The sequence below is a fragment of the Triturus cristatus genome, chromosome 4_1 (assembly GCF_964204655.1).
Source record: "Triturus cristatus chromosome 4_1, aTriCri1.1, whole genome shotgun sequence".
Taxonomy (NCBI): Eukaryota; Metazoa; Chordata; class Amphibia; order Caudata; family Salamandridae; genus Triturus; species Triturus cristatus.
Window position 1 is genome coordinate 931,834,268 of NC_140585.1, and position 56,898 is coordinate 931,891,165.

General features: G+C 45.0%; 1 protein-coding gene across 2 annotated transcripts; it reads left to right on the forward strand.

The window, feature by feature from the left end:
- The first annotated feature begins 1,213 nt into the window (after window positions 1-1,213).
- On the forward strand, window positions 1,214-39,760 carry LOC146855845 (regenerating islet-derived protein 4-like). 2 transcript variants are annotated; one of them, XM_085653786.1, is made up of 7 exons: window positions 1,214-1,435; window positions 2,072-2,200; window positions 18,013-18,093; window positions 23,028-23,137; window positions 24,628-24,765; window positions 36,461-36,572; window positions 37,325-39,760. In XM_085653786.1, exons 3-7 carry the CDS (start codon window positions 18,024-18,026, stop codon window positions 37,390-37,392), a joined length of 498 nt encoding a protein of 165 aa, XP_085509912.1. In that variant the 5' UTR covers window positions 1,214-1,435; window positions 2,072-2,200; window positions 18,013-18,023; the 3' UTR covers window positions 37,393-39,760. The 2 variants fall into 2 exon arrangements, with proteins under 2 accessions (XP_085509912.1, XP_085509913.1); XM_085653787.1 differs by having other exon boundaries at window positions 1,288-1,435; window positions 2,057-2,200.
- The last annotated feature ends 17,138 nt before the right edge of the window (window positions 39,761-56,898 follow it).

Here is a 56,898-nt window from a genome sequence, read left to right on the forward strand (position 1 = left end):
CCTTCCTTTATCTTTCCCTTCCTCCTCTCTAAACCATCTCTGATCTTGCCCTCCTCCTCATTTTCTCCACTCACTGCTTCTCTCATTTCACCCCTCACTCCCTTGCTTTCTGTCTCATTCTTTCTATCCAGACCTCTCTTTCTTCTTTCCCTCTGGTCTGCTCTCACACTCTCCCTTCGTTTCACATTTCATACCACCTACAGTTGCAGCTCTCTAAAAACCCTGAGAGACATCTAAGCCCTACAAAGAAAAAGAGAGGGTAAATGAAAAAGAAGGACTCTATGAAGTAATCAAGGAGTTTAAAAAAATAAAAAATAGGGTGACAAAGATCCATCAAATTCTCGAGTCCCACGACACTGCTCCAATATTCCAAGTTTGAGAAGTGAGGAGGGAAACCAGCTAGATTTGCTTAGCAGAAGTCCTTCCTTCAGTCACAATCTACTGAACTCTGAGTAGCAGAGCGGTGAATAACATCAAATCAGAAGTGCTGCTTCATGCAAACAAATGTGCAGTGCCATGGGTGGGAAGTGGGTGGATCAGGACGTGGTTTGCCCAGAGAGTTTGTGAATGCCCATAAACTCACGAGTTTACTGGTATTTCACAAGCTTATGCTCAATCCGTTACCACCTTTGAAAAGGTTGATTTGTTCCAGCAAAGGGCTGGAGTCATTCCTCTTCTAGGGCATGAAATGGAATAGAATATGCCACACTTCATGGCCTTTGCCTGGTGTAGGAAAAAAAATGTTGATGTGCACATCCGGCCGCTTTTCCCCAGCGCTGAAGGACTGAGACAGTTTTCCAAGCATGCTGCTGGGAATGCAGGTGAATTTGCAAAACTTGTACATCTGCATGGTGCATTTATGAATCGGCTCCAGATCTCTAGGGTAAATCTTGTAATAACTATACGGGAACGTTAAATATCATACACGTCTTGTCTGAAACTCCCAAATGTAACACAGTTTACTGGGCCTCACAAAAAGGCCACCGAATCTCTGACGGTGGTGAGCCCTTCCTCGCCCCCTCCTGCCTCTCTCGGTTATCTTCATCCCACGGCCCAGCCACCTCGCCCATCCATTCCTGCCTCCTCCCGCACGCCCCAAGGCTGCTGGTCAACCATTAACAGAGCATCCGCCGAGACACCACAGGTGCATCCGGCTTGGCAGAGCACGCCCATCACAAACAATGAAGATGTTTTTCATGAGGGAGGAGAGCCCAGATGCCTCTGCTCTTATCTGCCGAATATTAGCAATTAAAAAATACAACTGCTGGAAAAACTATTCCTATATTCATGTGTGATCAGCATATTAAGGCTGACACATCTCACTATGAGGGCAGAGACAGAAGAAGAAAGACAGAAGGTGTTTTTATGAACGAGAGAGATGGAAACCGAGGGATGAGAGGAAGAAAAATACAAAGAGTGAAAGGAAGCTAGAGAGGTGAGAAAGAGAGGGGGAGGGGAGGAATACAGAGGAAGAAAGAGCGAGAGTGTGACAGAGAAGAATATACATAAACGGTTTATGCCACACAGGAAGATGGACAAAAAGAAAGGTTGAAGAGAGGAAGTGAGAAGGGATGAATGAGAAAGAGAAAACAAGAGAAGAGTGGGGAAAGAGAAGGCGAAAGAGTGAGCAAGACAGAGAGTTGAGGGGAGCAGTAGAGAGAGGGGAGAGAAAGTTTAGAGAGGGGGAGATAAAGAGAGGTAAATGGAAGATAGATAGATAGATAGATAGATAGATAGATAGATAGATAGATAGATAGATAGATAGATAGATAGATCAGTGATATACAAAAGCATTGATAGAGCTACACAGAGAGGCAAAAGAAAGAGCTATACTCAGGGTGAAAGATTAATGGAAAAAGAGAAAGTGAGAGATAGAGAGATACAGACAAAGACATACTGAGAAGTACACAGATAGAGATGAAAAAATAAAGGAAGTGAGGGAGAACAAAAGAAGTAGAGAAATGCACACAGACACAGGCACACACAGACAATGGACAGGAAGGTAGCGAGGGATCGTAGGGGCGGTCTACCCATTTACCACTCATTCCATCCATAGGTCCTCTCTTTCCAGGCCCATCACAGAATGCCATAGCAGCCCTTACTCTGTTCCAGAAACTTCCCCGACACAGCCAAGGAAACTGGCCTGTTTCAAGACCGTATCCTACAGCCGGGAGAGCGTCCAGACTCCTAGGAAACCTCGGTAAGACTCAGCATCTCATTTACTAGAAGGTTCTTCATCTCCAAGGACCAGTTGTTCACTTCTTGGGCCAGCGATGAATACCAGGGAAGACCTATAAATTCGCACCTCCAGGAAACACGTTTGTCTTAACTTTGAACTAGAAGTCAATTCTTATCCGTTTCCATCATCCCTCACGCCTAGTCTGCTCGCCTCAGGCCAACATAACGCTTTCCCAAGGTTGCTGACATGAGCAGGGCGAGATATTGTGCATAATTTAAAATGTATGTTATTTGCTTCAGTAATAATAAGCTGTTTTCATGACATTGTTTAATACATTATTTTGAATTGGTTTTACTGAACTACGACACTTGCACAAATATATGGAGATTTGTCTACCTCACCTGTCAACTTTAGAATTGATTGCTCTGGCATCTAAGCTGTCAGTCAAATTTGACCTGTTACAAGACACATCTTAAATCCTGGCTTTTTGCTCTCCCTCTATAGTTTTCCATAAATATTTCTACCTTGGTACAGTATCTTACAGGCGCTAGCACCAAGACGCCTATGGGCATGCGCTGCACTTTTTATTAATGAAGAGGTGTGGCGCCGCGGTCAGGGTGACTGACTCCGGAATCTGGGGATCACGGTTCGATCCCCGGCGCCGGAGGCAGATTAGCCCAGCACCATGTGACTCTGGGCAATAGCTTGCTTAATCTTCCTGACAAACCCCAGCGCCTACAGACCCTTACGGGTGATTGTTCGCGCTTTACAAATGTGGATTATTATTATCTCTGAAACCGCAACATGGCTCTGTGATATCTTCCTGCTTTTTCCAACTTTGCAGAATTAAGATCAACAAATTCCTCACTACCAACGCCTTAGTTCAAGTTATGATAGCTTTGGCCTTGAAGAAATGACTGTGCCAATCCTCTTTACTTGGGTCTTCTAAACACCTTACACAGCGGCTCCAGTTGATCCAAAACCGGGCTGCCTGGCTGATTTATCAGCTTCCCAAACGTTGCCATATTTCTAAAGTGACAATCGACCTTCACTGGCTCCCATTTGTACATAGATCCACATTCACAACATGCTGCACTATTTTCAAGGTAAACAACAATGGGGTGACCCTGTGTCCCTCAGAACCTGCGTATGGATATACAAACAAAAACAATGGTTCTGTCGGGCATGGACAATATTTCTTTGCAAAAGGATTATTTCTTTTATATAATATTACAAAACCTTCATTAATGATATCTGGAACACATAGCAAAAAACACGGACGCAAATTAGTGAATATTCTTGTATTTTATATAAATGAACACATTTATATACTCGCAAGTTTGAAAACAAGGCTGTCAAGACAAGGTGAAGCTTATAGTGATGTGTACTAAAGTGAATTTTGTGCTCAGTGGTAGAACATAGTGTATCTATTATGTACAAGGTGATTAAAACCACAGTATATACAAGGGAGAAGATTGTTGTGGGCCAGAATATTACGACAAAAACAATGACTCTGATGCCCGTACAAATTATTCAATCACTTGCACCTGGCATATCTGGACCCTAAGAGATCGTCGACGTTTCAACCCAATCAATGCTTAATTAAGAAGTCAAGGCGGGTCTTCGAGACGGCAGCGCATTACCAGGACTCACAACCGGTTATGTATTCCTGATTTAATTTTCCCTGAACTTTCTGAAATTGGTGTTAATCCAGCAGATCTCTCACGCCAGCAGCAAGTCCACGGCGGACGCATCATTTGGATTGGTCGCAATTAAAGATGACCTACTAATCACAACTGAATAGGTAATTTACCAAGGGCTGTCATCTCCTACTTCCCTACACCTGTCCTGATGAAGACCCGCTGTTGGAAATGGGATTTCTGGTTGGCTAAGGCCTGCGCCAAAGCCAGGCAGAAACCACCACTCTAGTCAGGGCAAGGGAGTTACACGCCAAAGATAACCCCTGCTCACCCCCTTGGTAGCTTGGCAGGAGCAGTCAGGCTTATCCCGGAGGCAATGTGTAAAGCGTTTGCGAAACACACACACAGCAGCAACACACTAGGCACACTACAAAAGGAACTCCACACAAGGTTATATCAAAAATAGCCTTTTTGTTATCATAAAACACATTAGAATAGTAATCACACAATATAAAGTGTGCCAACTGGCACTGGCCAATATTTACAGGGGATTATATACACATGACAGGGCCACTTGGGCCACTGTCAGAACCATCACAAAGTGAACTTAGTAAATATAGAACATAAAATAGGCGTAGAACACAACCAGCAATTACTGGCAAACACTGTACTCAGCATCATCCAGTAACACAAACAAAATTATGCACAGTATCACATTAACCGTGAAATATATTCTGCGCCAACCTCATAAGCCTAAACATATTAGACAATAACATCCTAATCATAAATCACATTAGGCATAAATCACTTCTGGGAATCAAGACGACCCTTTGCCAAAGAGAAGAACCAAGGAAGCTGAAGGAGGAGACTGCCCTTGTGCTGTGCTGTTGGGGTTGGCCTGCGGTGGTTACTTTATTGCCAAGGAAAGGAGAAAAGGAACTTTGTGTGTTCTTTTGCAATCTTGAAGAAGAATCTCCAAGGGCTTGAACTATGCGTGCCTCCTGCCTGAAGGCTCAGGGATACAAGACTTCACCACCAGCTCCCCTGAATTCCCTTGCTGTGGAATTCTGCCTGCAGAGAGGTGCCTACTGTTGTTTGGGCCCTCTGAGAAGACTGCGAGTCGCTGGGAGCTGGAAGCGTGACGCAATGAGGAGAAGCGTGTCGCTGCCGCAGCAGTTGCCGTCGCATCACCGAAGAAGCATGCCACCGCTGCAGCTGTTCGCCGACGCATCATCGACGAAGCGCGTCGCATCACCGGAGAAGCATGTCGCCGCCGCAGAGGTCGCCAGCGCATCACCGGAGAAGCGTGTTGCAGGGCTGTCGCGGCTCAGAAGTTACCTAGTTCACCGCATGGCTCTCGAGCGTGCACGCATCACAGCCAGCGTTGTCGCATCACATCAAGACGCCATTTACTCGCATCGCACCGGATCGTCTTATCTCATCGAGGCGCCATCTTGTCGCATCACACCGGATCACAGTAAGAAACCGACGCATCACCTCCTCTCCGGTAAGGAACCGATGCATCACCTCTTCTGCGCTGCAGTAAGGAACCGACGCATCACCTCCCCCGAAGCAAGGAACCGACGCATCACCTTCCCTGCGACCCTTTTGTTTGTATTGCGTGACGCATCCAAGGTATTTTGAGAGTAAAGTGTCGCATTTACCATCTACATTGAACTAAGCTATTTTCTACCATTTTAAAGTCTATTTTTGAGTACAGTATTGTGAATTTTTGTCATTTGGTCTTGTGTTAAGTCTAGTAAAGATTACTTATTTTTCTAAACTGGTGTGGTGTCCATTGGTAGTGTTTTCACTGTATTACTGTATGTGCTCATAAGTGCTTTACACACTGCCTCTGAGATAAGCCTGTCTGCTCGTGCCAAGATACCAAGGGGGTGAGCAGGGGTTATTTTAGGAGTGTAACCCCTTACCCTGACTAGAAGCAAGGGTCCCTATTTGGTCAAGGTACCTACCTCTGCCAACTAGAGATCCCCAGTTCTAACACCCGCCTTGACTTCTTAATTAAGCATTGATTGGGTTGAAACGTCGACGATCTCTTAGGGTCCAGATATACCAAGGCTCTGGGTGCAAATGATTAAATAATTTGTACGGGAATCAGAGTCATTGTTTTTGTCGTAATATTCTGGCCCACAACATTCTTCCCCCTTGTATATACTGTGGTTTTAATCACCTTGTACATAATATATACACCATGTTCTACCACTGAGCACAAAAGTCATTTTCGTACACATCACTATAAGCTTCACCTTGTCTTGACAGCCTTGTTTTCAAACTTGCGAGTATATAAATGCCCTGTTTTCAAAGCTTTGCACATGAAAAGCCCAGATTTTATTAAATCTTGGTTTCACAAGTATTCCCCCACTAGAGATCATAGATCCACCCATTTGCACTAGTAAGTGATTCCTCAATTTAAGAGGAATAGGAGGCTTCTCAGTCATTGCTCCTTGTGTCTGCAACACGGAACTCAGGACCACCTTAAATTATGGGAAGTTCAGACAGATACTGAAGACTTGGCTCCTTAAGCACGCCTATTAATAAGTATCCTGAGCCATGTTGGGACAGTTACCTAGCGCCAAGAGACCGTTTGGTGTATATGCACTCCACAAGCTACAGTAACATAACATAACATCTATAAGTGCAATAAATCAAATGTTTGCACATCCTCTAAGTGGTGCTGTTCATGGAACATACTGGTAAAGCCACAGTAGATTCAGATGAATGCTACACCATATATTAGCCTCTGTTGTAAAATTATAATTGTCTAGATAGAAAAAAATCTACCAATCAGAAACAGAGGGTAATTGTTTATCCACTCATGGAGCAGAACTTGATTTTGTATTCAGTAAATCTAAAAGTGGAGTTCAATTTTCTTTTTCTTGAACCTTACTCCCTATACTACATTTAGACTTTACTTAGTGACAGTTTTTATCTTGGGATGTGCCCAGTCAGTTTGAGGTCTATTATGTCAATCTACATAAATGTGTTCATCATTGCTGTATATACTGTACAAGTACAAGATGGCAAAATGTACATTTTTAGGAGTAGTGTTAAGGCAGCAGTGGCATAGATTCCATTGGTGCAGCAGATGCAGTGGCACCGGACCCAGGGGCCTAAGGCACCCGCTGAACCCACAGTTCGAACAGCAGTGCGGGGGGAAGAGGTAACAACTAAGCGAAATAAAGACATTTCTCCTCGTTGCGCCTCCTCTGGGAAGACGTAGCATTTTGACACATTTCCATGTTTACCTGTCTTGGTAAATCTGGGAATGCCCCAAAACCCATGGGTGGACGCATGGGAACACCCATACTCCACCCATGGAACGCTTTCCCACGGCCGAGTAGCGCAAGGCAGGGGCGTGCCCTGCCTTAAGTTACTCCAGATTTACCTACTAACGTAGGGTCACGCAAGGTGGCCTTGAGTTGCTTGGTAAATCTGACTTTAGTATTGCATTGCCCTTGGGACACCTTGTGTGACACAAGAGCAGCGCTATACTATTATAAATATTGGCCTCCGTGCTGATTTGTGAGGGTGTAAGCTTTAATAAATATGGGGCCGTGGTTTCAGCAGTGTCTCTCTTCAGCCCACAGTGAATGAACAGGTCATTGTAAGATACATTTTCCTAAACAAAATTCAATACCCTGTGTTTTTTCAAAATATATGCACATTATATTAGTCATTCCAATTAGAATACTTTCATCCCAATACCTGTGGAAAACCATTAGTGCCAAAAGGTTGGCTTTGGTGTGAAGGTTAGGATACCCGCTACTTTTTCGAGTTTGAGAAGGGTTTGGATCATGGTTATGGTTTGAGTTAGCTTGAGTAACAGAGAGGGTGAAAAGTATTTTGTACATAATGGAATTCATTTGGTAGGTTATTAAACAGGCATTGGCAAAGCCAATGGGTTATGTTATGTTATATGCATTTCTAAAGCGCAGCGGTTATCCGAAGGTGTCCTGGCTCTAGCTACTATCCTCTGAGCACAGAATGTTGTGGAGATGCTGCACGTTATAAAGCCAGGTTTTTAGTCCTTTCCTAAATTCCATGAGCTCAGTGGCATTTCTAAGATGGAAGCAAAGGTCATTCCAGGCCTTTGCAGGGCAGATGATAAAGCTTCTACCCTCCCCACGTGACTTTATTAATGGGGATCATAGGCATAGGTCTCACCTATGCGATAGCTATTGGCCTTCCAAATGTGTTTTAGCTATGTTGTACAGCAGTGAAGCTGTGCAGCATGGCTAAAATTTAAAGTTAGAGAAGAAAGTAAAGTTGCTAAACAAGTGTTAGGATGCAGCCAGCGCTGACCGCATCATAGCGTGTAACATGGCTAAAAGACATTGGCTAAGCCAATGGCCTTTGCATAGGCGAGACCTATTGGCTTTACCTTTGCTTGTCCTTTCACCGGGTTTGCTAACTCTCCCTAAGATGGCGCTTTGGATCACAGTAAAACTGGAGAATGCCACTCAAACATGTCTGCCAAGGAAAAAGTTGCGCTCTGAAGACTTGTTATTGTAAACAACAGAAACCTTTGCCCATCAAAGTGAATGGATGAGTCAGTTAATAAATAGAACAAACCAATTGCCCTTTCCTTCTGCATGCTTTTCAGAGGAAGACGAAAAAACAACAGATGATGGACAGAATGTAGAACAATGTCATACATTCACCCCAGTGCAGAGATCTGGGCCTAAATCCATAGTTTTTTTGCTCACCATGCCGTTCCAGTTTGAACCCAGCCATATGCAAATCAGTCTTGACCCTGTGCCTCATGGGTACAGTCCAGCCTGAACTGCCCAGCCAGGTCCTCCCTGGACTGGAAACAAGCATCCTAGGAGGGGTTTCACCCCTCTTCAGCCAGGATAGCTTGATTCCAGTGGCATGGAGAGCATGGGACCCATGTCTGGGCATACCCTTCCCACTCGGGGTGACAAATGCAAAAACAACAGTTGATGGACAGAATGCAGAACAATCTCATACATTTACCCCAGTACAGAGATCTGGGCCTAAATCCATCGTTTTTTTGCTCACCATGCCGTTCCAGTTTGAACCCAGTCATATGCAAATCAGTCTTGACCCTGTGCCTCATGGGTACAGTCCAGCCTGAACTGCCAAGCCAGGTCCTCCCTGGACTGGAAACAAGCATCCTAGGACCGGTTTCGGGTTTTCACCCCTCTTCAGCCAGGATAGCTTGATTCCAGTGGCATGGAGAGTACGGGACCCACGTCTGGGCATACCCTTCCCACTCGGAGTGACAAATGCAAAAACAACAGTTGATGGACAGAATGCAGAACAATGTCATACATTCACCCCAGTACAGAGATCTGGGCCTAAATTCATCGTTTTTTGCTCACCATGCGGTTCCAGTTTGAACCCAGCCAGGTATGCCCAGACATGGGTCCTGGGCTCACTGTGCCACTAGAATCAAGCTATCCTGGCTGAAGAGGGGTGAACCCCCAAAACCGGTCCTAGGATGCTTGTTTCCGGTCCAGGGAGGACCTGGCTTGGCAGTTCAGGCTGGACTGTTCCCATGAGGCACAGGGTCAAGACTGATTTGCATATGGCCAGGTCTAAACTGGGGTGGCATTGGGAGCAAAAGAATGATGGATTTAACCCAGATCTCTTGACTGGGGGTGAATGTTTTGATTTTTTCTGCATTCCGTCCATCAATTGTGTGTCTTTTGCTTTCTCGCCCTATGTGCGCCAGGTATGCCCAGACGTGGGTCTTGGGCTCACTGTGCCACTGGAATCAAGCTATCCTGGCTGAAGAGGGGTGAACCCCCAAACCGGTCCTAGGATGCTTGTTTCCGGTCCAGGGAGGACCTGGCTTGGCAGTTCAGGCTGGACTGTTCCCATGAGGCACAGGATCAAGACTGATTTGCATATGGCCAGGTCTAAACTGGGGTGGCATTGGGAGCAAAAGAATGATGGATTTAACCCAGATCTCTTGACTGGGGGTGAATGTTTTGATTTTTTCTGCATTCCGTCCATCAATTGTGTGTCTTTTGCTTTCAGAGGAAGGCAGCATGCTCTCGTCCGTCACTCATAGTGTTAGGTCAAAAATCATAGGATGGAGTGCGCAATACACATTTAATTTTGTTTCTAGAAAACCAGCACACTGTCCAGCAGATGTGGCATGTTAATATTACTGAAGATGCGCTATATTGGAATCGTATTTTAATAGGCAGTTTTTTGTCTAGTTTATTGACTTTGTTACAGCTGGAATGTGTTACGTTACATGATTGACATAGCTTACTCCATTCCACATTGGTTTGCCACCTTTTCCAGAGAAAAATATTGACCTTTACAAAAAGCACTATGACGCGGCCAGCGCTAGCCGTTTCATAGCATTTTTGTTTCTTATGGTGGGTGGAGGTGGGCAGCATGGACAACAGGAGGAGGGTGGTAATGGTAAAGAAAAAAGCACCATGACACAGCCAACGCTCTCTGCGTCAAAGTGCTTTTTTTCTGATGGCAGTTGTAGGGGTCAACATGACAAACAGGAGGATGGGAGGGAAAAAGCAACATGGACAGCGAGAGGGTGGGGTTGGAAGGAAAGAAGCAACATAGTCAAGGGTGGGGGAGGGAGATAAAGAAGCAACAGGGACAAAGGTGGGTGGTGGGAGGGTCTGAAGTAACTTGGACAAGAGTAGGGGGTGGGAGTGGAAGAAGCAACATGGGGCGGGTGTGGGAGGAAGAAGCAATGGGGAGTTGGAGGTGAAGATGCAACACAGACGGGACACATAAAGAAAAAAACAATAGTACCAGTGAGCAATGGATGGACATCAGAAGGGCACTAATCAAAGTAAGCCGATCACTACGTGGTCCGTGCTCCAAACCAAAGAACAGGAAGTGACATCAGCAAGTGCTGGTGATTTACGAAGCAGTAAATAAGAGGGACAATGAAGCCAACAAATGGTAAGCATTTTCCAGACTCCAAGCCCCTTATAGTACACAATACATCTCGCAGCATTAGCACATGCACCGTTGGCCGGCGAGATCTAAACACAGCCCATGTAATACTAAGTAACATTTTGGTTACAAAGGTTTCTTCAGTGTTGGTTCTCTGTAATTCTGTCCCTTTAGTACAAGTCCATGGGCTCAAGGATCCACATGACTATGTAGTGTCTTGTTTTACAGAGCATAAAGAGCATAGGAATTTCTATGCATTTATAGTGTCTAGAGAGCCACTTCAATGGAGAATCATCAGAAGGGTCCAGTGACATGTATTTATGTAAAAGGAGATTTGAATGTGACAAGAATATGGCTATTGACTGAAGAGATATTCTGATTGGATGGGAAATTTTGAGCAAGTGCACAGTTCTTGGGCCAGGGCACATTTAAAAATGTTCTGATAGGATATGCCTGGAAACCCTTATTATCTTAACTGACACCACTGTTTGTCACCAGGTCTTTAAGTATACATATATAAGATATAACCATTTATTTATTGTGCTTTTATGGATTATTATTGATCCGAATAAAGTTTCATTGACTTGACTTGACTTGAGATATAACCATTCATTTAATTTCACACAATTAAAGCACAAATTAATTCACTATTTTTAAATAAGGTAGATTACTGCAATAGCCTAATTGCGGATCTCCCTCAGAACTCTTTCCTACCCTGCTTTAGACAAGGTTCTAATCTTCAACCTACTTCAGTCTATGGTCATCTAACTGGCTGAGACTCTGCCAAAAACAGAGCACTTTTCAAACTGCTAGCCCTGGCATACACGGCTATATATCACCTAGCCCCGGAGTACCTACCCAGCTCCCTTACCCGATACACTCTCAACTCTCTCACCCGATACACTGCTAACTGCACCAAAGATTGCCAATCTGAATCTCCTGACCTCGCCCCATCCTCCATGCACCACTTCTAGATTCCAGTTATTCCAACTTCTAGGACCTCACCACTGGAATGATCTTCCCCCTGACATCAGAGCATATACCTCTCTTTGGAAATTCAAACCAGCCCTGACGAGTCACCTCCTTCTGCAAGAAGGCAAATAGACACCAAGTAACCCGACAGCTACCCAATGTAAAGATGTATGAATGTGTAAACTGTTGAATGTAGTCTTAGACCTCTAAGTAAACGTGTATTTTATGCCAATGACACATAGCAGCTTACTAACTCATACTTATTCTCATACTCACAACCTGTTTTATGTCAATGTTCCATTTGTTTTTTTTAAACAAACTTTTATTAGGTTTTCAGACAATCAACTTGACATTACATCAGTACAGTTCTAGATTCATGCATCTCATTTTAATACCGACATTCTAATGAATGAATTGCTCAACCATAATATGACATCAAGTTGCACAACCTATCTATGTATGGTCGGCAGCCTACTACTCTGGTAGTCATACTCTGCTCAACAACATGACAGTTCATACTTACTTATTGCAATTCTACAAACCCTATGTAACTATACAAACTATCCCCAACTATCCCCCCAAGGCGTGTCACAATGTTCGCTGCGCTTATGCAGCTAATTGACTGGCTTTCCAGCCCAGCTCGTAACGATCTCTAGTACAGCCTCAAATAATACCTGCATCATCAGAGGGAGCCCGTCAGCCACGGGCATACTGCTTTGACTAGGATTCGTACAATGGACTCAATCATTTGGGCCTTAGACCTCTCCCACCTGGTCATCCTCCCCCGCATTTTCAGGGTTCTTTAACAAGTCCAGCAATGCTGCCCATGCTCTAGCTGACTCCAGTGTTTTCTCGTTCCCTGTCCTAGCTATTTGCAATCGGACTGAACTGTCGCACTCAGCTCATTTTATTAACTCCTTTTTCCATCTAGTCGCGCAGGGGCCATCTCTCGCCTTCCAATGGCTGGAAATATCTTGTTTGGCCAAAACCAACCCATGATCCTTGAATATGCTAGTTACTTTTGTTCTTAGCAGTGTGGGGGAACCGGTGTAGTAGGCAATAATCGGGGGCGTTTCCTCTCTCTTTTTCAATCACTTCTGCCATAATCGTGGTTACCTCCTCCCACAAGGCTCCTACTCTGGAACAGCTCCAGAACATGTGTAGGAAATCTGCTCCTATTTTATGGCAGCGCGGGCATGCGGTCGTTTGCAGTTTAAAGTATCTATTGACCTTATCTGGTGTGAGGTAGGCCCTGTGCAGTACATAAAGTTTTATTAATTGAAATCTTGCATTTCTGGTGCTTTTCCATGCTCTTTCCATCAGTACCCTTCAGTCTTTGTCCGCTATGGGTTTGTCCAAGCCCGTCTCCCACTCCCTATCTTAGTCAAAGGGGAGAGTGTAGTGATGTAAGCCGCCGATACAAACATGTGACCGCTTTAAAGGTACCAGCCGCTGATACTATGTATTGGCACCTCGTAGATGTTCCCGGTGCTGTTAGTCCCTCCCTCCAATGTTTCCTTATGGCTGTTGTTTATGTCAATGTTCCATATTGCCTAATGTATCGCCATTCTTCTTATATACAGCATTTCTGATTGAAATGCTATGTCCACTGATCAATAAACATATACGCAAAAGTAGAATGTGTGAACTAGGGAGACATTAGAGGACAGGGCAGGTGGTTAGCGGGTAAAAGAAACTGGAGAAGATTATTTGCTTGAAAGCTGTGGGAAAGGACGAATTTCACTGGTTTGTGGGTTCTAGAAAAGATAGATTTACTTCAGGTCCTGTTTCTGCTGACCGAAGGGGATTCAGCATCATGCTATTCTACCATAGCATCTATTTTTTTTTTATCTTTCTACCACAATATTATATGCAGAATATGCAATACCACTGTGCAGTGCAGATAAGTATATATGGGTTATGAAAGATTTACTATTCCTAACTGTTTATCTGCATAACTTGAAGATTCATATATCACCAAGGTACATAGGGGCATATTATCAAGCACGGCGTTACAATTATCGCCGCTTTAGCGGCAGAAAACTGCCTCTAAAGCGGCGATAATGGGCCTGATAATATGCCGCAGAGAATTCCCATAGAAGCCCATGTTGACACCAGAACATGGGCTTCTATGGGAATTCTCTGCTGCATATTATCAAGCCCATTATCGCCGCTTTAGAGGCGGTTTTCTGCCGCTAAGGCAGCGATAATTGTAACGCCGTTTCTTGATAATATGCCCCATAGATGTGGAGCTACGAATAATACATTTATACCTATCTCGGTATATTTACCTTCAGCATATTGTCTGCTCATTTGTCTGATACAATATTTTGGCAGGATGGTATTTAAAAGGCAATAATGTGTCAAACATCCGGCATCATGCCCCAACTCTGGTCACGTGCCAGACCGCTGGATGAAATGGCTTAGAGTGTTGAATATATTTGCATACGCCTGTTGAGCTCCAGTATGCCATTATGTTTTAGTTTAACACAGATAGACAGTAACTGCTTCAGGAAGCAAATTGCTTCATCATGTAATTTTTATGTTGGAAAGAATGAAATACATGTTCTCTCTTGTGCAGCAGATGTCCTATGTTGCTTTATCTGTCTCTCCATATGTATATGAGTTAGACTGAAAGGATTTACCAAGGTATATTAAGGTTTGGACTCCCACAGTGGAACAGCATAGTGCTGTTTACAGATAAACATAAGGGTGTCATTGGTGGGGGAGTGTATTTCATTGTTAACTATAACTGGAGGGTATTGTTGCCCTTCCCTTATATTGGTCATTAGCAAAAGACATTGGTTCCTGCTGGAAAACAGTACGATTAAGGGGTCATTTATGAACGTATTGAGCGGGTGCCCGACAGTCGCAAAGCAGCTCATCATGTTACTTACCATTACACAATACCCGCAGATGCAGTGCTAAATTGCACAGAGGAAGCATCCGTGCAACCTTAGTAAACCTAAGCTCAAGGACTTGCTGATGCTAACATAGACATATCTTCCACTGTGGAGTTTATTTGATCATTTGGGACTGAATCATATTTTCAATATGATTCCTTGTAAGGTTTTGCTGCTGTGCTTTATGATGATTTAAGCAATGCTCATATGATTGTTGCTTATAATGGCTGCAATAGATGTGCATATTAATAGTACAAATATTCATGATTTGTATATAATAAAAACAGTTCCTACGTACAATGATATAAGAATTCCATGTTAAAGGTATTCCATGTATTTGTTAGAGAAATGTGCCAGGTTAATATTAATTGAATCAATCTTTCTTAATAAAAATTAAAAAGCAGTTATATTGCCAATGCTAAATTGTTTGTTAGGAAGCAGGGCTGGAGATATTGCGTACCTCTTGGAACTTAGTGAGAGATATTCCAAACCCACCTGCGCTGAGCCTTTCCCAGGATAGGAAGGGCTCGCGGTCCCCGCCGAGTGTTGGTGGTGCCTGGACTGAGGTTTCGCTCGCACGGAGAAAGCAGCACTATCCAATAGAATCCCGACAATGACCTACTTTTCACGGAAGCTTTGAATTCTCATGTAGTTTGAGGATGTGGTGGCCATATTGGACAGTTGGATGCGTCTTCTCTTGTGGCCCACGCATCTTTGTTAGGCAATCCTGATACATTGTCGTTGCTGCCTGACCCTTGCTATGCTGATCTATGATTTCCTTTAATACAAGTCCAATTTCCTTCTTGGTTTTTAGTGAACGACATTGGAAATACAAGGTTTTTCTGGAAGTCGTGCCCTTAAAGAAATTAACTTTTAATGATTTGAATACCTATAGATACTCTTATGTAACTGTGAGCTTGTATTTCACTTGATGTTTACTGTGATGGAACATGACAGACTCTTCTTTCAACAGGTATTATGTACTTATTAGTGTCAAAGCATAAATAATGTATTTGATTTCTAATATGTTTACACAAACAGTAGAGAAGGAATAGCTGAATATTTAACACATGCTAATTACCTTGCAGTGTTACACAAGTTAAGTAGAAACTATAACTCATCTTCCATAGAGAGTGCATAGTGATGAAGGTTGAGGTAGTTATTCTGTTCACCGAGAGAAGTTTTTAGTGAACATGTATTTAAGGTACTCATTATTTGTATGTTAGTTTCCCAAATTTCAAGTTCCATACACTAAACACAGAGGTAGTGCCAAGGTCTATCCATTCACTAGCTCAGTTAAGTGCAGAGCTTTCATAGCAAAACCTCTTTGCTTTTAGATATCCACTACACCTTGTACATACATCACTAACCCGCAGAAGGGACTCATCAGAGTGGAGGAGTCCAGCGTCTCTGTTTTCTCACTTATCCCCTTCTTCATTCCCTGTTTCTACCATAGTCCCTCATATTCTTGCATATGTGGTAATTGGTGGAGGCAGTGAGAAACAAAACAATGCATTGCTCTCATTGGATTCCGGAGAAATACACAAAAGTGATGGGTGGAATGAGTGAAATAATCCACGCCACTTCAGGCAGGAATCAGCCATATGCAAATCAGTCTTGGACCCGCTCCAACGGGTACCTGTCTGAGGTGGCATGGTGGGCAAAGGAACAATGAACTAGGATGAGGCCCCGAATAATGACCAGTGGCTGAGATTAATGTAAGTATTCCACCCATCACTTCTTTGCTTTCTTCAGTGCAATGTCCTAAGTGCAACGAGTATTCCCAAACATGGGTCTCGTGTTAACTGTGCCATAGGAATCCAGCAAAACCCTACTAAAAAGGCACACCAGGCTGAAACTAGTCAGGGGTTGCTTGTGTTCCCATCCAGATGGCACCTGGCCTGGAAGTTCAGGCTGAACCCTTCCCATTGGAGCAGGGCCAATACTGATTTGCATACGGCTGGCTCCTGTCTGAGGTGGCATGGTGGGCAAAAGAACAATGGATTGGGATGCAGTCCTAAGCAATGACCAGTTGCTATGATTTATTCAAGCATTCCAGCCATCATTTTTTGTTTTTCCATTGGAGCCCGAGCCCAAGGCTAGTGCATCGTGACATTGTTTCCTTCAACAACACTTTTTTTTATTGACACTTTCAGGGTCTCTACTAAGCAAACATAATACATATTGCACAGAAAACCTCACATATGTCCAGAAAAAATCCCTTAAAAAATCAGTTTAAGGGATTACAATGTTCAGGTACAAGATTTTAAAAAATCATAGATTCACCAATGACGATTACCTATATCACCTTAATACCTTTGCCATGCTGTGCCTATGACCTCAAACAGGACATGACAACTTACATTAAGGTTGGCTTATTGGCATATGCTGCTACATTCTCTACATATAATGACACATCCTAAGAATATGCTTAATATTTTGTAGCATGTAAGGGCACACTGGTGAGTCTTTTTGGTGATGTTGTGGCGCTTCTTGAGAAAAAGACATCTATTTGGGTGTGGTACGAAGTAGAAATCAGGGCTCTTGCTTCACTTTATGCTTCTAATCTCTAAAATCGAACTTGCATGCATAGTTAACGCCTTATTTACAAGGCCACATTTGTGTCGTTTTTAACATGGGAAAAGTGACGCAAAAGTGGTGCAAGGGGCATGTAAATCTGCCCCCTAGATGTTAAATCACTATTCGCCATACACATGCTCATAGTGCCATAACCCACCCACAGACAGTCACTCCTAAAGAGATTTTATTACAACTATTCCCCCTATAGGGGCCAGGAAATAGGAGGGCAGATTTCAGGATAAATCACTACTATTAGCTCAGAGTAGAATAGCCATGGGTTGGAAGGCCCTGCAGGCTCCACCTATAACAATGTGGGGAACTGACACAATGAGATGCGCTGAGTACGCTGTGTCATTGGTGAACACAAATGAATACTTGACACATGAGGAATATAGACATCGGTAATCTGAATTCAAATAGCAGTCTTGCATGTCCACATTATTATTAATACATGTAATGTTGTTTTTGGCTGGATTGACTCTGATCTGATCATACTCCTTTGTGAAGTGAATGCAACTTGATAACCGCCCTCACTTTTGATGTGGTAGTTGCACATTGTACACTGTCTCTTCTTTTATTGTTATTGTTGTATCCTATGATAGTAACCGGACTGTGACGTAAAGAGTAGGGGGAAATCAAATAAAATCACTTTTCACCATTGGTGACTCGCTTGAAATATTCTTTTGCTGCTTTCCCCAGTCGCATCACCAGCGAGGCACTATTCGTGGTGGTTTCGCGAGTGTCCGCTGGCACTCAGCAGCGTAGAATCGTCGTCTCTTTTCCTCATTATGTCTCTTCTTGTTTTCTTCTGCAGAGACCCCAGACATGGATTTTCCCCTGTTCCCTTTCTCTGTTTTCATCTTGGTATCCATTTGTTTGGAGGTGTCCACCAATGGTAAGCATTTCAGAACTTCCAGACGTGCTTTTGTATATGGGCCATGAGGTTGAATTTTCAGTTCACTGAGTTTAATATAATATATGGAGGGGTCTGCACTGTGAGAACAGGACTGAACTTGGATTCAGAAATGCACGTTTCTGCTCTGGCTCAGCAGCAGTCCTTACTTTCTGCTGACCAAGAGCAGAAGGCCAGGCGTCGCAATCCGAAGTTGCCCGAGGCAGGATTTTGTCTTAATCATCTGTCATGACTCCCTTAGTGGGAGGGGACTGGAGGAACCGCTGCCACCAGAACACCACCACACTCTCAAAGCATGCACCCAGTTCTGATTGAGGCATTCAGCAGCGGTCTCGTAACTCATTCAGATGTGCAGATTGAGGGCTAAATTCACTTAGAACTTGCATTGTCTTTACGTCACCCAAGTCGATGCAAGTGCTTAAGTGACATTTACAAAGCCATGCAAATCAATATTGGTGTGGCCTTGCGTTACTTTTTATCCAAGTTACCATGCATTGTGGAGGCATTACATGGGTGGAGCATTGGCATTCAAGTGCCTCCACACATGCATTTTGACACAAACCAACATTTTCTAAAATCAAGGCTGCAGCACACATGCAAAGAGGAATAAGACTCTAAGAATAGTTTTGTGCAGGAAGGTAGCCACAAATTCTGACAACAACACAGGCCCCCTCGTGTTGTGGTGCAAGGGTGCTTGCATTGGTGCTAGGCTGTCACAAGTGCACCAGCACACCACTGCAAGGAGAAAGCAGAAGTGTGCCATGCTTAGTAAATATGGCACATTATTTCTCTCTCCTTTTCACGCAACGCAGTATAGCAACTTCCCCTGCTGTGTTGCGCTGCATGAAGTTTTAGTAAATCTGTGCCTGAGCGAGAGGATAGAAGAGAGCATTGCTTCATTTATGAAAGAAAGATTGCTGGTGCCGAAGCACTGCTCAGAATCCTAAGGCTGGTGCATTCAATTGTTAGTTTGCCGCATACAAAGGCTGGTAGTCTTCAGCCCACACTCCCTGCCCATTTCTCTCGGTCTAGCAGGTTCCTGCTTTCTCCTTTGTGATGGTTCTACCATCTTTCCGATTTGTGTTTTCCCCCCTTGACTCAGTAAATATCTGATGCAGAAAAGTAAATGCCAGCCCCAAAAATAAGTGCCGGTGCCTGTTAGAACTGGGGGTCTCTAGTTGGCTGAGGTAGGTACCTTAGTCCAAATAGGGACCCTTGCTTCTAGTCAGGGAAAGGAGGGACACACTCTTAGATAACCCCTGCTCACCCTCAGATAGCTTGGTACGAGCAGCCAGGCTTATCTCCAAGGCAATGTGTAAAGTATTTGCAACCACACTCCCAGTAACACAGTGATAACACCACATATGGACAACACACTGATTTTATAAAAATAGCGGTATCTTTATCAAAAGAAATACGATGAGACCAAACGATAGAAATCCAACATATGTGTATTCATAATATTTCACTTTGCCGGTTATTAGGCCAACAATCACTTGTAGGTTCTTGCGGTATTAATGAGCAGTTTACGATAATCTACACAGTCCTAATGCAATGCTATGCAGTTTTTAATGCAGTTCGTAATGATGCAGTTCATAACACAGGAATAATGCAGTTCGTAATGCAAGAATAATGCGGTTCGTAATGCAAGAATAATGCAGTTCTTAGTGTAAGAATAATGCAGTTCTTAGTGCAAGAATAAGGCAGTTCGAATGCAAGGAAAAATGCTATAAGCCAATCTGCGCGGTCAGCTCGGGCACCACTAGGCCCCCAACAATAGAGACAACGGTTGTAAACTTAAAGGGGCAGCCCCAGTACTGCTGGGCAGGTACGGGCCGCTCGGGGACTCAGCCTGTCTAACGCGGGACAGCGGGAGAGAGATCAGAGCACTCCTGTACTCATCCTGCAGGCCTCCCCAGGCCACACACGCTTGCGGCTCCTGACCAGAGTCCAAGCCTTACCTGAGGGGTGCGCTGCCTCACTCTCTCTCTCTCTCCCCGCTCGTCTGACATCCTGCTGGGCGGTCCCGATGATGTTGCAGCTCCGTTAGTAGGCGACGCTGTTGGCGGATGGGTTAGGGCGCTGCCTTCCCCTTCGTTGACGATCTAGAGCAGATTCCTCTTGGCGAACAATGATCACGATCCCTTTCACCTTGTAGCTTCCTTAGCTTCAGGAAATCCTTTAGCACGTTGCGGCTCGGGCTTGTCGGTGGCGATCCTTACTCACAGCCTCAGTTAAAATGACGGCTCAGGCCACAAGCAGCAATACAGCAGTGTGGACGATGTTTCACGCTGCAGTGGCAATGCGGTCACAGGGCACCTCGTAAACAGCACTACAGACCACACGGCAGTCACAGGCGAGCAAAAGTACACGCACCAAGCATCGCTGAGACATGGTTGGAAACTTTGAAGTTCCTGAGTTTCCACAATAGGGGACCAGCTCTCCTCGGTCCCTTGGAGACAAGTTACTTCAGGACACAGCACACAGCAAAGTCCTTTCAAGCAGGGGGACACAGCACACAGCAAAGTCCTTGTCCTCTCCGTAGTCAAATCAGCAAACTGCAGGCCAGCCCCAGAACACACAGCAAGGGCAGTCCTTCTCTTCAGTCTCTTCAGCTGTTCTTCTTTGGCAGAGGTTCCTCTTGATCACAAATTAGTTTCAATCCTTTTTCAGTCTTGAGTTCAGGGGTTTCAGCTCTCACATTTATACCCCTCAATGCCTTTGAAGTCTTTGTGTTCAGGGGGCTCTGAGCCCGGTTCAAACCAGTTCTGGGTGTCTTCCTGCCAGTGCACACCCTCTTCCTTTGATAGTGAGGGTGTGGGCCTCAGACGCTCCGCAGAAGGTGGAGCCATACTTTTGTGGCAGCAGCACAGCCCTCTGCACATCAAGGGGGCTACTCCTCCCACCACACCAAATGCAGGTCAGCCTGTTGCTGTCTAACCTACTCCTCCCTGGCATCAGGACACCTCCCCAGACCCTGTCACATCCAAACCCAGACAGTCAATACACAACCAGGCAGAGGCACGCAGGATGGTTAGGACAAGAAACCAGTCACTTCTAAAAGTGTGGTTTCTAAACACACAATTTAAAATCCATATTCACAAAAAGATGTGTTATTAAATTCTGAGTGCAGGCTCACTAAACCCATCTCTCCATCTTATGCCGATCGGAAGATATGCTGGAAACATTTGACACAGCATTCCCCATTCTGTCCTATGGGCAAGGTGGCCTTGCAACAGTGAAAAACGAAATTGGCAGTATTTCACTGTCAGGACATGGTACACACCTCAGTACATGTCCTACCTTTCACATGCACTGCACCCTGCCCAGGGGGTACCTTGGGGCTACTATGGGGTGTCTGATGTGTATAAAAAAAGGGAAGGGTAAGCCTGGCAAGTGGGTGCACTTGTCAGGACAACAAGGCAGTTAACAAACTGCGTGCAGGCACTGCAGTGGAAGGCCTGAGATCTCTTTTTAGGGCTACTTATGTGGGTGGCACAATTAGTGCTGCAGGCCCACTAGTAGCATTTGCATTACCAGCCCTGGCACACATAGTGCACTTTATTAGGGACTTTACTAGTAAGATAAACATACCAATTATGGACAATTACCATAACACTTTACACAGAGAGCATATGCACTTTAGCACTGATCAGCAGTAGTAAAGTGATCAGAGTCCTAAAATCAACAAAAACAGGTCAGAAACAATACAGGAGGAAGGCAAAAAGTTCAGGGATGACCCTGCGAAAAGGGACAAGTCCAACAGTGCCCCCACTTGGAAACAACTGGCTCAAATTAAGCACTGATAGTTGGGCATCTGACACTGTATTACTTCAGTTATACTTTCATTGTCAGGCCTCTACCCCCAGGTAAAGATAGTGGAATTCCTGTACTATGGCCACAAACTCCATGAGCGAGGCTTGTCACAGCCCATACTACTACCACGATATCTTGCCAGACTTGGCTATTATGGCCTACAGTGCTTGAAGTAGAATTACATGTGGAAGCCACATCTCAGCCTCCTTTACCACTTGGGGAACAGTCTTCTGATACTCTAGCCACAGGTGCAATACTTCTCTGGGGGCTCCCAGTGACAAATAATGGCCCTTTTGCTTGACCACTGGATTTTGGGTTGGCAGTGACTATAGTTCACATGATTGCCTTAAAGGATATACATTCCCATTCATACTGGAGTGACACAGACTTTTTAAGTTTCATGCAATTTTGGACTAAGCATCACACGGATGGGTATGCTCAGACGTGAGTCCCTTGCTCACTTTGCCACTGGATTCAAGCAAGCTTGGCTGAAGACAGCTGACATGCCAGAAACCGGTCCTAGGAAGCTTGTTTCCGGTCCAGGGAAGACATGGCTTGGCAGTTCGGGCTGGACTGTTCCCATGAGGCACAGGGTCAGACTGATTTGCATATGGCCATGTCTGAACTGGGGTGGCAGAGTGGGCTAAAGAACGGTGATGGATCAAACCCAGATCAGTTGACTGGGGGTGAGTGCTTGCAATGTTCAACACTCCGTCCATCATTTCCTTTGGTTTTGCTTTGCCTTAAAGGATATACATTCCCATTCATACTGGAGTGACACAGACTTTTTAAGTTTCATGCAATTTTGGACTAAGCATCACACGGATGTAGGACCTCATACTGTTTTACTGAAAAAGTCTTGGAGACGAAATACGTGTCAGCTGCCGTTTTGTAGATGTGTTGTATATAATACGAAGACTTGGAAAGAAAACATGAAGACTTTTTTTTTTTTTAAACATTGTCCACCTTTACTGATGATGCATCATTGGACTGTGTATATATAAGTACTGTTGGGACTTAATTGTGTGTTTCTGTACCTTCTTTCATATTCCCAAACCTGCCCTGTGCTCATTCCTTTCCATTTTTTGTGTTTGGTTTAGATCCCAGAATAACAAACTTGCCCAAAGCCGAGTGTCCTGGTGGTTGGTTCTTTTACAACTCGCATTGCTACGGATTCTCCAGAGACCGCCTCAGTTGGTATGATGCAGAGGTACTTACTCTGTGCTTTTTCCCTGTTTTGAGTCTGTGTGGATGGCACATGGGATGATAAAGCACCACTTTAAGCCATTCAAAGTCAGATGCTATCTTTTGCTTTGGATTACTTTCATGTTGTTGTAAAAGTAAAGATGTTGTCCTTGAACATAAATGCCCTCCTGTGACAGGGAGGTGCTCTGCCTAGAGTTCTCTGAGGTCTTTGAGCTCCAATAGATTGATAGTTCTAACTTTGTCTCAGTTCAATCCTCATTCATACAATTTCAGTGTTTGTGTTGTGTGTGGCACTGGCTGGTACCTTAACCAAGGTGGAATGAGTTGCAGATTGAGCTTAGAACATTTTTGGAGCAGTGTGGGCTGGAGATTTCATGCTAGAGAGCAGGTCAGAGAAATTCTGTATAGAGATAGCCCACAGGGTGGAGAGCGGTCTGTTGTCTCTCATGACTGTTTTATCCGATGAACCAATAGGCACCTTGTTGGACGTCCTTAGGATGAGGAAGTAGCCTATCTTTCTTGAGAATAACTTGGGGAAAAGCCTTCTACTGAAAAACTCAAGGTGAAATTACAACCGCGAGGCATTGAAAGGAGACGACAATGTACAGAGATCATTAGGTATCCTTTCTGGCTATGGGACACAGTGGTGTAGGCGCAATTGTTGTATGACATGGCTTCTTTTGTAGAAGCGCTGGCTGTGCATGATATCAGATAGTTTAGGCGCATTGGTTGTGAGACATGAAGGGTGGTATCTGAGCTGGACCTTACAACCGATTACAACCAATATGTGGCACTGATTATTCTATATAAGCAAAGCTTAGGCGCACCGGTAAAGTGCAGTTGCACTGATTTTTCAGAGCAAATAAAGGGTTGGAGTATTAGTTAGAAAGCACAGAGGGTAAACCAGAATTATATGACATTATTTTTAGTGGATAGTACAGGAGACCAGGCTTTAGGCTTAGCAGATGATGCTGACTGAGTGATTTTTTGCCTTACATTATGGTAAAAAAGCATTAGATGATGCTTCTTTGAAACTTTTTATGGTGCATGGGAAGTAGCTGTGATGCATTGAACAGAGTTTAGCAGCATTGGATGTGAGCCAAGAATACATTGCAGGTTCTAAGACATGGAGGATTGTGCTGGTGATTTCGTGGTGGCGGTTAGTTGTTGTACAGATTGCTGCATAGGTGTATTGCTTGGTGGAGATAAAAAATATCATGTTGACGAAGAATGTTAGCGGAACCATCATATGAGACTGCACAATGCAGGTGGTATAAAAGCAGGCCAATAAGGCAGGACTTAGCATCACCACCCGATGGTCTGGATATAATGTAAAAATACAGTGTTGAGTTGAACTTGGAGACTTTGTGGTGTGCACAACTTGTTTAACTGTTATAGGGAGCACATGTGATAACAATAAAAGTGCCAATGGATCCAAAGCTCCTGTAAGGCATGTTTCTGAGTGGTATCCCTATCTCTTCTTCCCTCCTCCAGCTTGACTGCCAATCGTATGGGAGCGGCACACACCTGGCCTCTATAACACATTCAACGGAAGGCATCATGATCAGCACGCTGATTAAATCTTATCAATGGAAGGAGAACATCTGGGTGGGACTACATGATCTATGCAAGGTGATTGGTATTTTTAAGGGGGTAGCAGGTCAGTGGGATTCCAGATCACTCACCCCAGGCAGAAGACAAAGCATAGGCGCGCACCTCAGGGTAGGATGATGAAGCAAGCTCAGCCAGCAAACAAAGTCCTTACACAGGGATAAGTCCAAGCCTCTAACCAATATTGTTCCTTATGCTTGTTCAAGAGAGCTATACTCTAACAGAGATAAAGACACTGCACACTAATTTTTAATCGCCAAATTGTATTTGCTTTAATAGTGAACAGTACCAACAAGCAAGTATAATTTCCATCACTCATGAAAGAGCATGGGACCTAATGTCAACATTTATAGCCAACAACAGGATCACATCAACAATCCATTATATGCCCACCGTCCACCCCATATCTTATCATATTTTTTGGGACAGCCCCTTGCTTCGTAGATCAGTTTTTCATGGTGTACACACCAGTCTAACCCCTTTCTCCAGGCTGCCAGCATAGGGAGTTCTGGCAGTTTCCAGGTGCGGGTAATATCCTGCTTGGTCACCAAGTAGGGTACGCCTAAGAACATCCTTTAGGATAACGAACCCCCAGCTTCCTCCAGGAGTCCCAAAAGGTCCATCCTAGGGCATACCTTAGAAATCTCTCGTTCCACCCCACCTCACCCCAAAAATTAGACAGGGTCGAACAGGACCAAACTATATGAAAGAGGTCCGCGGCTGGGAGTGTGCATTGCGCAAAAGTTGCCCAGGAAGCAAGGCCCATCCACAGTAATCATTGGGGGGGGTCAAATACGTCACATGAAGATAGTTCATCTGAACCTTTCGGAGACGCAAGTCAATTGCCAAATCCCTAGGGGCCAAGCACGCCTCCCTCCAGTCATCATCGTTCAAGTTCCCCACTCAGTTCTTTCATCTGCATCTCAGGGGGTGGAAATCACTGAGCGCATTGATCATCAGGGAGTGGTACCGTGCGACGATGGCCCCCTTGCCCAACCTTACCATTGACACAAATGTAATATCATTAATACCATTCTGTGGTCTCAGCCTCGTGTGAGGTAAGGTTGTTTACCTCAGCATCACAGTTTGAAAACATGAAAACACATTTTAGTTCTGCTTGCTGCTACTTTGTGGTATCAAAAACATTTCCCAAGATTCCCATTTAGTGTAAATCACCCCCATATGTACTGCCTACAGAGCAGCCTGCCACAGACACACAAATTAACCCTCTGTGATGGAAGCCAAAGCTGATTGGTGTATTAGCTTTTCGTCTGTGCTTTAACCTTCTATAGAGACTTATTTAACAATGATCAAGACAATACAATATCTTAAAAATCACATTGTGTGCTATATCATTGCCAAAACAAAACGCAACAAGCATTGGCATAGCCAGTAGGTCTCGTTTTTGGGACCTTATAAGTATTTAGTTATGCAGCAACAATACCTTTGTGCAACAACTTCAACTGTTGCATGGCTAAACACTTATAAGGTCCCAAAGGCGAGACCTATTGGCTATGCCAATGCTTGTTTAAATAGCTCTATTTAAAGCCCTGGGAACCTTTCTGCCTAGCTCTCCCACACACGCATGCAGCTCTCAGCGCTATTTGTCACCGGCCCCCAACAGCACACAAACACACGTATGACGCACACAACAGACACAGGAAACAAAAGAAAGGTACCATACCTGGAAACACTGAAACCGTCCGCCAGAAAATAAATGTCTGAAGACTCTTTCCTTCTCTGTTTACTCACATTTATTCTGCACTCTCTTTCCCCCCCAAGCAACATTTGCTCCTGCCGCAGCCAAAAGCTTTAAATCGTCTTTATTCCTTTAATCCAAGCCATTTTATGTCGGCTTTTAGGGATGCTGTTTTGAGATATATCCAGCTTCTCAAATCCTCTGGACAGCCAATTGTACAGCTGACTAATTGTTAATGGGATTGGATGTTGAGTTTGGCAAGAGAGTTTTCAATTGCAGAGAACATGAGTTTGTTCCACTGCCTGTGAGCAGTTGAGTTCGCTGTGTAATAGTCCTTGTTTCTTAGCAATGAAGGAGTGGGATGGTGGTCACTCAAAAAGGTATGTTTATGTGCCAGAGGCGCAACTAGAGCCAAATTTCGGGGGGGGGCAGGGGGCTGATAAAAATGTCGGGGGGTGTGGGGCTAGTTCTTCCAGTCATAGGCAGAGTGGAGATGCAGGGTCTCTAAGAAGGGGTGAAAAACAACTAAGTCTCGTTAACAAGTGAATGGTCTTTTAAAGACCTGTTAAGTACTTGGGTGCTGCTGGCAGCTCAAAAACTGTCTGTGTGTGTGCCCGGGAAGCTGTCTCAGCCCGGGCTGACACGCACGATGTGGGGGGCTGAAGCACGTTGAACCCAATGGGCGTTGCGCGCCTGCTACACGCAAATTCGCTTTATACCACCAAATACGCACTTGCCAAAGCCCATTCATGTATACTCACCAGAGCAACTAGACACGCACACATATCCCCCACGTTGAGTCACCCCTCATACGCAGTCTACCTTGTATAAACACCAGCAACCCCATGTACATAAACACACTCAAGGAAATCCCATCAGTGCCCACCTCATATGCACTTATTAATGCCTCTAAGTATGTTCAAACACACCCAATGTGTGTGTGAACACCCCCTCACTCCCAATAGACGCTCCACAATCTCCATTTACCTATACCAGATTGCTCCTTTCCACACTGGAGCCAACCCCATGCCGCTACCCCACGCGTGCATAATGACCCAAGTTCCCACCTAGTATGTTAACGCGCCAAAGGCTATTGTGCATGTGCGCCTACCAGAGCATAGCATATATGTACACTCAACAAGGAGCCCATCGCATGTGCGCCCATATAAGTGCTCCACTCCCATGTGAAGGATTCCTGACATGAAGGGCTGATTCAACTTTCTTTTGAATTATTTGCAGGGCGTTTGTAAGACAGTGGTTATTTTTTCTCGGAAACTGTAGGTGAAGTGAAAGACAATTGAGTGTAAATAGGGCTCTCCGACTGAGGTGAGCTGAGAGGTATGTTGTTTACAATGGAGAACACTTTATCCTGATTTACTATGTAGAGCTGTCGTTTCCAAGTATTACTCCTACCGACCTCTCCAGAGCACCATCCTGAAGCTCTCCAGCATTTGGGCCAATATTTACTCACCTTAGGCCTCTTAATCTCAAAGGAAGCCAGCCACACTGAAGTGTTTACAGACGAACAGCCCCAAGACCCTAAGGTGATGGCGAGGTGTTTGAGGCATTGCTCAGGCGTCGGACCTGTACAGCTCTATCCAAACCCTCCTGACCTTCCATAGGCAGAGGCTGGTCTGTAAATATATTGTTTCCTTTTTGGTCTGACAAATGATTAACTTTTCAGAATCGCCTAAATGTTGATAAACGGTTTGTTTTTCCCTTGAAACTCCCTCTCCACTGAAAGAAACAGTGAAGTATCCACGCCGGTCCCAGTGGTGTGAGGAGCAGTGCTTAATTTGAGCTGGTGCTTTCCGGTGCTCAGCACTGCCACTTAATTGGTTTCTGGTGCTTGGCACCGGCACCTAATTGTCAACACCAAACTTAGAACAGTCTACCACATGGTGGCGCTGCTCATCTAATTTAGAGATGAGCAGAACAAGGGTTGTTTAGGAATACAATATCCATTAAAAATGCTAATACCTACCTCCCCAGCCATTCCTTTAGCTTTGGGGACCTGGAATAATCTGAACTGTCGCATTTACATGCGAGAGAGATGGTTAATAGTTGCATTGGCCGTGATGACAGGGCAATGGGTGGTGCAAGTTGCAGTGGCCTCCCGGTCTCAACCCTGGCACTTAATATTTTACAAATTAAGCACTGGTGAGGAGTCCACTGGCACCAATTATGGTTCTGTAACTATGTGACCCATTTCCCTGCCTGGTAGGGCCCTTGGCACCCTTGGTGCGTGTCTCTATATGGGATGCTTGTGTTCGGATCCCTGCCCCCTCTACTTCTGCACCAAACCACCATAGTTAGAAACTAGGGTTAACTCCTTTACACGTGGACTTCGAGTTCCCTCCTTGCTGGTGCAGCCAGTAGCGTAGCCAGTGTGTCATGGGCCCTAACGCAAGAGGAAAATGGGCCCCTCTTGGCTGCTGTTTAGATGATAAGATACAGCAAAAACCAGGGTTCAGTGGGGGCCCTCATGCCTGTAGGCCCCGGTGCCACTGCACCTGCTGTACCAATTGAAGCTACGCCCCTGGGTACCGTAGATTATTACCGGCCCTCTCTCTCCCTACCAGCAGTCTAGAGGGGGCAGGAAGTTTCTGTGTGACAAGGGAGTGGCACTGAGTAATCCACTTAAGGTGGCCACCTCACTCATTGCACTTTCGGACACACCTTCCTGCCCTGAACTTTTCACCTACAAATCACTGCTATCCGGTGTGTTCATCTAACTTGTTCAAGGGGAGGAAATCAGGACCATAGCATCGGGAATGGAAGGTGTTGCAGTTAGCGCTCTAGCGTCCGACGCTAGAGCGCGCAAGTTAGAGACGGTACGCGTACGCAACGACGGTGGCGTACGTTATGGTATAAATAAAGGGGGCGCGCCTTGCCGGGCATTCGCGCCAACACAGCACCAGAGTGTGGTCTCATTTCTTACCGCGCCACCATTGCGCCTGATCAGCTAGGCCCGCGCGCATGTAACACTGGCGACGAGGCCGGCCAGAACCGCCGCGTGCACGATCACCCGTGGTGCTCCCTGCCAGCCGCTCGCGGCAGTCCCGCGACCGTGCACACGACGCCCCTCCGGACCTCCTCCAGTTCGCTCCGTTGCTGCCGGGAGCCGGAGACATCGCAGGCCTCTGCCACACGGTGAGCACATGTGTGCACCCAACACATTGCCTACGCTCAGCAGATGAACATTCCCGCTTGCATTGTCCTGCACCTGCCTCATGCCAGCCTCCTCAGCCCAGTTCCTCTGTGCTCTCTCTTGCTGAGATCTCTGCCTCCACCCGCGTGTGCTGCCACGTGCCCTTCAGAGCCATCTCCCGCACTGGTACCACGCAGCTAGCCGTCCCAGCCGCCCAGCGCCACAGCACCCTCACCATGCCATGGGAGACGACGCCTGTCCGGTGCCAGCCACCCCTTCTCACCCGCCGACCGGCGTCCTGCCGCCTTTCAGCGAGACAGCTGACCCCGCCACAGCCGCCCCACGCTGGCAGACGTGGATTGGCCGGCTCAACAACTACTTTATTGGCTCCAGGGAGACTGATGGTGCGGTGAAGCGGTCTCTACTGCTTCACTACGCGGGGGAAGAGGTCTACCTGCTCTTCAAGCACCTCCCTAATACAGGGGATGCGGACGACTACGACGCGGCTGTAACTGCCCTCAACACGCACTTTGACCCCCAGATGAATCCTGACTTTGAACACTTTAAACTGCGACAAGCGAAACAGAAGGAAGGGGAGTCAGTGGACGCTTTTCATGCACGACTGAGAGTACTAGCAGACACACATCTTGTCGGAGACAGGGCGAAAGAGGAGATCAGAGCGCAGCTACTCTACGGCATCCGGAGCAAGAAACTGCGGAGCCTCATCCTTCGCCAACCAAACATTCCGATGGCTGACATCCTGGTGCTCGCACGGTCCCATGATCTGTCCGACGCACGTGCAGAAGAGATGGAGCAAGCACTAACACGGAGCACAGGGTCAGGAGTGACAGTCAAGACAGAACGGGCGGACTCAGTGCGGGCGCACGAGAAGGTACACCGACCGGCAGCCAGGAGATTGCCACAGGCCCAGTGTGGATACTGCGGGTACGACGAGCACCCAGGCAAGACCTGCCCGGCGAAAGGGAAGACGTGCACCAACCGCGGCACCCCGAACCATTTTGCCTCCGTCTGCCGGAAGCGCACCACACGGAAAGACCAAAGGGGGAAGAGGCCCACAAGAAACATGGTGAGACAGTTGTCCCAGCTGTCCCTGTCCTCCCACACCGACGCTGGGCACAGACAAACGCAAGCCCTGCAAGAAGACGACTCCGAATCCGATGATGAAGGGGAGACATATCTCGTCTCGTTCACCAGAGCCCTCAAAAGCACAAGAAGACCACAACCTCGGTGTGACGTCATGGTCGCAGGGTCAAGAGTGAACGCCGTGATCGATACCGGCGCATCGGTCACCGTCATGGGAGTGCACCAGTACAACCGCCTCCGGCCGAAGCCAGAGCTCAAGGCATCGAAGGCCCGAATCTACGCCTATGGGAGTGATGTGCCCCTACCCCTCCTAGGGAAAATGACAGTACCAGTGGGAACAGAAGACGCGGAAATAACAATTGACATACACATCATCAATCAAGAAGTGGACACGCTCCTGAGCGGACACGCCGCCGAGGACCAAGGGCTACTAGCATTCCTCCGGAAAGTGCAAGACACCCAAACAGCCAACTTGCTGGACCAATTCCCAGAGCTGTTCACCGGCCTAGGGAACATCAAACACCCGCCAGTCACACTCCACATTGATCACTCCGTCGCACCCACGGCACTGAAGCACAGACGGATTCCTTTCCATTTACGCCCACTGGTGGAAGAAGAGCTTAAGAAGCTTGAAGAACAAGGTGTCATAGAAACAGTCACCGGACCCACCCCCTGGGTGTCCCCAATGGTGATCGCGGAAAAGCCCCGTCAACCAGGCAAAATCCGGGTGTGCATTGACATGAGGCTGCCCAACAAAGCCATCAAGAGAGAGAGGCACATCACGCCCCCCATGGATGATATCATTGCCGACCTCAACGGGGCTCGCTGGTTCTCCAAGCTGGACTTAAACGCTGGCTACCACCAGCTGACACTGGCCAAGGAAAGTAGATATATCACCACCTTCAGTACACACCTCGGGTTCGAAGATATCGACGACTCAATTTTGGAATATCATCTGCGGCGGAGATCTTCCAGAACACTATCCGGGACATCTTACAAGGCCTGCCCGGAGTCATGAATGTAAGTGACGATATACTCATCCACTCCACAACAGTAGACGAACACTATCGGCGAATCCGAGCCACGCTGACACGACTCAAGGAGTATGGGGTCACAATCCACAAGGACAAGTGTCAGCTGTTCCAACAGCGAATCGAATTCTTTGGCTACACGTTCACCAACCACGGCATCCAGGTAGACCCAAGAAAATCCCAGTCCATCAAGGACGCCCCCGCACCGGCCTCCGCCTCCGAGGTACGCAGTTTCCTGGGAATGGCCACATACTGCGGGCGTTTCATCCCGAACCTGGCAACGATTGCCGAACCACTCAGACACCTCACGAAGAGTGACATCCCGTGGCAGTGGGGACCTCGTGAAGACAACGCCTTTCAAGCCATCAAAGCCGCGCTCCTCGACCAGGCCACCCTGGTCTACTTCGACCCAGCAAGAAAGACCGAGCTGCTAGTCGACGCCAGCCCGGTGGGGCTCGGAGCAGTTCTCACCCAGGAACAAGAGCCGGGGCGATGGGCAACACTGGCGTACGCGAGCAAGGCGCTCACAGCAACCGAACAAAGGTTCTCCCAAAATGAGTGGGAGGCACTGGCCATAAAGTGGGGCTGTCGACACTTCCACCTGTACGTCTGTGGACACCCGTTCACGGTCGTGACGGACCACCAGCCGCTAGTGCCCCTTTTCAAAGGGAGAGCACCAAACCCCCCGCCGCGAATAGAGCGCTGGGCCATTGGGCTGCAACAATATCACATGGACATAACCTATCGGCCGGGCGCCAAGAATCTGGCCGACTTCCTGTCCAGACACCCAGACAGATGTGAGCCTACCCCGACGGGGAGAGAAGATGAAGACGACGCCGAAGCACACCTCGACCTCCTAGCTGCCCTGACCTGCCCCCAAGTGCTGACACTCAGGAGATCCTACGGGCAGCAGAGCGTGACACCGTAATGACCAAGACCCGAGAGACCCTCCAAAAGGGGTCGTGGACCAATTTCATACAGTCTGCCAACACATGGACGGATGACGAGAGAAAAGACCTACAACTGATCTGGCGGATACGGAACGAGTTCAGTGCAACCAGGGAAGGAATCATCTTGAGAGGGGCCAGGATTGTCATACCAACAGTGCTACGCCGCCAAGCCACCCTCCTCGCCCACAAGGGGCATCAGGGAACGGAGAAAATGAAGGCCCGGATGAGGGAAAAAGTATGGTTCCCGGGAATGGACACCTTAGTGGAAGACATCATGAAGAGCTGCCCAGCGTGTCAGATGACTAGCGGACCCGAACCTCCAGCCCCCATCATAACTGAAGGACCAGGGAAACACCCCTGGGACAAAATCAGCGTAGACTTCGGGAGTCTCCCGGATGGGAGAGTGACACTAGTAGTCCTTGACAGCTTCTCCCAGTATCCCCTGGTAGAGGCGCTACCATCCACGGCATTCACGTTTGTAGGACCAGCTTTAGAGAAGATGTTCAATATGTTTGGGCGCCCCTCGTAACTGAAAAGTGACAATGGGCCACCTTTCCAAGGCCATGAATTCCGAGAGTTCCTTGAACTCCAAGGCATACGACACAGGCGGATCACCCCTCAATGGCCCCAAGCCAACGGCGAGGTCGAACGCTTTATGCGAACACTAAATAAAGTCTTACGGATAGCGGGCGCTGAACATTAAGACCCTGAGCGAGAGATTCAATGGTTCCTAGGGGAATATTGGAGCACACCCCACTGCTCCACTAAACAAGCCCCCTGGGCCCTCATGCTAAAAGGGACTCGCCGTGATGGTCTACCCACAGTCCCAGGGTGGGCCCCTCCACCATTAGAGGAAGAACAAGCGCGGCAACGAAGGACGCGCCGAAACCAGCAAGTGAGCCAGTCAAGAGGCAGTCGGGCACGCGCCCTCAGACCAGGAGACAATGTCCTCATAAGAAACCGAAGACCCGGAGGAAAATTCAAGCCACGGTATGAGCCCGGGAGCTGGACAGTGGAGCGAAGACATGGGACAATGGTAACAGCAAGGAGAGGGACTGAATCGGCCACACGCAACATCTCGTGGTTTAAACGGATTCCTGAGGCCACAGAACATCGACACAGTACCGCAGGAGACGAGGAAGAAGACACCCAGATCCCCGAAATGGCACCCCAGTCACCCCCAGTCAGGCACGAGTCGGCACCAGAGCCGGAACACCCTGACCCCGCGGCCGGCGGGGCTGAAGGTGATTGTCCGTCAAGCCCCAACACCCGAGCAACAGCCAGGTATGGACTGAGGGGGAATCCCCCGCCGAGCAGCCGCCTCAAAGACTTCGCATGCCAAGTAAGTGAGTGACTGTTGGTATCCAAATCTGGGTTCATCATCCAAGTTGGAGAGGGATGTTGCAGTTAGCGCTCTAGCGTCCGACGCTAGAGCGCGCAAGTTAGAGACGTTACGCGTACGCCACGACGGTGGTGTACGTTATGGTATAAATAAAGGGGGCGCGCCTTGCCGGGCAATCGCGCCAACACAGCACCATTGTGTGGTCTAATTTCTTACCGCGCCACCATTGCGCCTGATCAGCTAGGCCCGCGCGCATGTAACAGAAGGGGCGGACACACTAATACCCAGTAGAACCGGAAACTGTGCGATGTGGTAGTTATAAATCCAGTTCTGACAACCTACTGTGCACTTCTGCCCCTGACCCAGCCAGTGACAGAGGACCCCCGCTGCACATTGAGCTGCTAATGCTGGCATAGTGTCTGCACCAGAACGGGACTAGGAATCGGGCCTCAAAGGGGTTATATACTAAAGGTCCAGGTCACAGCAACAGTGTGTACCCAGGAAACCAGGCTCAGAGCGAGATTGTGCAGCTGGGAACACAGGGACGGCGTGTACTTTGGAGTCGGGTGACTGCAGGTGGAACGGCCTCCCAAGACAGTAATGAGAGATGGTCTTAGGAACGTGACTGCCGAGATAAATGTGCACTGGGGACTCTGGGGGCAAAGGAGGCGATATCAGGGGCTCTGGTGCCGAAAAGAGGATACTGGCGACTCTGGTACCACAGAGAGTATAATAGGGAAGAGGTTCATTGGTGGCCATGGAGAGGGTTCAAATGGTGGGTACTCTGGGGGCCGTGGAGGGGATACCAAAGACTGGTGGCTGTGGAGAAGGTACCGAGGACTCTGGCCATGAAGAGGGTACAGAGGACTGCCCACACAGATTGTGCCTGGGATTATAGCCAATAAAATGGGATTGGGAAATCTGGCCACAGAGACCATAAAGTGGAGTCTGGCTACAGAGAAAAGTATTTACCAGGGAGTCAGACAACAGAGAGTTTACGAGGGTGTGTTTGGCCAGCTATTTTCATTATGGAGTGAAGAGTCAGACCAAAGAGAGAGTGAAGCCACAGCGGCTGGTATGGGAGAATCGAGACAGCAGCAGAAAGAGTCAGGTCACAAATACACTGCACTGGGCTTTGAGCCACATGGGCAGTATCCGAGAAATGGCGTCAATTACGATAATTTCAGGGTACAAGTGCTAAACAAGCGCACGTGCCTCACGCTGAAACCAAAAAAACAAACAAGTTTGGCAGGAGAGGATGAGGCAGCAGGGGGAGGGGAGAGAAGAGGGGGCCTGCACCTGTTTCCCTTGCTGGAGCGAGCAGGAACCATCTGTTACTTACAAACAGATGGTTTGAAAGCTCGCTCCCACAAGGGAATCGCCAAACGTGCACGCGTTGCCATTCAAAGCAATGCAGTGCGTGCACGTTTTTGCCTGAAAACCTGAATCGATTTCTAAAGGTCTCCTCCTAAGCAGCACTTGCGCGCTGCGTAGGCGAGACCTAAAAACGATAACACTGATTTCATCATAGTATTAAAGTCTGGAGTCATTCTCTACATTTTACTCTATAATTGCAGTAGTGCATCAGGCAACATTGATAGAAGTACATTACTTTACTAGCCACACACTTTTAACGCAAGAACTGGTAGGAATGGGAGCAGGACAGAGTGGCAGGAGGGTAAGTTGTGTTCTTCATCAAACCAGGTTTCAGGACATCATGGCGTGGGACCCTTCATAGGACGCGCTCTGCTCCCAGTGCATATATGTCATAAATCACAACCCGAACAATTTTGTGGCAAGGCAGAGGTTTAATATTTTTATGAATCGGAGCCTTGTTGTACAGTTACTGATAGGCTGCTATGAAACAGAGTTTCATACTACAGGATGAGTTTGCTCCTATCATAGCTAATGATGGTTATTCCCGCATCCTTCCCATAATGAAATTGACCTAAGACCATATGGACCTGCATCCCGGTTCAACATACGATGGATAGCCGATGTTGAACGGGTTGGCTATCCAGGCCCTCTTTATAGAAACTTGTTATGCTTAAAAAAGAAAACGGTATTTCCAAAAGCAGGACAACTGGGCAACCATATATAGTGAAATCTCCAGATAGTTGTGAATAAAGCCCAAACAGCCACCTGAAGAGGGCAAACAGAACTGAACACAACCTTCTAGGAGGGGATATGAACTGCCCACTGAGCTGCTACCAATGATTCAAAAAGACACACAATAAGTTAAAACAAGGCATACCTCTTTGACAGGGTCAAAAATTAGATATAGCGAAGAGAACTGCATTTATGTCTTTCCTTTTCCTTCTGCCTGCTCCTCAGAAACCTAGAGCAGTGAAGTGCCATGGGACTGATATTACTGTTATCAGGTCAGACATTAGTCTGTGATGTGATGAGTGAAACATTGGGTTATTGGATGTTTTTCAGAATAACACCTGGAAGTGGACGGATGGAGCCGACCTTCAGTTCAAGGCTTGGAACAAGGGGGAACCCAACAACTTTGAAGATGAAAATTGCGTGTTTCTTCTTGCTTCCCGAGGTAGAACTCATGCAGCAGTTCAACAACAGGGTAGCCATGTTGGAAGGCCCAAAATATGGAAGGAAGCCGTAAACAGTCTAACAATGGGGGAGAACCACTAGTTAGTGAAGGGCATTCCTGCGAATGCACAGTTGAATTATACAGAGTCTATCAGGTTTAGAGGTCCTTCAACTCGCAAGGGCGAAGGGGGTTCTGGAGGACTGGAGGGAGACATTTCACCAGGGTCACTTCGGTAGTGAGAGACATGCCCCAGGGAGGAGAGTTCTGCAATTCCCGCTGTGTAGTGTGAGACGTGGAAAGAAGAGGCCTTCCTTAGGAGTGGTACCGTATGGGAGTGCAAGACTCCAAGAGGGAAAGATGACTGAAGTGATGAGGATGAAATGCTTGTTTCCTTTAGACCAATGGGGAGAGAGGCAGGGAGGTGGCAAGGATAGATGGAGGAAGGTGTAAGTGTAGGATGGAGAGGGAATGGTAATGGGGAGATGGACCAACAGCTGAGTCGGCGGGTTGGGCTTAAAGAATTGGATGATGTACATACGAATGGACGAATGAATGGAAGGAACCAGTTGTGCTTTGTGAGGGCCATTGTTTCAATGGGAGTATAGTTCATTCAGCGACAGTCTTCAGAAGTGGATTTACCCATCTGCTTCATGTTACTTCGTGCAGAATGCAACTGTCCCTATGATGTGGGATTGCTATTGGGCGGTTGAAACACTGCTAATGCACATTTACTTTGTGTGTTCCTGATTTAGGTTACAAGTTCTGGAGTAACGCCAATTGCACAAGGCACATGCAGTACATGTGCAAATTTAGAATCTGACCGGAACCTGCTGTGCCCTTGAGGAGCCCCACCAGAAGAGGGCATCACAAAAGGCCAAAGGTGCTCTGTGGTGTCTACAGTTCCAGAAGAGGGCATCACAAAAGGCCAAAGGTGCTCTGTGGTGTCTACAGTTCCAGATGCAAAGTGGATAATGATTCTACCAAGTGATTCTGCATTCAGAATGATAAACCAATGATTAGCTGATGGCATACTGCAGGGAGAGTCGAAAACTCCCACTGAACCTGGCACATTAATGAAGACATCTCTGTGGTATGTCAACACCCTACAAGTCATCTTAAAGCTATTTTTTTCCCTCAGCCTCGCCAGCCTCATGCAATCCTTTAGGCGCTTCTCCCTCCTTTAAACTAGAAGCAAGTGGAGAGGAAACAGAGGCCTCTATGCAACTACTAGGGTAGGGATAGCAAGAACAGAACTAGGAATCCAGGAGCTGCTGCCACCCGAGGGACGCTGGCAGTGTCATATTAGTGATTTTGGGACCTTGGGTGAGAAATATTTTGGGGCCACTGTTCACAACAACTTTGAATTTTATTACACATTTTACACTAATTCAATAACCGTGAAGTCAAACAGTATTGAATTATATGCTAAAGGTTGAGATAATAAAATAGACAATGGCAATATAGAAACATTTTAACTTTCTCTGTGGCCTCTTGGAAAGTGGGGGCCCTGGGCAATTGCCGACTTTGTCCATGCCTTAACATGTCTCTGGACGCTGGCAGTTTTTTCAAATTCTTTTTACTTTCCCAAGTTCTTTCCTTAAGTGCCTAGCTTCAGGAAGGGGAAAATGTTTGGGGTGTCCCACCCAGAACCAAATGCATTCTTGACTTTTTAGTTGAATCAGGGGCCAAGAGTCAGCTCTTACACGTCCCTGTTGGGTTTTCTGCCAAGAATAAAATACAAAAGTGACCTTTGATGTAAAAGAGGGAGAAGAGAGAGACAAAGAAATATATGTGGTGGCTGAATTTCAAAATGTGAAACTAGATAACCTGGAATCATTACAGGCTTCCCTGCTTGATCAAATTGTGTGATAAAGTAGACAAATATTTTATTTCACACAGCCTCCTTTTTCTTTATTATTACATATGAGAGCGCTTTAAATACTTGAGCTCAGGACGTGCGCTGTGCAACCAACTCTTATGTTTCCTTTAATAGGCTATAATGTTGCTCCACCTATAATAAGAATCTAAGCCACATTTAAGGTTTACATCAATACTTACTTGCCTCTTGGTTCACTAATGGCATTGTCTATGGAAGTAAGCCATCAGTGTTTCTAAGTTCATGTTTAAAAACTACCAATTTTAATAAATGTCTGTCAACAGAGTGATGTAATCTGATGTAATAAGGTGAAACGCTTCCCCATGTTAAAGAAATACAGTTATTTAAATTTTGAATAAACTGTATGCCATTTTTACATTATTGTTGCATGATATCGATGCCAACGCATTTTCATGACTTGACTCGTGCATTGACTCTTGGAGCCAAGCCAGACCCATGTCTCAGCTCAGCATGACTATTAATTTGCTTGCGTGCCCTCCCACTGTGCCCTTCTAAACAGAGGCCCACCTGATGCAAATCAGTACTGATCCTGCTACTCATGGGAACAGTTCATCCCGAACCTTGGCCATCTCACCCGTCCGCCGTGAGGCTCATTGCTTTGTTAGTTGGGACATTAGAGATTCACACCCCCTGAATCCCACCGATCAAGCTACGCCCCAGTCTGTCCCAGTTTGGGATAGATTTTCAGAGAAAGTGATGTTATTTGACTGGCAGCTTCACTGAAAGGATGTGAAGGTTGGGGGCAGAATCATTATTATATTAACCGCGACACACCTTGCTCCCTGGGCTGATTCTACCATAGCCCTTTCAGCCTTCAAGAGGCACTGCATATCAGGAAACCTTCAGAGTTGTTCCTGTGCATTTCCACAAGGACCATGCACCTGCCTCTGTTCCCTTCTCTCCTAGTCCAGTCAGCCTTCCAGAGGCACCGGTCTATCCCAAATCCCCAGCAAACATTACAGCGCTTGTCGCTGATTATTGAAAGTAAGCACCTCCTTTCAACATTGGCCCCATACCAGTCTCTGGCCAACGGATCACAGCGCGGTGGGAAAGGGGCGGTGCTACAGCTTCAGAAGTGTGGAGGTCAATTGAAAATTTGTACGAGCAATTTGTCCATTGCAAGACAATTCCTGTATCTAATGCGTGTTAAAATAGACCCTTTTACTGTAAAGACCTACTACCCATCATGTATTATATTACATGCCCATAACAAATGTTTAATATTGCAAATAATGAGCAATCAATGGCTTGGAAAGTATTAATGTACTAATAAATACTAATCATACTGCCATCTCTGTGTCTCTCATGTGCTTGTGTGTGAAGCGATAAAGTATCACAAAAACTAATGAGCATGCAAATAAATTTTTTATACCATTAATACAGCCTTTCTATCGCCACTTAAGAAATTTCAATCTGAAATCACCGCTGCTAATATCATTTGTTACATCTAGCGTTCTGTGGGTCCTTGTATCGGTCGCCAGGTCATTTCCGATCTCAATGGCCATCAGTGCTTGTCAGACGCCCACGAGCAGCCTCCTCTATCTGGTGCGCTAGCAATTAGGGGGCTGTTTCACTAAGAACTTGCATTGCTCTTGCATGACACAAGTCGTCACAAGGCAACTCATGTCCTTAAGTGGGAATTACTAAGCCACACAAAGCCACTTTGCGTGGTTTAGTAAATACAAAGTAACGCAACACAGTGGATAGAGCTGCACAGTGCTACTTTGCATCGAGTAGGTATTATATAGGTGGAGCTTGGGCATTCCAAACCATCCACCAAAGTACTTCGACGCAAACCCAAATTTACAAAGACTTCTAAACCTAGGCTTGCACCAAAACGGTGCACCTACCTAACAGAGGCATAATGAGGCGAAATATCGTTATTTCTCCTCTTTAATTCCTCTTTCCATGAGTGCTGCATTTTGCAGCATACATAGATCGAGCCATATGCCTCTAAAGAATGTTTTTTTGCAGGAATGTTTACCTTCCTGCACAAAAGCAATCCTGCTCATGACACATGAGGAAACAGGAACCCATTGCGTTTTACAGGCACATTTGAAATGCCAATGAATGAGGGAACATGTGTTCTGCCCACATCAGAAGGGCTTTAGCTCTTTCATGTACCAGAAGATAGTGATGGATCATGTGGTTAATATCACTAAACATCTCAACCCACCTTCCTCACTATTGTGCACAAATGATTGATCCCCCAGTTGTTGCAATTTGTAAATAAATATTTTGAATCAAGGTTTTTCCCTAAAATGGGATCTGTGACAAATATCAATGATTTCCAGGACTCCAACAAACATTTATAATCACCAGCCTCCCTTTTCTTTGGTCTTTTAAAACTGTTTATTAAATTTGTATACAGTACAACTAAGAGGGCAACGGTATGCAATAACTGCAAACAATCATATGAAGACGTATTCCGCTAATGGTGGACATGACCAGAGCCACTAACAACTCGATTTTGAATAATTATCAATCTCTAATACTTGCCACATAATACCACTTTTTTATGCATAATTTACTGAATCACAAAAAATGAATTCTACCTCAGACAAAAGTTACTAAAAGAAATATGGTACACACAGTATGTAGCACTGTGGAGGACCCTTTGGAAACGTTAACTTGTCACCATTGAGTTGCTAAGGTCTGTTCCCAATTAATAAACTGATACTAATGAGGTGAAAGATTTGTTCAGACAGGGTTGTGTCGCCAACCGGTGAACTGGGGAAGGGTTTTCACCAGTAGCATGAAATAAATGCTCATACGTCGTATGTAAATCAATCAGGGTGTAAGCAATGGTTGCTTATTTGTCGTGGAGACGTTTTGCTGTTTTATTTGTGCAAGGCTTTGTTACGCCACAGACATTGTTCTCGGAACAGCAATTATTTCCAAAGGGCGCACAGAAAATACTAGACATTCTACTTTTGGTTTTTAGGTCTGAGGTCTTGGCTCTTACAGTCCTCCTTCTGAGACCCCAAATAAGACATAGACATTGTGAATTTCTCTTCTGCAAGACTGTTTCTTCATTGATATGCCTCCTTGCAGAGGCTCATACACTGCACTAAACGTGAAGACCAAGCGTAAAACATTGCTGGGATACACAGAATATAAGAGGCGCACCTTTTATTACATGAGCCCAGCACATGCAGGATTGTTTTCTGCTCAGTATAACATTGTGGGGCATATTTACAAGCTCCTTTCACCACCACAACGTCACTTTTCTTGACGTTGTGGTGGCGATAGGGGTTTCGCCTTATTCACAAGGCGGCGTTAAGCCACTTAACGTGGCTTAACGCCTCCTTGTGAATAAGGCACCCTTTCACGCTATACTTAGCGTAAAATGGGCAGGCAATGGCTGTTGTGGTGGGCGTTCCACCACAACACCCATCGATTTTGACGCTGACCCATATTTAGGAGGGTGGCGTAAATATGGGGCAGCGCCAAAATTAAGACCAGGGAAAACCTGGTTTTACCCTGGCGCAACGAGGAGAAATGTTTAATTTCTCCTCGTTTTTGCTGTTTACATGTGAGCTAAGTTGTGCAGCACACATAGAAACAGCAAAATGCCATTGATTTTTTATGTGTAAGAAGGCGTCCTTTCCTGCACACAATCATTAAAAAAATGACTTTTTGCAACTTCTATGTGTGCTGCATTAAGCAGCACACATAGAAGTATCAAAACGCCATTTTGATGCCAGTTATTGTGCAGGAAGCTGGAGCTTCCTGCACATAAATAACCATTCCCCTCAACGCAGGCACCCTTCTATGGTGCAAGGGTGTCTGCGTTGGCTCTAGGCAGCTAAATTAGCGCCAGCGCAGGGGGAAACACAAGGCTGCACCATATTCTTGTAAATACAGTGCAGCCCTGCATTTCAGAAGCTTTTTAGCTTTTTATGGAATTAGAAGGGAATGTGTCAATAAAATTATGTTGCCTCGCTTTGATGCAAGATAATTTGTTGGTGACTGCCAGCACTGTAATTATCAATAGTTGGGTACAATGTGAGTCATGCCTTGTGCCGAATACTCACGAAAAACCAGTAAGTGTTACACTAAACTCTTAACGCCCAGGAGGGAATTAGAAGGGGCAATGGGTTTTTCAACATTACAAACGTGCTGTACGTAAAAAGAAAATATACTCCTAATCCCTCCAACTGAATGGTGGGGATGCCAGGTTGCTGACCTGCATCTTCCACAAAGGTAAACCACACAAGTGAACTAACAGATAGGGCAGCAAAATGTACCAAAGCAACCGGGAGAGAAGTCAGACGAAGGCTGAGATTCACAAACATTTTACGTTGGATTTGCATTACAAAGTGGTGCAAACCTGTACAAAATGTTCTTTTTATTTACTTTTAGCTGGAAAGTTCTCTGAAAATCCCGCAAAGCAGTGCAAAATTCGACTTTTCATTACTCTGCGTCAAGGGGGAATCCCTTGAGTGGTACATGGGCGTTCCCATGAAACCACCCATTGTTTTTGATGCAAAACTGTGTCTGCCAACAATAGAAGACAGGGATTTGTGCCAAAACATAACACCACTTGAAAGCAGGTATTAAAAAGGAGAAATGCTTTTATTTCTCATAACTTTGCCCGCTTTACATATGTGCCGCACTGTACAGCAGACATGCAAAGTGTGAAAAGTTTTCAAATTTAACTACGCATAGTATTTTGTACTGGAAGGGCGTCCTAAGCTAGACTCATGCAGACACCTTTGCACTATGACGCACAGTTGTGTACGTGGCGCTTGGCAGCCTAATTGTCACCAGAACTAGGGAGAGAGAACGGTAATGCTACATCTTTGCAGATGTGGCACTTTCCTGCTCTTTCCCACTCAAGCTAAGTAGAGCAGCCTCAGCCTGCCTCATGGTGATTCCACACTCAGACAATGATTACAGTCACTGGTGACCAGCCCCTGGCTTCTGCCGCCCATGTTGGAATGTAAGGCTATTCTGACAAATTCTTTCTCCATGGATGTATGCTGGAGAGCCTCAGTGCCTGCTAATATGGTCTCAGGCTCATGATAAATGTTAGAGACCTAATGATGATCCTGGTATTTGTTGAGGATAAAAATGCCGTCAACTGATTATACTGAAGAACCACTTTTGAATGTATGATTTGTTTTGACGGGCTGCATTGTTATTGCTATTTTGAAACACAAGATGATTACATTTATCACATGCATTTGTGACTCATGAGCACCAAGCACGTTGTTCTGCACTGGCACTTACCGCGCCATTTTTATGACTTTAATTGTTTAATTGATTAAAATTGTCATTTGACTGAACATAATTTCTGCATATTCCTTCAACTAGGGGAGCTGTTCTTTGTTCTACAAATAAACATAACATAACATAACATTCCATGGCTGAGAAAGTTCCACTTCAGAAGCTTGTGGAATTAATGGGACAGCACTTCATTCAATGTGCTGCTTCTGCATTCAAGGATTTATTTGAAAGATAAGAGGGGAATGTTTATCATTACTTTGTTTCTGATTTTGAAAATTAAATTTGAAGATATTGATACTGAAGAACTACAATTACAGTTATGGAGCTTTTCCTTTATGGAAAACGTGAAAGAATAATGCGTGCCATTGTAATAGAACAAAGAGAGGAAACGTAATAGCTACAGAGGCCCCATCACAAGTCGCCCAGAGCTGTATCCCTGGTGGGCATACCCACTGATTCATTTGTAAAAGAGTAAGTTATGTGGCCCAAATATTTGTTCAGAAGCCAAGGGCTGGTGATATCACGTTGGGGTGAGGAATACCAAGGCTGCGTACTCTTGATTTCACTCCATGGCTCCTTCTTTTGCTTCACACATGTTTGATTGATTTTCGTGGTCAGGAAAACAACAGTACATAGGATATATGTCAATAAGGTGCACAAAACACAAGCATGCTGCAGTGGTATACTAAAGCTGAAATGGGAAACGTACAGACAAAGGATTTGAGAGAACCAAAAGTTTGTCATGATTGCAGTACAAAAAGACAAGACCCCCAAGAACAAAGCACTCCCCCCAACCAGAGCCAGGGCTCTCCCTTCCTACATTAACTGGAGAATCAAACCTAAGATCAATCGGGCACGGTGGGTAGCACCCCTAACAAAAGTTTCAAAAAAACGTAACTGGGGCGTGATCAGGAGTCGTCGATGCTACTTATCAGTGGCTCTGTCAACCCCAGGGAAAAAAATCAGTCCCAAACAAATTAGCATCACCCCACTTTAGCGGAAGACAGTTAATCATGAAGCCTACATATCTCTCAAAGGAGGCCATCTGATACATGTCTTCTAACCAGGTTTGGAATGTCAGGGTCCCTGCCATTTTCCAGTGGTGTAAGATGTCTAGTTTGGCCATTCCCAGTGCAGTAGAAAGTCATCTGCCAGAGAGGTCAGTTAAGTCAGACAGGGTAGAGGCATTATGTAAGAGAGCAATGTGAGTTGTCATGTGGAGGTCAGCCTTCAGATGCTCCCATATCTGACAGTAGTAGTTACTAAGTGGTGGACAGTCCCACAGGGCGTGTACTATATAAAAAACAACAAGATGATTATGGAATGCTTGAATTAATCTCAGTCACTGGCATTTGCTTGGGCCACACCCCAATCCATTGTTTTTTGCCCACCAGGCCACTGCAGCTTGGACACAGCCATATGCACATCAGTCTTGACCCTGCTCCTCATGGAAACAGTCCAGCCCAACAGCCAGGCCAGGACTTCACTGAAAATGGAGCACAAGCACCCCAGGACTGGTTTTGCCCTTATTTTGGCTCTTTAGCCAGGTATGGCTTGATTCTGGTGGTAAAGTGAGTTCGGGACCCACGTCTGTGCGTTCTACAAGTGATCGAATTCTATTGATTTTCTTAGTGGAGCAGATAATTGTTATTTGTTCGAGAGAGAGTGTAAGGAGTTGTGAAGGAGGGTGAACTGATGCGAGAAGCGAGAGTGACGTCATAGTGTGCCACACTGGGCTATGTTGGTTGTTGTATCACTGCACTGGGATTGGTTCTACTCGTCATTTGGTGCCGCGCCGCTATTGGTGGTCGCATTATTATTGAGTTTGGAATTGATTTGCAATTGTCCAGCTAAAGGATTTGAAAATGAGATACTGTAGAGCAATAAGGAATATGATACGAGGAGATGTGGCTGCACCTACTAGAGTGGGCGAAGAGGCACAACCGGAGGATACGCCTGCTCATTTTATGGTGACAAATGTAGTTCTTCACACCATTATTTGGCTTAAAAAATGGCACAGGGTCACTGAGAAAGAAGGTGCATTAGCATTTTCATGCTACGGTACATTTAATTTGAGGGTAATTAATAATCTGAGAGGAATATTGATTGCAAGGAAACCCTTACCTAGACCTAGACTTAAATCGCGGGATTGCGCGGCGCGTGCAAAACAAAGAGACAGATATCAAGGGAGAATGAAGAAAGCAATGCTTGCATACGCAGATGCGAGAAGGGATGAACAACAAAGAAGATGGAGGGTAGATATGATTGAGGGAGCGATATTATACCTTGCCATAACGAGTGAGGGGAGTGACACTGGGAGAGAGAAAGAAAAGGTAGACGAACAATATAGGAGATGGACTTGATGACAGTGACACAAGTGTCAGCCTTTTAGATGGACTGTTACAGAACACCCACCCCTATATAATCAGTCACACACTGGAAGTAGTGAATGTATAGATGTTACTACATGCTCTGAAGGTCCTTCAACACAGGTAGCCTCAAGCTATGGTATTGTTGGGGTCATATCGACATGCTTGACACAAACTGCAGTGGGAAGGAATATGGGAGTATGTCTTCCTGGTCCTTCGGAAACTGGTAATTCTAATTTGGCTTCAAAGATTCCGGACGCCCTTATGGTACCAGTTACCACTGGTCCTATAGTCCCCATGTACGACCCTAGTTCGGTTGGGAACGAAGGTCAGAAAATGACTGTTTCTATGGAAGTGAGCACATCAGAGAAAAGAATAGATGGCCCCAATGTTCGATTCTTCCCATTAGCTCAGATGAATGCAAGTTCACCTTGCGCAGCGAGTGCAGATCTGTCTGCAGTACAGAATGTATTTAGACCCATGAGGTCCTTTTCTGGATTGGCAGGTATGAATTCACCTGCATGGGAAACACTTCTAAATGTACGCAGCAGTACACCTCAAGAGAGTACTACCCCAACAAGAAATTCTGAGGGCCACATATTTGATGTTCAAGATTTAGAGCAATGGTTAAAGGCACACAATAATAATTCAAAGTCAGAGTATAGAGACAAGCCACGGAACTATAAAATCGGCTATAAAGGTGGATTTGATTGATGTAGTTAAATAAAAACTGAATTAGATGAAATGATAAGCGGAGCATAGAGCTTAGCCTAATAGATACTTTCCAGCAAAATGAATAGCTATTCATGAGTAAAGATGTTACTAGGAGAGCGAGACAGGCTCATTAGAAATTATCTGCATTGGCTCAAAGATATGATGTTGACCTCAAATGGACAAAGGCTTTCTAGAAGAACCACAGACTTGCATTCAGCGATTGAGACATAGAGAACCTGCGATTACCAGGGTTGAAGACACAAATCCAAGAATTAATTTCAAGCATTTGGATTTTTAGTACTTTGGAGAAATGGGCTAAAAGAAAGGGTTCCAAAATACTAATAGGAGAACCACCTCCCTTAGGGGAAAGAGGATTGGGTGTCCAGGCTTTCCCTTTGTGAGAAGTACCAAGTGGAGGTTATGTACATGTACAAGGTAATTTTGCGGCATTTACCAATGATTTCTCGTGGTTGCGAGAGAAGCCTGTACATTGGTACAAACAAGTCGATCGATTTGTTAAGATTTCGAAGGTGTTATATATCGATTTGAATACGCTGTTCGAGATTGTAGTTCCTAGTGATTTGTGGTCTGCAGGTAAAATAGCTACAGAATGGCCTGAAGGTGAGTCCTAGAGAGATGCAGTGACACATGGTCCGTCATCTATAGTGATGAAGAAATATGATCAAGTGATCACTTGTCTGAAGGCTAAGGTGCTCCCACAAAATATTGATTGGGTAAAGATTGACAGGACGACTCAAGAGCCTAAGGAGACAATTCATGCATTTTCCGAGAGATTGTTGCAGGCTTTCAAATAGTTTAGTGGGATGAGCACCCTTGAACCCAAGAATATGGGATAGTTTGTGTCCAGATTTGTGACTGGGTTGAATAAGTCAGTAGACAGAATTCTGCATTATGTTAAATATTGTTGTGATGAGATTTAAATGAAACACAAGAAGTGGAAGGAGAAGTTGATGATGGTGCAGATGAAGGCTGCTCAATGAGGAGGTCAAATACAGTCTTATGGAGGGAATACCTTCCCTATGCAGGGAGTCAACCAGGCAGGAGCTCCAGTGCAACAAGGTGGGGGATTTCAGGAGCAGGGAAGAGGAAGAGGCGCTCCTATTGATCCCAAGACTGGAATTGATGTTGGCACTTTAAAGAAGTCTAACCATGTCACTATTGTTATAAGTTGGTGCATTGGAAGTGTGAATGTGATCTTAATCCTGCAAAACAAGAACAGAGCGGAGGGTTTAGTCCACTGCAGGGTAATGTTATTGAACGTCAGAAATTCAGTTGTTCCCCAAGGTCCCGTTATTCAAGTGCCACAACCCCGATGCCACATCAAGCTGCATATAACACTGAGTTTAACACAAACACAGACATGATGGGAATCAGAATTTGTCCCATAACAATACATTCTGATAGTACCCCATGTTTGAGACTTCTTAATGGGTACAGCTCAGATCAGTCCTTATGACAGTGCCTGGGTGGGAGGAAGACTGTACACTTGGTGCAGCGTAGATGTAGACCAGACTGGATGTTAATGCTGATGTAGATGGCCACAATGTCCCTTTCCTGATTGACACTGATGCTACCTGTTCTACTGTGAGAACAGCAGAGGTTCCAAACCTACCCCTCCCGGAAAAAAATCCAAGTTGTAGGACTTGCAAACAAGAAGTTGTCAAGCTACCTGTCTGAAAAAGTACCTTTAAAGATAGGGACATTTGAAGATAATCACTAATTTGTGTGTGATTCAAGTCCTTTGTGTCTTTCAGGAAGTGATTTGTTGTGCATTTTAAATTGAACCATCTATTGCACACCAAAGGGCATTGAGCTCCAAATGAATTATGAGGACATTAACTTTAAATTGGCAAATCAAAATCTGCATGCCTCATTGTTCTCAATGTTGATGGTAGAAGTCTTACCGTTGGATCTTAGAGACACAGAGAGAGTCATAATTTGGGGCATTTCGGGAAAGGACATTGGACTCATTAAAGGAGTTGAGCCAGTTTGTATTCAAGTAAAGCCAAATGCCGAATTCCCGAGGACTCCACAGTATAACCTGATGCCCACAACAGTTGCGTAAATTACACCTGTAATTGAATCTATGATTGAACAAGGTATTCTGAGAGAGATCCTGGGGAGTCCATGGAACTCACCTATTATTGGCTTGCAGAAGCCAAGTGGTAAGTACTGCATTGTACAGGATCTCCTAAAAATAAACAACATAGTGGTTCCTTGCTGTCCCATGGTACTGAATCCTTCTGTAACATTATTTCTGATTCCATTGAGGCTGAATGGTCCACTGTCACTGATCTCAACCAAGCATTTTTCTCCATTCCCCTGCACAAAGATAGACAGTTTTTATTTCCTCTTCGGCTAGGGAATCATGTTTTAACGTTATGCAGTGTCCCACAAGGGTATATGGAAAGTCCTTCCATTTTTAACCAGATCTTAAAGAAGAATCTGGAGTCTCTGGTCAGGCCCCGCAATTCTGTCCTGGTTCATTACATTGATGACCTTTTGGTTGTATCAAATTCTAGAACACATGTAAAACTGATACCATTGCCTTGTTGAACCATTTTGCTGAGAATGGCCATAAAGTGTCCCCAAATAAGTTCCAGTATTGTATGATGTAAGTCCTCTACTTAGGACATCACATTGTGAAAGGTGCAGGAAAGATTTTACAAGAAAGAATCTTGGTGATCATGCAAATGAATCCGCCTCGCACGCAGAAGGAAGTCAGGATGTTTCTGGAACTGGCGGGCTTCTGTCGTCAGTGGGTGCACAATTTTTCCCTAATGGTCAAACCTCTGCAGAAGTTGACACACAAGGATGTGCCCGATCTGTTACCCTGGGAAAATGATTGTTTGAATGCATTCCTGGAATTGAGAGAGTCTCTGTTGTGCCCCAGCACTGGTAATGCCAGACTATAATAAAGCGTTTTCACTTTCTGCAGTGAAAGGCAAGGTTGTGCTCTCTTAGAGTTAACTCAGAATCATGGAGGTGCCCGTAGACCAGTGGCCTACTTCTCAGCTACTTTAGACCCAGTAACATCAGTGTTGCCTGAATGTCTCAAATCTGTTGCCGCGACAGGTGTCAGCATTGAAAGATGTGAAAGATTTATGATGGGTCACCCATTGACTGTTTATGTACCCCATTCTTTTGAAATGTTGTTGACTAGAACAAGTATGTAGCATTTGATGAATTGCCAGCTCGCTAGGTATGAGCAGACTATCTTGCCTGCTGAAAATGTGACCCTAAAGATATGTTCAGTTCATTATCTTGCCACACTGTTACCATTACCTGATTGTGACGCGGATGAGACCAAAGTACATGACTGTCTTGATGTCACTGAACTGTGCACCAAGCCTCGTCCTGATATAATGGGCAAGCCATTGCTTGAGTCAGATTACACCCTGTTTGTAGATGCTCTTATCTTAAGGGCTAATGAGGGAAATTTGAGGGCTGCCTATGCTGTCTGTACTCTTATGGGAGTGGTGGAAACTGCCTGACTTCAAGGAATATTCACCGCGCAAGTGACCAAAATTGATTGCCCTTACCCGAGCATGCTGTGTTTCAGATCAGCTAAAAGTGACAATATTCACTGATAGCCAGTATGGGTTTGGTGTTGTTTACAACTTCGGACAGTTATGGTCTAAGAGGGGATTTATGACCTCGTCAGAGTCACCCATCTCCAGTAGAGAAAATGTGAGGAAACTGTTAGAGGCTTTACAAATGCCTGATCAGATTGTTGTTGTCAAATGTCCTGCGCACTGCAAAGGAATTTTTTTGTCTCAGTTGGGAATCAACCTTTTGATGACAAATGCTGATACATGGGAGGAAGTGAATATATTGCAAGAGGAAGTTACTGAGGAGGAGCAGCAGGGTTGGATTAGAGCAGGATGCGTGAAACGAGATGATGACATTTGGGTTTCAGGAGATGGAAGACGAGTACTGCCCAATAGTTTATTGGCACCGATGGCGAGGCACACATGGGTCAATGCATGTAGGAAGGGATGCCATGGTGCAATTGTTTAGGCAGACTTGGTTTAAACCAAAGTTTTGAGCGATGGCTGAGATGTTGTGTTATATGTGCATGATTTGTCAGCAAATCAAAGTAGGAAAAAGAACTGCTGTTACACTGAGTCATATAGGGAGATCTGGAGGTAATTTCAACAGAATGCAGCTGGATGTCATTAAGATGCCAGTATGCAATGGATTGAGGTATATCTTAGTAGTGATGTGCATTTTCTCATGTTGGATGGAAGCCTATCCGACTAGGAGATGTGATAGTCTCACGGTACCTATGCTGTTATTGAGGGAACTCATTCCGAGATTTGGGTTTCCGACCTCTTTAGAATCAGACAGAGGAACCCATTTTAACAATGAGGTTCTGAGAATGTTACATGCTGCATTGCAAGTGGAGAAGAGATTGCATTGCAGTTATCGTCCAGAAGCTTCAGGCATTGTGAAACAGGTCAACAGCAATCAAAATCCAGATTGGCTATAGTGTGTGCTTCAATGTCTCTGAAATGGCCTGATGAGTCTTCACAGGATCCCAAATCGAAGGACAGAACTGTCTCCCCATGTGAACATTATAGGGAGGGCTATGCATTTGCCTTCTGTGCCTGCGAATATGCTTGTAAACATCACAGAGGATTTGGTGCTCGATTACTGTAAAGGATTGGCTGCTGTAATTTTATTCTGTGTCTGACCAGGTTGAAGCAGTGGCAGCCAACCACATCAGGAGCAGTGTCATGACCTTAGTCCCGGAGACTGGTGTGTGATGAATAAGCATGTGAGGAAAAACAGTTTTGAGCCCTGTTGGCGTGGTCCGAACCAGGTGATCTTGGTCACTACGACTGCTGTGAAGTGTGGTGGCCTTCCTAACTCGGTGCACGCATCCCACACTCATAGGGTCCCGTGTCCCCTTGAATAAGTAACAGCACCTCTCCCAGAAGAGATGCTGGCATTGGTCTAAGGGCCAGGGGAAGAGGTCAGCCAAGCTGTAGGAGACTAGACAGAGCCTGAGACTGCACTTGAACGATCTGAGGGAGGTCCAGACGAATCAGAAGTTGAAGCTGACTCAGAAGAAGCTGGTACTGTAGTGGTGAATGAGTCAGATCCCTACCCCAATGAAGTAACTAGTGCTTTGGGACCACGAGTGGCAGTGGATGAAAGCTGGCCAAGAAAATAAGCAAGGAGAAGTTTGAAGTTCACTGAAAGAACACTTGCACCCATTGCTGAAGGGTCTGGAGAGTCTGAGCTGAGAGGAGATGAACGTGTGGGGCCTAATCTACGTAGGTCCAAGAGATTGAGGGTAGCTTGTTGGAGGTACTCTTCTCCTGTGTGAACTTATCATGCTACGAATGAAAGCGATATATAGGAAAAATAATGGTTCCTGTGGAATTATATACTATGAGGTTATCATACATAAGCACAATCACAATATAGAGGGTTAGATAATGGCAGAGCGCGAAGGAACCACTAACACACCGATTCCAGTGTAGTATATTTAATGGATTTTCAAGTTAGGAGTTAACATTATACATCAAAACAGCATTTGTGCATAGTGTCCCAAGTGACAAAGGGAACCTAAATCGAAGTGACAATGTGAATATTATATACAAGGTTTCCACAGTTTGTACAAGTCGACCATTATCAAAATAATTCCATGTGAACAGCAGCTATATACAATATGTGCTGGGAAAATGGTTCACTTCTTCTGTTTGTCGACGGCGTTTCAACCCTCAAAACAATGTGGGGTCTCTTCAGGACTATTGATGAAGGGACATCTAAATGGGATTGAAATACAAAGAGCATAAGGCCCATATACCGGCACACATGGGCAAAATAGGAAAATAAAGGCCGTTTGATAAAAGGTACCTGAATTTATGATTGCGCAGCCTTGTGAAAATGATGTGCCACACGTGAAGAATAGAGGAAAAGGGTTTACTCACATGAGGACCCTTCCGGGTACTATGATTGTGAGAGAAGAAGCAAAGAAGAATGTTGCAATTACTGATAATTGGACATTGCGCTATGTATAATCAATTGCAAGTTACATCGAGGTTCTTACCTCAATGTGAGGACAGGCTGTCAATCCAATGCGGTATTTAGGTGGGCCAGAGGGGCTCAATTAATTTTACGCCACAGCCGTAGCATTATAGAATCCATTTGTGCATTAACAGTGACAATGCACTGAGAGTTTTTCTGGAAATTAAAATAATAATAATATAGGGGTCAGATTGCTGCACATATCATTGTATATAGCTGCTGTTCACATGGAATATTTTGATAATGCTCGACTTGTACAAACTGTGGAAACCTTGTATATAATATTCACATTGTCACCTAGGTCTAGGTTCCCTTTGTCACTTGGGACACTATGCACATATGTTGGTGTATAATGTTTACTCCTAACTTTATTGTTTAAAAAATCCATGCAATATACTACACTGGAATGTGTTAGACGTTTCTTCCCGCTCTGCCATTATCTAACCCTCTATATTGCGATTGTGCTTATGTATGATAACCTCATAGTATATAATTCCACAGGAACCATTGTTTTTCCTATATAACTATTACCCTGGTTCCTTAGTGAGTAGGGTTCCCCTGTTTTCTCTTGAATGAATGAAAGCGAGGCAGTATTTTGGAGATTCTGGAGAAATAGTGGAGATTCAGCTGAGACTTTAGGAACTTGATCTGAACTTTCTACTTACTTTTGAATTCCTTACCCAACAAGATTGAGTGCCTTGAGACACCTAGTGCTGAAAGAAATTGAATTTCTCTATCTGGATTCAGGTGAATTTCCTGTGCTTGTTGATGGACTAAACATTATGATCTTAGAAATGCTCATTAAAAAACGTGGTCCTCTTATCATTAGAGATGTTGAATGAACTTTGTTGAGTTGCTTAAAAGAAGATTACCTAAGCCGAGTGGAAGAAGAATAAAAATTAGGGTTGAAATCTATAAGAACTAGGGAACTAGAGGGCTAGGAAAGACTCATAACGATTTACATACCTTTGTAAATGAAGTTGAGCACAACAAAGACTGGTTTTGCTGTTTGTACAGGTGGAGAACGAAAGTGAACATTCTGTTGCTGCTATTTACCCACCCACTTGGTCTGAGTCTAAATCGCATGGAAATGAATAATTCTAACCATAGATGTAGATACATAGTAGGTGCAATAATAATACTTCAATTATGATTTAGTTCTTCTTTCAGAAGATCCTTTATTCAAACACATGAATATACATTCATATGCTCAGATTACTGAAACTGGTAGTATATATTTTTCCCTTGTTAAAATGTATGACACTGCAAATGCACATAGACATAACTTGACCTGTATTCTCACTGATATTAAAAAGAAATTCTTAAATCAAGTAGAGGATAGATATAGAGCAGTAAAGACTTATGCAACTAAAGAAAGTCACATACCCATGTGGTCAAAAGAAGAAAAAGATCACTAGACAGCAGGGAACATTGGAGCATTGACATTAGATTGGCAACAGCAAGGAAAGCTGTGTGTTATGATGTTGTATTGTTATTCTTTCAATGTTACGCGAGGCTGACCGGTCGAACTTGGAATACTTACGTGTTCCAGGTGGTCCGGTCATTCTCGGAGTAGGGGTTGCCGGAGGCAGGTGTCTGGGAACCCGGTCTTTGAGAGGCATAAAATAAACGTACTTTGTGGGACCTTGCTGTGTCCAACTTCTTATCTTGAACATTTTGGCGACGAGGATGGGATCGAATCCCTCTCCTCGTCCGCCTCGATACCTGAGCTGCGTTCTGTTGTCACTCCTCTGCCCTGCTGAATTCTTTTGGCCGTGAGTCAGTGTGTGTTCACACACAGAGACGGTACTGTAATTATTTTATCTCCGCTTCTTCTACTGATCGCGCTTTTCACTCCCGCGCACAACGCAACGCAACTACAGAGTAATGTTGCTAAGCAACAGCAACTCTCTCTGCTATCTGCTAAACAATTTCGTCATCACACCCACATATTTAACGTAACGTGCGGCCATCTTATTGCAATTTTGTTTACTTGCCAACGATCTGCCAACCACAGATTTGTATTTCATTTTGCCAACCATATCGTCATCATGCCCACATTTGTAACGTAACGTGCGGCCATTTTAACTACAATTTCTTTCAACCTATTGCCAACCACTGCCAACCACGACTTTTCTTCAGAACAACCAACGTATTTTACTACACTCAAATGTTTTATCATATTACCTTGTTCCTCCAGCCTTTTACCACATACATCTCCATTATCATCATCATTTGCAGATCTTATCAACAGTTATTACAGTGATCTGCACACCTTGTCAATATGATTAAATTATATCAAACAGTTACTACGGTGATCTGCACACCTTGTTATACATCCATTTATTTGTATTATTTGTTTGATAAATTTACACGCATATTGATTCCTTTTTACACATATTGTAGTATTTCTTAGTACATTTTGGCAACCTTATTTTCTTTTTTCTTTTTTTTATTTCTCTTTCCCTTGCTTTATTCTCTTGCTGTCATTATGGCTGCCTCACAAACAATAGCACCCCCTCCTGCTTTCTTGATTGAAGGTGATACTCCTTCAATTGAATGGGAGGAGTGGATTGGAATTTTTGAAAATTATCTCGAGGCTATTGATGGCCTTAGGTTCCAAGCGTCAAGGAAAAAAGCCATATTATTAAATTCTTTGGGAAAAGCTGGCCAACATGTTTTTAAGTTTTTACCTGAATTTTTAGGTGCTGATGGTGAACCTATTGACAGTCCTTACATTGAAGCTAAAGAAAAGCTTTCTAAGTACTTTGGGAAACACGTCAACATAGTTATGCAACGGCACAAATTTTACACAGTGCCTCAAAAGGACAGAGAGACTGCTGATCAACTGGTCACTCGTTTAAGAGAACTTGCTATCAAATGTGATTTTGGCGCCATGACTGATCAACTCATAAGAGATCAGCTGATAGTCCAATGAAAAAATAAAAGGATGAAACAAAAACTTTGGGCCGCAAAGAATCCATCACTTTTGGAAGCCATTTCTATTGCCAAAGTTGTTGCATAATCAGACAAATGTATGCAGGAAATGCATTCTCTTGAGCAAAAGAAAGAGGACACTGTCAATATTGTCAATAAGGATGTGAAGGAACCAGACAATGATTAAAAAAACACTGATTCTAAATACAAGCCTTCAACTTCTAGATTCAAACCGAAAGGATCGTTGTGGCAGCATGAGTCATGCTGCTGATTTTACAGGGTGCTTTGCTAGAGACAAATTCTGTAAGAAATGTGGAAAGCGAGGCCACATTAGCAAAGCTTGTAGGAATCCATCTAAGAACAGAGTTGCTTTTGTAGAAGAAGATTCTCTGTCTCCTGATATTTCTTTGTGTATTGAAGATAATTGTCCTGGTTCTTTGCAGAGACCAAAAGCTACTTTTCTTTTAAATGATGTTCCCATAATACTTTTGGTTGATCCACGTTCTATGTTTACTATCATTCCGTTCCACGTTTTTAAGGAGTGTTGGCCTAATGGTGTTCTTTCAACTAGTGATATTACACCAAAGGGGTGTGGTGGTGAGCTCATTGACATTAAGGGTGTCATGCAATCCAAGTTTGAATTCAAAGGGGGGTCTTCTTCAGGTAAGTTTATATCTCTAGTGACGGGCCTGCAATACTTGGTTGGACTCAACAACATGATCTACATATTATTATAGATCCCAGATCTGATGAAAAAGTTTTGGTTGTTGATGATTTTCCCAATGTTGCTTCTGTATTAGCAAAATACAAAGATGTATTCCGCACAGATCTAGGTAAACTTATTGGCTATGTGCACTAAATTAAACTTAAGGACCATGTTCACCCTGTTAAACATTCACTAAGAAGAATCCCTATTTCCATTCGGGAACAGATTAAGGAAATGCTTGAGGACATGCAGAAGCAGGATATTATTGAACCGGTTGAAGCATCGGAATGGCTTTCTCCGGTGGTAGTTTCCCAAAAGAAAGATGGTAAACTCTGCTTCTGTGTGGACCTCAGGTCCCTAAATCAGAACATCATTGTGGATAAGTTCCCTCTCCCTAACATCTCGGAGATG

Excerpts from the sequence above, each read along its gene's own strand:
- LOC146855845 (XM_085653786.1), top strand. The coding sequence starts at position 18,024 with ATGGATTTTCCCCTGTTCCCTTTCTCTGTTTTCATCTTGGTATCCATT. Across the intron at positions 24,766-36,460 it reads GACTACATGATCTATGCAAG|AATAACACCTGGAAGTGGAC; the intron begins GTGATTGGTATT and ends GATGTTTTTCAG. Across the intron at positions 36,573-37,324 it reads GTTTCTTCTTGCTTCCCGAG|GTTACAAGTTCTGGAGTAAC; the intron begins GTAGAACTCATG and ends TTCCTGATTTAG.